The following is a 72089-nucleotide window of genomic DNA, read 5'->3' on the forward strand; positions in this document are numbered from 1 at the left end:
ATAACTACTCACCTATTGATTCCTGTAGCCAGAGCTCGACTTCTTATCAATCCAAATGCTCAATTTGTGTGTAATCTATAAATCAATATAAGTCTAGTGTTACCACTCATGAACTCTATAATCTATTTCGCTTTCAGTAGAATTTTCGGTTATAACCAGCATCTTGATTTCACTCTTCGTATCATTATTTTTTCTTAAAAAAAATATCTATCGCTAATTTATTCTTCCAAATCTCAAAATCTTTGTACTATAGTTAAGATTCCTTGGCTTCTACTGATATGATTCCACGCATTGTATTAGTTCCTCTCCAGAATCCTTTGCTTTAAGCTTTTACGGCTATGCAAAGTCCTTTTTTTTCTTTTAACCCTTAAACTAATTCCAACAGAACCTTTTCTTATGGGCTTCGGCCCTTTTAAATGCTTCTCTATTTTTATTTTTATTTTTGACTTAAATTATTTGCTAAATGACTAATATGTCCTCATTTAAGATATTGGGGTATTATATCCTCCCCATCTTATGAAATTCGGTCCCGAATTTAACTCAAGATGTACTTATAAACTGAAATAAATGAGGATACTTGACTCGCATAGCATCTTCCACTTCCTATGTAGCTTCTTCAACTCTATGATTTCTCCATATGATTTTCATGAACACAATTTTGTTTGACCATACTTTCTTACTTGTCTATCAATAATAGCCATCGGCTTCTTCTTGTAAGACAATTTCTCATCAAGCGGTACAGTCGGTGCTTCAAGCACCTGAGATGAGTCTAATATTCATTTTCTTAGCATTGAGACATGAAACACTGGATGAATAAAATATAAAGTGCCAAACGATATGCCACAGCTCCTACTCGATAAAGTATCTCGTACGGTCATATAATTCTCGAGCTCAATTTACCTTCTTTTTTTCTTTTGAACCGCATCATGCCTTTCATAAGGGAGACATGTAAGAATACCATGTCCCTAGTTTTAAATACTAAGTCTTTTCTCTTCTTATCCGCATAAGACTTTTGTTTTCTTTATGATGTAAGTAATATTTGTCTGATTAATTGAGTTTATCAATAGCTTCTTATACTACTAAATCTGAACCCAATACCTTAGCCTCATTATTTTTTTAATCATCTAGTAAGTGAGCGACTTCATCATAATGGTTCATACGATGTCATGCTCTAACTGAAAGCTATCATTGTAGGTAAGTTCAGCTAAAGGTTAGGAATCATCCCAACTACATCTAAGAGCAAATATTCAAGCTCTCAACATGTCCTCCAAAATTTGTATATTACGCGACTGCCCGTTTGTTTACAAATGAAATATAATACTAAGATCTTCTCGTGTACCCAATACGGGACACGGGACTCTGGTGAAGTCCGAAATTTCTTTCATGTATATTTACGCATATCTCGCCCCACTGTATATAGTTTTGATTGACAAGAACTATGCCGATTCTTTTTTTAAGCCGGTCTATAATTGCCCACATAGTGTCATGACATATAAACGTTTAAGGTAGCCTAGTCACGAAATATATGGTAACTCTTTTCCGTTTCTAACCTGGGATCTCTAGTTATTGTAGTAGGCCTGAGGGCTATTGACGTTCAATGTAACGACCCGACCGGTCGTTTTGAGTGTTACAATCCTATTTTCCTATTTACTGCTCAAATTGTACTTTACAGTTGTTGTGTGAATTACCGGGGCAATTGGTTCGGGTCTGGTGAAGTTTTGGAATGAATTGGAACACTTAGTTTCAAGGTTTAAAGTTTAAGTTAAAATAATGACCAGATGTCGACTTATGTATAAATAACCTCGGAATTTAATTATGATAATTTTAATAGCTCCGTATAGTGATTTTGGACTGAGGAGCATGTCCGAAAAATTATTTAGAGGTCCGTAGTGAAATTAGGCTTGAAATGCCGAAAGATGAAATTTTGGGAAGTTTGACCGGGGGGTTGACTTTTTGATATCGAGGTCGAAATCTGATTCTGGAAATTTGAATAGGTCCACAATGTGAAATGTGACTTGTGTGCAAAATTTGAGGTCAATCGCACGTGATTTGATAGGTTTCGGCGTCGTTTGTAGAATTTGAAAATTTGAAAATTTATTAGGCTTGAATCCATGTGTAGTTCATATTTTTGAGGTTGTTAGGTATGATTTGAGGCCTCGAGTATGTCTGTGTTATGTTATGGGACTTGTTGATACAATTGGTTGAGGTCCCGGGGGCCTCGGGTGAGTTTCAGACGGTTAACGGATCAAATTTGGACTTAAGGAAATGCTGGAACTGCTGCCTACTAGTGTGATCGCACCTGCGAAGATTTTGATCGCAGGTGCGAAGTCGCATGTGCGTGAAATAAGCTGCAGAAGCAGCCAAGAGTGGGACTGGGTAGTGCTCACAGGTGCGAGGAATTTGCCGCATCTGCGAGGCTGCAGGTGCGAAGATGTTGGCGTAGATGCAGACTGGGGCGAACACAGGTGCGAAGGGTTTGCGCATCTGCGAGCCCGCAGATGCGAGAAGGGCGCCGTAGATGCGAGGTTTTGAAAGGTTGGCATTTTCCGCAGGCGTGCAATTTGTTTCGCAAATGCGAATGCGCAGGTGCGAGCCCAGGCACCGCAGGTGCAGAAATGCCTGGGCAGTGTTTAAAATGAGGATTCAGAGATTTTTTTACATTTTGGATATTTTGAAGCTCGGTTTGGGCGATTCTGAAGAGGAAATTTTTCACACAACTTGGGGTAAGTGTTCTTAACTCCCTTGTGATTATATTCCATGAATTTATCTTCATTTTTTGTGTAAGATGATTGAATCTTCAAGAGAAATAGAAGGAAATTTCTGTAATGTCACAAAAAGAATTTGTCAAGTTTGAATACCGATTTGGAGTCGGATTTGAGTGAAATTAGTGTGGTTGAACTTGTAATTGGATGGGTTGTTGTATTTTATGAGTTTCGTCGGATTTCGAGACGTGGGCCCCACGGATATTTTTGGGGCGTAATTTCGGATTTTATGGAAAATATTAGCGTTTTGATATGAAATTAATTCCTATAATTTTGTGAGCTGAATCAAATTAATTGTGACTAGATTCGAGCCGTTTGGAAGTTGATACGTGCAGAATGGAATTTCTGGAGCATTGCTTAGCTTGCTCGACATTGGATATGGCTTGTTCGAGGTAAGTAACTCTTCTAATCTTGAAATTGAGGGTATAAACCCTGAATATATGTATTTCGTGAATTGTTGGGAGGTGACGCACATGCTAGGTGACGGGCGTGTGGGCGTGCACTATAAAAATTGTGACATAATTATTTCAGTGGAATTTTGTAGTTAAATGATCTTGGCATTTTCATGCGTTTTATGAGTTAGAGAAATTAAGCTGAAAAGCATATTAAAAATCATGATTGAGGCTATGCGCCAGTATTATTGGGACCCACCGAGGTCATATTGCTATGAATTATTTGTTTTAAATTGAAAATCCATACTCAGTCATATTCATTTCATTGCATATCATAACTCAGTTTTATCACTCTATTTTGATTCATATAAATATTTTGGGCCGAATGCCCTGTTTTACTGAAATGCCCGAGTGGCTTGAGAGGTTTATGACTGAGTGAGGCCGAGGGTCTGATTGTGAGGATGAGTGTGGGTTGGGGATGCCCTCCTGCAGCATACTTTATTATTATAGCACGTGAGTTGTCCGTGCAGCACGTGAGTTGTCCGTGCAGATTATAGCGCTTGGGTTGAAGGAGCCCCTCCAGAGTCTGTACACACCCCAGTGAGCGCAGGTACCTACTGAGTGCGAGTGCCGAGTGCTGAGTGACTGGGAGGCATGAGTGATTGTGAGGTATGCCCGAGTGGAAAGAGTGATTGTGAGGTATGCCCGAGTGCAAAGAGCAATTGTGAGGTATGCCCGAGTGGCAAAAGTGATTGTGAGGTATGCCTGAGTGGCACGAGTGACTGTGATGTTTGCCCGAGGGGCTGTATATGAGTGATGTTCTGCCCGAGGGGCTGTTTATGATTTTATCACTGAGTTGCATCGCATTGGCATGCACACATGACATACATGCATAGAGATGTATTTTTTCTCATGTTGTACAACATCACATCATTCATGATTTCTCACACATTTTGGCAGATAGGCATAGTGATGCATTTGTTTTATATGGGTTATACGGGAGGAAAAGAAATAAAACATATTATTTATTATTGAAAAGATTTTTGGAGAAATTTATTGTTTTCAAACTATTCGTATTATTAGCAACTTCGGCAAACGATTTGGGTTTTCACTGATATATTTGAAAGAAAGAACTACTATTTCTGAAATCATTATTTGGATGAGTATTTTATCCCTGAGTTACTTCTCGTATTGTTTGCTTTATATTTTTATGGATTGTTTTGGACTATTAGTTTTGGACCCGACCTTGGTGGAAGCTCGTCACTACTTTCAACCTACGGCTAGGTTTGTTACTTACTCAGTACATGGGGTCGGTTGTACTGATACTACACTTCTGCACATTTCGTGCAGAAGTTGGCTGTTGTTGTTGATGTGCTAGATGGTTGCGAGATTTGAAGATGTACCTGTGTTTTCTGATGTAGCTGCCTCTTGTTCAGGGTAACCTTAGATTTATAAAAGCTCTGTTTATATATTAAACAGACTATGTATTTATTTTATTTTCGCTTTGTATACTCTATTCTTAGAAGCTCATGATTTGTACTACCAGTTCTTGGGGAAAAGTATTGGTTTTAGATATTTTCCTATAATTAAATTGCCTCGTTAATTTCATTGAAATCAGATAGTTGGTAATTGGCTTACCTAACGGGTTGGGTTAGGTACCATCACGACTAGTTGGATTTTGGGTCGTGACATTCAACCTTGTCCTGCTAATAATTAAATAAGTAGAAATAAAGTTAGTAATTTTTTTCCCTTCCCACCTGTATTAGATCATGGTGCATATTCATGTATCTAAAGTCTTGGGTTTCATCAAGAATCTATAACCCATCTCAATCCATCCACATCTGCCACACATAATCTATTACCTAGTCGAAAAGAAAAAAAAACACCCTCATTGTCAGGAGTCATATCCTTAGTGTACCATCTAAGACGCCATCTTAGTATTTGCGCAATCGCTTATCCGCGTATTAACTAGCCTTTATTCCCTCTACATCAGGCTTGACCAATAGCCAATAATGTCTTTGATTTTTGTTTTTCACATTAAATCTAATATGCGTACCCTCTAGTCTATACATATCTTTGTCTAGAAGTATATTTACATGAGCTATATGCGCCAAATTACCCATATTTTTTTAATGCATAAGCCATAATATGTTTTTTTCACGAAAATTATCAAATAGTATAGTTATATTTTCAATAGTTCCCTCCATCAGCATTGCTAAATATTTATCTCTCTACTGGTTTTAAATGTACTTCAGGCTCTTGTGCTACGTATAAATCTCATAGATTTTAGTGTCTCTAAATCCTAAAAGAAAATACCATTGTGACTATCTACAGAGTATTAGTGGCATATAACACGACTTGAGCTTCTTTAATTTCCTTGAAGCATAAATTACCACATGACCATTATGCATGAAAAAATATCACTAATCCTACCCTCGAATCATCATAGAACATCGTGAATCCTCTAGAGCTTATTAGAATGAGGCTAGCATTGATGTGGTTGTCAAACATGCCTTGGGCTTCTGGAATCTCATTGTATATTCCTCCATCAACTGAAATTTAGTGATTTTCTATGTTAACTTAGTAAGTAGTGGTGCTATTCTAGAGAAATCCTATACAACTGCCTGTAGTAACCTGTCAAGCCAAAACTAATCAATCTCTATAGGAGAAATGGGTCTAGGCCATTTATGAATTACTTCTATCTTCTTAGAATCTACCATATTTTTATTCTTAGATACTATGTGCCATAAGAATACTACCGAGTCTAATTCACAACTGAAGAACTTATCATTAAGTGGATATTCATGCAGTGTTTTGCAACATATTCCTTAGGTGAACGTCATGCACGTCTCAGTTACAAGAAGTTACAAGAATATACCAGAACATCATCAGTAAAAAAAAAATAACAAATGCGGCGAGAAACGACTTTAACAACCTATTTATTAAATCCATGAATGCAGCTGAGTCTTTCGTCAGTCCAAAAGGAAACATAAGAAACTCATGGTGCTTGTGGTATATTTTGAAAGTCGTCTAAGGAATATCGCCGTCTCTAATTCTAATTGGTGATAACAAGATCGAGGATCAATCTTTGGGAAGTGGTGATTCCCCATAACTGATGAAATAGGCCTTCTATATGAGTTTTGTTTTTGGCGAATTGCCACCTTATGCAGTTGTATATAGTCAATGCACATCTTTAGAGATCTGCCATTATTTTTCACAAAACAATATCAGTGCACCCTTAGGTGATATGCTCGGTTTGATAAAATTCTTATCAATAGGTCATGTAACTTTTTATTCAGTTCTCTTTGTTTCACTAGTTCAATACAATATGGGGGTATTGATATAAGGTGTATCTAGTGCAGTGTCAATAAAACATTTATTCCTCATACTCAAGTTAATCCTAGTAAATCCTTAGAAATACATCAAAAGAAATTCTCTCACTATTAGTACTTTTTTTGTCAAACTAAGTTTCACATCTCTTAGTTCTCATTACGGAAGTTACGAGATCCTTACTACTCTTATTCAATAGAGCCTTCTTAAATGATATAACCTCGACTATCGCTGGTATATAATTTATTTTTTTTACAATTAGGTTCGCGAGATATGTTAATCTAACTAATTTTGCATGGTAATAAAAGGTAATGTGATAAGATGATAGATAATCACACTTATAAGCACGCCATTAACAAGGTCAAGTACAAATTTGGTTAGATAAAGTATCCTCTCTCTTAACGTGAATCTGATAAGCTTAATACAAGGTTTCAACTGTATGAGATTCTTCCATAAAAGTAGCAACCATTAAAGGATCTCATAATATCTCAAGATGTTATTTATCTAACTCTTCGTTCCATATAAGGAAAAAAAATCATATTGCGAGATTTTCTAGTCTGTACCTTCTTAAATGAATTCTTAGTTGCATGTCAATCACATCCGGTTCTTAAATATAATTTTTTTTTAGCAAGTTCTACTTCCACATAATAGGTCAAAGTCTTCGTATGTGAGATTATTGCCTTGTTTAAACAGTTAATCAACCATTCGACAAGCCTCTAAACCAAAGGCTCCACGTACCTAGCAAGCTGATAAATCCTGGTGTAACATGTCAGTACGTCCATCGTCTGAATTAATTTCTTAAGTACCTATTAGGTTTACGCTTTCGACTATTGATAAGGAAATGATTCATAAAAGGTTTAGTAAGCTTATTTCTAAGTAAGTTGTATCGCTCCTAGCCATGTCCCTAACAATATGGTTCCTTTCCATATATTCGTCGTGTACTCCAATCGATAAGTTGCTAGATCCACAGGCCTCCCACTGAAATATTATAGAGCTCATACTACTTTAAGTGTTTCGCCAAAAATCTCTAAGGATGATTAAAGTGTCAGAAACAGTAAACTTTGTGGTTTCAATTTTAAGAACTCCATTAAGAATACATCTATGCTCCGGACGATCTTAGTATCAGATGCCTAAAGTTTTTATATTCCAAATCCATTACCTGATTTTTTGTCATGTCTACCAATTATATCTATCAAGCTCTCAATTATTCTCTACTTGGAGGTAAGCACCTGAATGATAATAAGCTCCTAACTATGGTGGTGGTCTATTACTTAATTCAAGAATGAATTTTATTACATATCTTAGCGGTATGGAAGCCCCCCATTGTGGCACAACAATCTTTGCATTGACCTTGTTTACTACTTCAATTGCTTTCCTTTTCTGGGAGATAGTTGCTGCCCAGTGGAAGCACTTTAATATCCTTGAACCTCTAGCCAAACTCTATTATTAAATGTCTGGTCCACGCCATACAGGAATAAAATAAAAGGTGACGTTCAATTATTTGATCCTAATCTCACATACGTACGGAGGAATAAGAAAGATAGACAAGAAACATCCTATCACGCCCTCGCAGAATCACGATTATGGGAATGGCCGGCTACATAATCATAATTGAGATTCTACTATTTGCGTGTGCTCCATTAGTCACAAGAATAACCTAGGCTATGATACCAACTTTGTCATAACCCAATTTAGGATCATGACCGGTGCTTAGGAGCAAATGCCCCCAAGTAAGCCTCATCGGTATTTTTTAGAAAATTGGACAAAGTTTTCCCTATTTTAGGACTATCCAAAAGTTTTCTGTCTTATAAATAAATAACAACCAACCAATATTTACCTAAATCAGTCACAATCTTCACCAACTAACCAAAACGAGTTTTCACCAACTAACCAAAACGAGTTTTCACCAACAATACCGGCTTTATCAACATAATAATACTAAATCCATCTCAAAAATACGAAAAAAATACAATACTAGTAACTAGTCCAAAATAACGAATGAATACTCATGATACTAATAAAAATAACTATGGAGCGACTCTAAGAATTCATAAGAAAAGACGATAACAAATAAATAAACTCTTCGCCCACGCGAACAAGTGCGGGGCTCACAAGGAACTATCAAATCGTGTACTCTAATTAATGAAATTCTATCTCGCGTCAACTGCTCTCTGTAAAAAAAAATAGTGGGGAGTGAGTCGCTAGGTCAGTGAGTAATAACACTTAACCACAACCGTTTTTAATTGGGGACAAGTCAGAAAACATGCATGTTTAATAATAATCATAAACTATTATAAAAATAAAATGCCCTCTCAGAACGATAAATATAATCAATCTATTCATGTGTTTCTTGTAACAGAAATCAATTTAACAAATTGGTTATAAACTTGGTAAACATTGTATCGTAGCGAATCTTTATGTTTGGGAGGTTTCCAAGAAAGGATCGTATAATTTGTATCGCTGTGTGGACCCCTTCGTAAAAGGAGTCAAATATAACTGTAGTCCCTACTCGAGGGAAAACTGTAACTGTATGTTAGTTCTATCTTTCCACTAGTGAGGGTTATAACTGTAATCGGTCATCTGTAAATACAAGGTGCACCAAGTCTAATGAACCCGCCGTTAGCTACGGGATCCTTCAAAGTCTCCTCCCATTTATACTTCTTTTTGTAAATAGTAAATATTCACATGGAAACATTTTGAAAATAGTACAGGGCCTTTTAATTCTTATCAAATCATATAATCCAATTTCGGTAAAGGTAATCATATCGCAAGTAATAGTAAAACATGTCAAGTAACAATAAGAATCTTTTAAACAACTGTAAATATCTCAAGTAAACTATTCAGTACCATATCAAATAAAGGATTTGTCCCACATGCAATTTCAAACATTCGGTAACATATTTTATTTTTAAAATAACGTATAAACCATGCAGGTTATGAAAACATAAATTGCGGTAAAATTACTACTCACCTCTTGATGCCAACTAGCCAGAGCTCGACTTCTTATCAATCCAAATGCTCAATTTGTGTGTAATCCATAAATCAATATAAGTCTATTGTTACCACTCGTGAACTCTATAATCTATTTCGCTTTCAGTAGAATTTTCGTTATAACCAGCATCTTGATTTCACTCTTCGTATCATTATTTTTTCTTAAAAAAATATCTATCGCTAATTTACACTTCCAAATCTCAAAATCTTTGTACTACTCCTTTACTAAATCGTACAGAAAACTTGCAGGATTAGTAATAATAAGTTCTCATATTGTATCTATCTATCAATAACTTAGAATAAGAGTTCAAGTGAATACCCGAAAGAATCAGTAAGTAGTTATGATTCCTTGGCCTCTACTGATATGATTCCACGCATTGTATTAGTTCCTCTCCAGAATCCTTTGCTTTAAGCTTTTACGGCTATGCAAAGTCCCTTTTTTCTTTTAACCCTTAAACTAATTCCAACAGAACCTTTTCTTATGGGCTTCGGCCCTTTTAAGTACTTCTCTATTTTATTTTATTTTATTTCTTTTTGACTTAAATTATTTGCTAAATGACCAATATGTCCTCATTTAAGATATTAGGGTATTATAATGTTCCCCCCTTAATCAATTTTACCTCCTTTTGGCAATAAAAAAAGTAGTCACAAATAATAAGCAAAAAGAAGTCTAGCATGGTTAACTCATGCCACATGTGTGCACACAAACATGACTAAGAACAGAGCAAAAGAGTAAAACATACATAGTAAGAGGAAAGAGAACTCAGTAATTTGAAAATAAAAAGGGAGCAGGATTAGCAGTACCATTTATTACACAACCATTCACAAAATAAAACAGCATAAAAGTACCAGCCACAAAAAAAAACAGAGAGACCAAGATATAAGACAGACATCTTTGAACGGGACACTAGAAAGGGACACTGTTTTAAGGAGCACTAGAAGGGGGAGGCAGGGATGAAGAGGCAAGAGTTCGAAGGAGAATATCCATTCTGGCATTTGAAGACACTTGCTCGTTGAGCAGCCGCTCCTTCAGGTCTCGACCTGTATCCTGAGATCTGCATTTTCTTTAGATAACGGGAAACCTCTGTGCCATGTGAACTTCTGGAACCAGGTGCCGCCTGAGCCTAACTGAGCTGCCCTTCAAGAATGGCATTTCGTGCCTTCAGCCTCCTTATCTCCTCAGTTACAGCATTCTGAGCATCTATCAATTGCGAGATAGTAGAATTGTTGACAACCCCTCCTTTCTTATCAATGCACTCATACTCCTCTAAGGTGGTTTTGGAGAAAGTTTGCTTGCGATTTCCTAGTGTTGCTTTTCCCAAAGGGACATTGAAGAAGCTAAACACCTTGGTGAGAAAGAACCCATAAGTTAACCCATGATTACCATCCTTAAAATCTGCCATATTCTTCATTTGTTCTGTCATGAGTCCAGGCAGATTGATAGTATTGTAGGCATCCAGTACTTCCATGAGAAACATGTCTGCTCTTGATGTAGTGGAACGTCGTTCTGTACGTGGGAGCAAGATCTTGTTCACCATCTCGAAAAACAAGTGATACACTCATAGGAGGGCCTTCTCGTGCACCCATTCCCCTTGTTGTACAATATCATCCTTCAAGTTGGCACTTCTGAAATTGGAAGAACAAGTCCCATCAATGGATGAAATCTCTTCAGTAGGCACCCCCAGAATGTGCCCCAATACAGCCTCGTCCATAACAAAGTCTACTCCATTCAACTTTAAGCAGATATTATCATCTTCTACTGTAAACATATCTGCATAGAAGCTACGCACTTCTTCCTCATACACTTTGAGGCTCTCATTGGTGAATAAGTGTGTCCACTTTTGAAACTCACAAATATCCACCAGTTAACACATCCCTGTCATGTCCAGAATATCAGGGGAGAACGTTCTGCCCCACAGTACCCTCTGTTTTCTTAGGTTTGCTTTGCTTTCATCCTTGGCCACGCTTAATTTGGCCTTCTTGGAGGAACCAGGTTCCTCATTGTCACCAACCTTTCTTTTCACATATTTTCTCACACTTCTCTCTTTCTTTGCAGACTTCTCAGACACTTTCCCACCAGACTTTTCAAACACCTTCTCACCAGACTTGTCTACCTCAGCATTTTCAACCTCCACATCTTTCATAAATGGCCCGCTCCTTGGTTTAGGAATCAGAGGTTTCTTAGAGGACTTATGAATTAAGGAAGCAGGTTCTTCACTCGCCAACATCAACAACAAGTGCTGGAGGCACTTCATCCTCATTCACCAATTTTTCCCCTCTCACCAACCTCCTCCTTTTCTTCTTTTCTTTATTTTTCTTTAGAACAGTTTCAAGTGCTTCCTTCTTTTGCAACCTGGTTGTAGGTCTTTTACAAGTGGGCACATTGGGAACTGCCCTTCCACTTCTAGCAGCAATGAATCTTGCTACAGGCATATCATCATAGTCTTCCCCACTATTTTCCTCTTCAGATAGAGATCTCATCTCAGGAATGACAACGCTTAATGGCTTAGCATCGAAGTGAGAAGATGGAGCAGGATCAGTACTAACCTGGGGCTCTTTTGAAGATTAGGGAGTTTCATCCCAAGTAGGAGCAGAGGGTTCCTCTTGGGCTGAGGGAAAAGGTCCCTCATTTGTTTCCCCGGTAGTACTATCAGGTGCTAGACTTTGAAGAGGCACCAGTTTCCTATTCTCTTCCGGATGACCTTTACCTTCCTCCTGAGACCTAACAGTCTCGCCAACATCCTCATAACCACCAACCAAAACTCCCTCAACAGTGATTAACAATATATTCTCAATAGCTTCTTGTTCATTTACCCCCAAAATAGATTCAGAGGACACAGGAGGAATATTACATGTGGAGTTGGTAACGTTCAAATCGAAGCTTGGAATGGTCGCTGCTGAATCGTCACTACTATGGACCACATTCTGTGGGGCTTCAGCACTCTCTTTAACTATCATACTGAAGACTTCCTGACTGTCATCACCATCTACTGTCTTTCCCTCTTCCATTCTTTCCGGCAAAGTAGAGCGTGAGGTCTCAACAACAAACCGTTTGGGGTTCTGAGGCTTGTGACTCCGGTGAGAACCAGAACTCGAATGGGTTGGAGAGGAAGTAGTAGGCGGTTGGGGGTCTGGTGTAGGGTTTTGACTGGGCGACATAGGGGACTTAGACTATGTCGCATGTGCTTCGTGAGAGGAAGACATATGGGTACTACACTAGGAACGTTTAAGGACTCTAGATTCTCAGACTATGTGGGGATTTGCAGTGAGAGTTAAAAAAAAAGGAGTATTTTAGGTTTTGAGAGAAAAAGGGAATTTTTGACTTTTGATGTGAATAGTGATGAAAAAGACATCGTTTGGATTTATTTAAATTGGGTGAGGGACTGGTTACAAACGGGTGTAGATTTGCTGGGTAGGCGGGTTATTTTGTAACAGGTACGACATTTGGATTCTAAGGAAGGGAGAAAGAGAAACTGATATTTTAATGACGTGGCACTTTCTCAGTCGTTAAAAAGTTATGTATGATAGTACAAAGGAACTACTAACCTATGTCAAGGGAATCAAGTTCCCTCACAAGTTTTGTAAATGTGAGCCTCATCCTTTTACCAAACTGTAATACCATTAGCTTCTTGTTTGCTCTGTAATTGCCATGCGTGTCTACCTGTAACGGTATAAAGATGAGTTAGAACTTGACAAAAAACACTTTTTAGTTGTTTTACCTGTTCATTTCTTTCATAGCCAATCATTGAGGGACCAGGTGCTCAGCTTGATTTTGTCAACCCAAGTGCCAGTAGATTCTTTTCAAAGTGCTCTCTGCTCAATGCTTTGGTGAAGATATCTGCAATTTGGTCTTCTGTGCTGCAAAACATCATGCAAATAAGCCCTTTTTCAACATTATCTCTGAGAAAATAATGTTACACATCAATGTGCTTTGTTCTCTTATGCTTAATTGGGTTCTTTGCCATGTTGAGAGCACTTGTGTTATCACACAATAATAGCACACAATCAAAAAATACACAAAAGTCCTCCAACTGTTGCTTGATCCACAATAATTTAGCACAGCTTTTGCAGTTGAAAGAGCCACTGAGTTTTGTTTTCTCGTACCTCATGAAATTAAACACGATCCCAGAAAATGTGCCATACCGGAAGTGCTTTTTCTATCCACCAGCATAATCAGCATCAGCATACCTAATCAAGTCGAAATTGTCTCCTGAAGGGTAGTAGAGAACCAGGTCGTGTGTTCATTTGAGATACCTTAGAATTCTCTTGGCGGCCTTCAGATGAGATTCCTTTGGATTAGATTGAAACCTAGCACATAATCCTATGCTGAATACAATATCTGGTCTGCTTGCTGTGAGATACAAGAGTGACCCAATGATACCCATGTACATGGTCTCGTTCACAGGAGAACCAGGTTCATCCATGTCCACACGAGTGGCAGTGGCAATAGGAGTATCAATGATCTTTGAACTTTCCATCTCAAATCTCTTTAGAAGCTCTTTGATGTACTTCTGCTCACTTATCATTGTGCCCTTAGGAGTTTGTTTTAACTTGCAGACCCAAGAAGAAGTTCAATTCCCCCATCATGCTCATTTTAAACTTACTTCCCATGAGCTTTGCAAACTTTTCACATAGATAATCGTTTGTCGCACTAAAAATGATGTCGTCAACATAGACTTGCACAATGAGCAGGTTCCTCCCCCGTTTTTTCAGAATTAGGGTGTTGTCAATTTTTCCTCTTGTAAATCCATTTTCTAGGAGGAATTTGGACAACCTTTCACACCATGCACGAGGAGCCTGATTTAGCCCATATAAAGCCTTGTCGAGTTTGAATACATGCTCAGGATGCTCATGACATTCGAAGCCAGGTGGTTGTTTGATGAAGACTTCTTCTTTTAGATATCCATTCAGAAATATACTTTTGACATCCATTTGGAACAATTTAAATTCTATATGAGATGCAAAGGCAATGAGGATTATGATGGCTTCTATTCTAGCAACTGGAGTAATAGTTTCATCATAGTCAATCCATTCCTCTTGATTGTAGCCTTGAACTACTAACCTTGCCTTATTCCTTATTGTGTTTCCAAACTCATCAAGTTTGCTTCTGAATACCCACCTAGTTCCTATAATAGTTTTGTCAGCAGATCGAGGGACCATGTGTCATACGTTATTCCTCTCAAATTGATGGAGTTCATCTTGCATAGCAGTAATCCAGTCAGCATTTTTCAATGCTTCCTTGATATTTTTGGGCTCAATTTGAGAGAGAAAGGCTGAGAAGGCAAGTGAGTTTCTTGACTTTGATCTAGTTTGAATTCCTGAGTCAAGAGAAGTAAAAACATTTTGAAGAGGGTGTGAACTTTTGTGCTTCCAGTTAGACAGTTGAATCCCATTGTGAGAGGATCCAGGTTCTTCTGAAGGTGATCCATTATTGACATGAGTCCGGTTTCTCATATCAGCATCTGGGGTTCCTTGCATAGCATCTACAACTCTGTTCTCAGCTTCAAAAATTGTGATTAAGGGACCAGGTTCCTCTACATCACTTGGAGACACAGTTGCACCATCTTCATTTGATTCCTTGACGTGACTCATCATGTCAGCCTTTCTATTTGCCATATCAATGACTTCACGAGGAACCGTGACTGCTCTCTTTCTTGATCAATCTTATCATGTGAATCTTTCCCACATAGGTGGTGTGATTCATCAAAGATCACATGTATGCTTTCCTCACCACATTGAGTTCTTTTATTGTAGGCTTTGCTTTGTGATGAATAGCCAAGAAGGATTCCTTCATCATTTTTGGCATCAAATTTTCCAAGAGATTCTTTACCATTGTTGAGGACAAAACATTTTCAGCCAAATGTCCTTAAATGTGCTAGTTTGGGTTTCCTCCCGTTCAGCAATTCATACGGAGTTTTGTTCAGGAGGGACCTGATCATGCACATGTTCACCAACTAGCATGCAGTGTTAACTGTTTCTGCCCAGAAACTTTTTGCAATGCCACTGTCAATCAGCATTATCCTTGCCATGTATTCAAGAGTCCTATTTTTCCTCTCCACGACACTATTTTGTTGAGGTGTTCTTGGAGCTGAAAACTTATGATTTATGCTATTTTCAGCACAGAATTTATAGAATTTTGCATTATCGAACTCTGTGTCGTGATCAAATCTTATACACACAACATTATGGCTCATTTTCACTTGGATCCTTTTCACAAAAGCAGCAAATACTAGAAAAGTTTCATCCTTGGTTCTAAGGAATAGGGTCCATGTGAATCTAGAATAGTCGTCCACTATAACAAAAATGTACCTTTTCCCTCCTCTACTTGGCACCCTCATAGGTCCACAGAGATCCATATGGAGTAGATCAAGTGGCCTTGAGGTGTTAACTTCCTTTTTGGGCTTGAAGGATGGCCTGACTTGCTTTCCTTTTATACATGCATCACACACCTTGTGATTTTTGAAGCTTGACTTAGGCAGACCACGAACAAAGTCCTTCTTGACCAATCTGTTCAGCAATATAAACTTGTATGACCCAATCTTCTGTGCCATAGTTCAACATCATCATCAACAGCACTCAGACATGTGAGATCTCCATTTTGCAAGGACTTAAAATCAGCAACAGAGATATTTTTTTTAATATCATTTTGTCATCAGGACCACTTCACTAGTCACAATATTTGTGACTATGCAGATTTTTGACACAAATTCCACTTTGTTTCCTTTGTCACAGATTTGGGAAACACTCAGTAAACTATATTTCAAGCCATTCACATAATACACATTTTCAATTGAGCGGGTGAGTGTCTTCCCAATTCTTCCTACTCCCAGAATGTATCCCTTTTTGCCATTGCCAAAGGACACACTCCCTCCTTGTAGGGCTTTGAGTGAAAGAAAATCATCGATGCTTCCAGTCATGTGCTTGGAGCAGCTACCATTCATATACCATTTTTGGCTGCTTCCTTTCACTGTTTCCTACACAAGAGAATCAAGGATTAGACTTAGGAACCCAAACGAGTTTGGGTCCCTTGTAGTGAGGAAAAGGGTGAATCAAACTTTTTTTGTCCAAACAGGCAATACACGTTTTTTAATAGAGGGACCAGGTTCCTTAGAAGCAGTTACCTTTTCAACATAAACCTTGTTTTTCTGTTGGGACTGAATTCTAGCCTTACAGTTTTTTTTAAAGTGTCCAGTGTTGCCATAATGAGTGCAATGCCAGTTATCAAGGACAATATCATAATTGCTATGTGGATTGTAGGGAGTCTTTTCCTGTTGGAACCTGACTCCCTGCATGTTCCCACCATTGCTTGTATACATGGCAGCAATTGTATCAGAGGACCAGTTCCACTTTAGAGATTTTTCTATGTCATTTTTAGCTCTACCTAGATCTTCTTGAAGTTATCTGTTTCTTTCAAGTTCAGCACACAGACTAGATTTCACATATTTGAGTTCATTTTCAAGCTTAATGTGTGCCTCACTTGCAACTTCTTTTCCCTTTTGGAGATTCCCATAATTGTTTCCCCTTTTTAATTCCTCTATTGTTTCTTTTAAGTTCATGACAACTACTAACAAGTCATCTCTCTCATTTTCTACGTTCTCAATTTTTTTTGTGAGAACATCCTTTTCCCTTTTTTGAACCTCGATGGTTTCTTTTAAGTCAATCACTACGACTACCAGATCATCTCTCTCATTTTCTACCTCTTCCAGTACCACAGTTGATGTATTTTTATCATTTATAAGACTATGATACGCATCAATTAAAACATTTGCAAAAGATATAATCTTTTTCTGAGAGTAAGACTTTAAATTTCTTTGAACGTCTAGAAAGTTTACCTCATCATCATCATCATCTTCATCATTGTCAGATTTTGCCATCGGGGCGAAGATAGAGTCATATTCAGCTGCTTCACTTTCAACTGCCATCATGGAGGTATCACCTTTTGCACCATCTTCTCCAGATTCGCTGGAAGAATCCTCCCATGCAGCAAGAGCTCATTTCATAATATTGTCAGCGGATTCTTTTCTCTTGAATCTTTTGTCAAGAACCGGGTTCCTCTTGGCTGCTTTATTTGTGTTGTGCTTGTATTGGTCTTGCTTGAGGAGAGGACAATCCTTGATGAAGTGTCCTGGCTTTCCACATTTATGACATAAGTCATACCCTCTTGGCTTGCTGGAACTGCCCCTTTTTGGAATACCTTTATTCCTGCGAATCATTTTCTGAAATCATTTTGTCAGTTAAGCCGTATCAGCATCCTCACCACTTGAGTCATTATTGTCAGTCTTGAGGACCAGGTTCTTCTCCTTCTTGGGTTCTCTTCTTTCATAGTCTTTCTTTTTCTTCATCCCATATGTCTTCATATTTCCAATGAGTTCATCAATGGTTAGCTTTTGCAGATCCTTTGCCTCTGTGATAGCATTGACCTTGCTTTCCTAGGAACCAGGTAGTACACTAAGTATTTTCCTGACAAATTATATCCTTGGAATAATTTCTCCCATAGAGTGAAGCTCATTGATGATGGAGGTGAATCGAGTGTGCATGTATTGAATGGATTCATCATCCTTCATCTTGAAGAGTTCGTACTCAGTGGTGAGCATGTCGACCTTCGACTGCTTGACTTGAGTTGCTCCTTCATGTGTCGTTTAGAGAGCTTCCCAAATCTCCTTGGCTGACTGACAGGCAGAGATCATGTTGTATTCGTCTAGTCCAATACCACAGACGAGGATCTTTTTTGCTCGAAAGCTTTGCGATCAGCATCATTGTATTCCTTCCTTGTTTTAGGAACTATCTGCTGGTTCGACAGTGGTCTTCATAGGTAGGGACGAAGGGTCCATCGCAGATAACATCCCAGAGCTCTGAATCTTCAGCCATGATAAAGTCATGCATCTTTATCTTCCACCATCCATAGTATTGTCCACTAAATCTTGGTGATGTGTAGGTTGATTGACCTTCTTCAAAGCTTGGTGAAGCAGCCATTTGGATCCTTTCTAGGTATTAGCCTGATAGAAAGAACCTGCTCTGATACCAATTGATAGAAACTTAGGGTCCACCAAACTGTATAGAGAATCTGGTTCTCTATTAGTTCCCACAAAATACACACAACAAGAGATAAGTAAATGACACAACAGAATTTTACATGGCAAACTCCTAGCTTACAGGATTAAAAATCACGACCTACACTCGTAGGATTTTAACTTCACTAACCAAGCAACTTTTGGATTACAACTTATTGTAACCTAGGAATTAAACTCTTAATCCCTCACTTATTTGTAATAACTCTATTACAAGTCTCTTTGTAATAACTATATTACAAAGCTCAAAACTCGACTAACTCTAGCCAAGACACAAACACAAGGTTTATGGTTTTACAATTGGTTTCCTACACAATGCTTCTAGCTAAGCTAAGTAGGAATTATAAGTAAATCACTCTAATAAAGGTGCAACATAACTAGGGACATATAATAACACAATACTGAAAACTGGTCCTTCGTTATGTTGTTCTTTGTTCTTAAAGCCTGGAAGTCACTTGCGAGATGGCAACACACTTGAGAGAAGATTTTATTAATTCTCGGATGTGCAAGTGCTTGTTTTCTTCATTGCTTCATGTTAATAATATCCAAGTGATGTCACTTGGATGGTGCAAGCAATATCCGGTACAAGGCATGTCCTGGAAAGTGGCTGATGCACTGGTCACACTGTTGCGTGTATGCAGGGGAACAGTTGCAGCAACTTTATAACTATGAGCAGTTGACTGGTACAGTTAGCAAGGGAACTGATGTCCATCTGCTCCTTCTGTCGTTTCTTTGACTATGATTGTTGGAACTTGTGTCTAACTTGAGACTTGTTGTTCTTGAGCACTTTAAGGATGTGTAACATGTTCCCCATCTGGTTCTTATCATTAAGTTTGTTAGATCATCAAAACATAATAGGGCACATAACCTATCAATTTTGAACATGGTGAGGGTTGAGTGAAACATTCATTCGGGTTGTTCATTCGGGTTGCCTTATTTTCGCTAAAGCTAGGTGTCATACTCAATTTTCTTAATGAAGAGATATGTTAGGTGTCCTTGTATGGATTGTGAGTCTAATAAATTGTTAGTTCCAGACGATGTTACGCTTCATCGTTATAACAAGGGGTTAAAACCTAGGTATTGATGGTGGATTGATCCTTCAAAACATGAAACTAGTGATGGTGGGTGACGGTTTATATATTTATTCCATTTTATCTCGACTCATTTCATTTACGAAATGAAATGGGTTAATCAATCAGTCAGCTACGCCTCAATCTCATTCGGTCCATTTCATTTAAGACAAGGAAATCGGTATACAGGAAAAAATAAACAAGCACACACATGTAATATGAACAGAATAAAAGAAAACTTATACAGAGAACAAGAATCGGAGCATGCATTTAAATAGGACCGTAAAATGAAAAAGTTAAAACTTTTGCTCCTCGGAGATTATAGGGCTTGGAAAAGGGCAAAAGGTTAACTTAAGTAAATACTTATTTGTAATTAATGTTCACATCGAATTAAATAAATTAATAATTGGAGCTAAAATAAAATGAAAATACTATTCACTTAACAAAGGGGCCAGCCCTTGCTTGAAAAGAAAAGCAAAACATAAATTGCATTATAGAAAATTCATAAGAAGATGCATCAAATATTTGATATATGGTAATGTTTTAAATACTACACATATTTTTTTACTAACCTTCCATAGACCAAAAAATGGCTTTGATCCGCTTACCAAATTTCTAATTGAGAATAGAAATACAGTAATTTTCTCTTTAGAAAGAAATAAGCAGGTTATTAATGAACTAAGTATTATATAATGTTATAATGAGAAGCACTCTGAAGTCAAAACAAAACCATTCTTCTACACAAGAAAGATGGCCAAGACTTTGATGAATCTGTTTTTGGTAGTGGCCTTCTTGGTCATTTCACGCGGTCAGTCCATTATCGTCATATCTTGAATATAACCCAAATTTTATGTTTGTCTTACAAAAATTCTAACATAAATTATAACCTTAGTAAAGTTTAATTAAGTTATGATTTGATTTTACTATGTTGGTAATTTATTATAACTTGATCCTCAAACGTTTTTGTCTGCGTAAGATACTAGGGGTGTACAACAAAAACCGATAAACCGCACCAACCCGATAATCCGAGTCAAACCGAGAAAAAAATCCGATTGTGGATTGGTTTGATTTGGTTTGGTATTGGGAAAAAAAAATCCGACCATAATTGGTTTGGTTTGGTTTTAACTAAAAAAAGTCAAACCGAAACCAAACCAACCCGACATTACATTTATACAATTTTAAAAAATAATTTATGCATATGAATATTTATTGTAATATAATTTATAAATGTTTCTTAAACTTGTTCACAATTTTATCTTTAAAAGTATTATTTAAATTTTGGACTTAACATTCTTGAATGATCCAAAAAAATTTATATCTCATAAAGGTAGTAAGTCAAATAAAGTTCAAATCAATACTAATGCTAATAAAGGAAATTCAATTCAACACTAGGAATGACAATAGTGTTGGATATCTAATTTTTAGTTTTGCATTAATTTATAATGAAAATGTATTACCTAGTTTATCTTTTTTTATGCTTATTTGTGTAATGAATAGTACTTATTAGCTGTACTTATTTTAGCACGACCTAAATAGTATTTTTAGATTATACTAATTTTTATTATGGTGTATTAATTATTAATATTTTCTTTGTGCGATTTTATTATCTATATTATTGAATATTTTAGTACAATGTTATGACTCATCTCATATTATTATTTTATTTTCTTGGAAAATACATTATATGGTTGTATCCTACTAGGACTAAAATAAATATTTGGAGCGTAAGTTACATATTTTGTGCTATTAAGACTTTATCGGGAAAAAATCCGGAAATCCGAAAAAAATTGAAAAATTCGGAAAAAAAACAAGATTGAAAAATCCGACTTTATTGGTTTGGTTTGGTTTGATTTATAAATTTAAAAATCCGACACCATTAATTTGATTTGATAATTAAAAAATTCGAACCAACCCGATTTATTTAGGCCAATAAGATACTAACGAGTTTTGTGGATGTTCAGATATGGTGACAGGAGAAACATGTCACAATATATCAGATTGTCGTTTCATGACATGTGCACCTGAGTTTGTAGGTTGTGTTGATGGGACTTGTGTATGTAAAGGTATCTCACTCTCTTTATCTTTCTCATATTCAGTCATTGAGCGACACATAACTAAGTTTTAACATTAGCAAATTTTGATAATGCATGTGATTTAAAGAGGTTAAAAGATTTACTTCCATCAAACAGTATTTAGTCAAACAACATGGTAGATTCAGGATACAGTAAGTGGCGGAGTAAGTATTTTCATTAAAGGTTATCAAAATATAAAGTAATAAACTCATCAATAAGTCAAGGTGTATTATTATATAATATATATACATATTTTCTTAAAAACTATTAAACTATATAATTTTCCAGTGAAAGGAGTGTCGGTTGACACCCCATTGGTGTATGTGGCTCCGCCACCGGATACAGTAGCATATATCGTCACACATAATGCCTTTCAATATGCAGATCATATATGTATAGATATGAAATTAGAATGTGTATGTAAAAATAATTAAACTGCAATCGAATCCACCAGTTTTGGAGGCTTGTCTCAATCACTCGTAAAGTACTATGATTGTTTTAACATTATGCACTTTTTATTTGTCCCATGTCGGCAATTTATTATAACTAAATCTTATTTGAGTTTTATATATATATATATCTTCGCAAGGTGCTAATGAGTTTTGTAATTTTCAGATGCACCACCAAAAACGATCATATGTTCTTCAACATTAGATTGCCAACGCTCTATGAAATGTAAAGTTGGGTCTCCAATATGTGTTGAAAAGGCATGCATTTGTAGTGATTAACTCAAGACAATACTCGTTGTATCAAGTGTCTTTGTTGTTATTAAAATATAGAATACCTTATTGGTGGATGAATATTGTGTACAATTCGATGATGTTTACTTGAAGAAATAAATGGCAATAAAAATTTGCATTACCAAAAAATCTTATCTCTTTACTATTTTAGATCTTAAGTGTATTTTATGAATATATTTCTGCGCTGTGTTTTATGAATATTGTTATTATATTTCCTTGGCGGGGCACATTCGGGGTCGGGGGAAATGAAGAGTATGAATTTTGCATCTCTAGCTAGAATGCAAGGTTGCAGCTTTAACATTGAATTACCACTCAATTCACATCTTCAAAGAATCATGGTTAAGTGAGATGTATTTAAAAAAATTGTAATACCGTAAAATACAACTTGATTACTATTATTTAGTCGAATTGGTATTATATTTCAAAATATATCGGGAAAAAGATTCAAATTTATGACCTATTTTTATTGCCCCACACAAAAAAAAAAAAAAAAAAAAAAAAAATCTCATTCACTTCAGAATGGCGTTATTAGTAACAAGGACACATATGAGATACTCCCTCCTTTCTGTTTCCATCTTCTGGTAAACTCAGCCTATTAGTCATTTGAAGATTATATCTGGATAAAAACATATTAAAGTCTGGTTTTCTTAATTTTAAATATGTGAAAAAGATCTTTGGAAAACACGGTCTGATTCACTTTTACTTGACACATATTGACTTTTCACGCCCTTTAAAAATAATAAATGAAGTGCATAATTTACCATAATACCCATATTAATTGATGTATATTTTATTTTATTTGAGAAAATAATTTAAAATGAATAATAAATACTGTGACTAGAACAGAAATTTTTGTTTGTCTTCTCTTGATATGCATAAAATAACAAGTAAAAATAAAAATTTATTTTTAGTATACCCGCCAAATAAAAGTAAAATTTATTTTTAATATACCCGCCAAATAAAAGTGAAATTTATTTTTAGTATACCCACCAAATAAAAGTGAACGGAGAGAGTAAGTTTTTACAAATAAGGTTTACATAAATGAGCCAACAGTATAGCATAAATAGACATGATTCCATGACTTACAAATACTAATGCAGCATAATTTTTGAAGGTTAGGTTACTTTTTTCTTCTTGGTTAATAGTCAAGAATTGATTTCTTTTGTGCATAACATAACTAATTATGTTATGCAGTAGCAAATTCACATGTAATTCAACCTGTTCTTTATAAAAAAAATTACGTCGGGAGAGGGGAAGGGAAAAGGGAACGGGAATGCTAGCTACTGGGCTTTGAACCATCTAACTCAACTGTGGAAGACAATTATCTCATAGTTATCCAATTGAACCAGTATGTCTTTACCTTCCCCAAACCCCACTTGTGAAAAAAACTAATGGGTTTGTTGTTGCAACATTCCATAGCCCCAATAACTTGTTATTGACACAACATGCCCACACAAGTGTGTAGGTATAAGAAATTTGGAATGCTAATACTATGCCAACATTCGTAATATAATTTAATTCATTAATAAAACATTAAAAACAATTCATAAAATTCAACGTACGAAACACACATTTAAATGCAAGCTTAGCTCAAAGATAAAAGGTCTAATTTGCAACAGTACAAAAAAGGTTTAACCACCTTATAACAATCTTGTATCATAAGAGCTATTATCCAAACATTGTATAATTCTTTATTGCCTCCGCTGTATTCATAAGCATGACAGTGTTCCACTTACTGGTACTGCTCAATCTGTCACTATTTATAAGGTGTTCGAAGATAAAGGTCAAAACATCCAAATTATGGTGTAAATTCAAACATAATTCAAAAAAAATTTAAAAGCAATGTAAAGACTAAGTTTTGACATCTAATGTACCAATTAAGGATACCTGTTAGAGTATAAAGAGTCAAGTGACAACACAGAATAAGATAATCCCTAAGTTTATATAATAAGAAAAATTGATGTATACCACTGATATATAGTTTGATGTATCCCTAAGGGTCATGGAAATTAGGAAAATGAGGAACATTGAAGTTTAAAATGTAAGATTGCAACTTTACCATTGAACAATCATTCAACTGGTTTACAAATATTGGTTATATAAGACTCCACAAGGACTGAGGACCAAGCTTTTAGCTTAAAAATGCAAGATATGTCTTTCTTATTCTAAAAACATCCTTAGCCACTGATAGAAAATGAAGATTCAAGTGACAACAGATAATAAGAAATAGTTGATGTAGCACCATGCTCGTATAGTCTGAGGGTAAGTATAAATCCCCGGACTCTGTATTTTGGTGCTCAAAAACCTTTACATCAGTCAAGTCAACTAATCAAAATCTTCAAAGAATTAGATAACAAATGCAAAAGCAAACAGCAATCCTCTTACTGTTCTGTAAATTTTCTCAATTATAAGTAGCACCTTGTTCTGTTTAACCAAGTTCAGAAAAACAGAGAAGACAATTAAATGTATCCTACAAATTTAAACATGTCACTGCCATCTCTCCAAACACTATGGCCTGCTATTTTAGGGCAAATATCATACAGGTCTTATGCAAAAAAAGGCAAAAAAAATGTTCATGATTATACTTTTCCATATAACCTTTTCTAAGAAGCAATTAGTGCCACTTTAATGTTATTTTCAAATCAGCAGATGCCACACCCTAGCTCCATTCTATTATAGTACTAGGGTTCCACCATTAGAGTGGAAGTTCATGGAAATTAGGCAAATGCAACAGGGCAGACAGTAACAACACATAAAGCTAAGGAACATGATTGTAGTTTTATAAAATGTGATCGATGTATTTCTTATTCACAAAACATCCTTTGCCGCTGATTTAACATGAATAGTCAAGTCGCAACAGGTAATAAGAAAGCCCTTAATGTAGCACCATGCTCGTATAGTCTGACGATAGTAACGACAGACCATGTATTTTGGTGCTCAAATCCTTCCCATTAGTCAGATCAAAACTTCCAACTGAAAATACCCAAAAAAACCCTAAACAAAGTTTAACTTGTTTTTCCAACTAAGTAGATAATTACAGTAGGACAGCATTGTATTCATATTTATATAATTCGAGACACTCCAACCATATCATCATAACAAATACTGATGATCAATGAGCAATCACTTTGGCAATCCCAAGGAAGGTCCTAACTAAATGAGGTTGTAAGGAGCATTATGTTAAAGCTAAAATAGATACAATGTACTCATATTACAATTTATACACCCAAGACAGCTTAATAATATTCTCTCTATTCTTTTTATGAGGAAAAGTAAGGTATTCTCATTAATATCAGCACAACATATCGAGACCACTTAGTAAAATGTATAACAAGATTAACAAAAATATCACTCTAACTAGCATCAATCAGAGAACTTTGAAGGCATAAAATATGTTTCTTCAACATAGAATTTCAGCTAATAGTTCCTCATCATTTTGCTTTGCCAAGTTTAAATAAATCTGCTCTAAAATAAAGAAATATGCAAACAAGTATTTCGAATAACTAACCAGCTCCCTCCATTCAATTTAACTGTTTGACTTTAGTCAAAATCACTAAATTTGACAAACAAAACTACTCAATATTCCACTTAATACTTTACAATTTTTTTGGTAGAACTATAATAGTTACCTATTAGGGTGGGGGGGGGGGGGGGGAATTGAGCAATGCAATCAGAGAACTTTGAAGGCTTAATATGCAAATTCAACATACAATTCAGCTTATAGATTCTCATCATTTTGCTTGCATATTTTAAATTCAACAAAAACAAAAAATTTAAACTATAACAAACTTTTTTTTGGCAAAATAAAGCTGAATAAATGGCTAAATTATTCAGCCAAAAGTTTTGTCAAAAAAATTAGCTTTGCACCAGAAAGTACCTTAGCTCGTATTTTCTCTGCAATAACAAACTTTATATTGCAAAGGGCTATTTGGTGCACACTATATTCCACGCACTACTCTGTCTCTGTGTGTGTGTGTGTGTTTTGTGTGTGTGTGTGTGTGTGTGTGTGTGTGTGTGTGTGTGTGGAAATTACAAGCACTTTACTACAATACACATAATTCTTATGCTCTATTTTTTTCTAAGTTCTTTCGACATTTGTGATTGCTGGAAGCCATGGCTGCGAGCTCTTTGAACGTTGACGATTATAATGGTCATTTTATAGGGATGCATTAGGGTTTTGGTTTGATTTATCAAGTGTACCACCTAAACGACGTCGTTCCCTACCCCCTTTGATACGTTTGGTTGGAAGATAAAGTTATGATGCAATTAATTATATTAAATATAATTATGCTGGATTAGTTATTTTAGTATTAATTTTTATTAACGGTTTGGTATGTTATATTAATCTGGGGATTGTCAATTTCATTGCTTTATCATGGGATAACTTATCCTGAGATTACTAGTTCACTCTTTGGCAGGTATAAGTTATCCGGTATTATTTTTAATCCTCAGATTACTTATCCGAGATTTAGTAACCAAATAAGGCATAAGATGGTACTAAATTTTTTATCACACAATTACTTTTGCTTATCCATTGTACCAAACAGTCCTAAGGGTCCTATGGTTGTCGGGATTAGGAAACTTATTCGGGATAGAATTTTGGATTGATTTTATTGCATGTTTGGTTATGGGTATTTGCTAATATTGAAATAATTTCAAACTAAAATTCTGGTATTAACTATCCCATATTGGAGGTGTATAATGATCCAAGAATTATAATCCCCGAATCAGTGGCGAAGTCACATGGTCACAAAGGTGGTCAACTGATGACCATTCGTCGAAAAATTACACTGTATATATAGGTAAAATATTACGTTTTAAAAGTATATAATATATATTTAACACCCTTTGTCGAAAAAATTTCTAGCTTCGTCACTGCCCCAAATACCCTACGTTAGAATCAAGATCCCCTACCGGCCTAATTAGGGGTGCTCAAGAAAAACGGGGAAAAAAGAACCCAAAGAAATCGAATCAACCCGGCCTAATTTGTGATCCTTGCTTTGAACATAATATTTAAAATGATTAATATAGAGGATTCTTTTCTGTTTATTTGAATGCTCGATTCTAACATGTATAATCACTTACTTAATTACTAATAATATTTGGTTAGACTTGAAAGTATATATGAATGGAAGTTTTATTTTTCTTGAAAAATATATGAACGGAAGTTAGATAAAGAAAGGGAATGATTATCATCATTTAGGGAGAAAATTATCTTGAATTTGTGTTTTATTTGCAACAATCCACTTCAATAGTGCTTCAAATAAATACAAGAAAAGTCCACAACAGTACTCATTCCATTAAAATAATTGCTTTAAAAATAGCTCTATCTTGATCTTACAATACTCATTCCACTAACACAATCGCTTAAAAGAATTGCTCTCTCTTGAGATTTGAATTAGAATGAAAAAAATAAGAGATCGCAACAACATTTACAGCCAACAGAAGAAGACACTGAACACAAAACAATCAAAGAATCTGTACAAAGTATTCCAACAAGTTTTAGTATATCATTTAACCACCAACAAGTCAAGGATGTCATTTCTTTTGCCAAAGAAATATACTCCTAATGTCGAAAGTAATAAGACGAGGATTGACATGATAATGTACTTGTGATGGCGTTGCCTTGGCTGTAGCTGAACCTCGGTTTCCTCTGACGTGACAACTATATTAGGCTCTTCATTTATCGACATAGAAGACTTACTGCCTCGATTGGTAGGTCTATCAGGTGGTAATTCGTCCACCTAAATCAAAGAACCAACATTTCTATTAGAATTATGGAATGCTGTTAATATCTTGTATAGAATGAGGTCAATCTCTTCTTTTTTTAATCAACTAGAATGAGGTCAATCTCTTTATGTAGTAAACACAAACAATCAGGAAAATGGAAGGAACTGCCAATCTCCCATCTTGAGAAGCAATGACCTCAGAAAGAAAAATAAGACCAGAAGAAGTTGGCAGATAATTGGAGAAAGTTAGATTACATGTGAACCATCACCAAAGATAGCAAATAATCAAGATTCAGCTTTTACATATTAGACGACGTAGAACAAGATCAGTAATCCTCAGAACCTTAATCTGCCAGGTGTTGCTAGTTACATAATATGTCTTTAAGTATCCTTAGACTACTTCAATCAGAGGGTTATACTATATGCAGACAGAAAATTTTTGGTTTGAGCTTGGTAGTTGTTGTGTTGAGAAGGAAAGTTCAAATCAGAGTGGATGATAAATGTCATCTGGAAGAAACCCAAGGAAAAATATATATATTCGCAGGTGAATAAATCTAGATAAGCTAGAGTTCATTGAGCCTTTGCAGAAGTGTACTCATAAAACATCAATTCTGAGGCTAAGGCAAAAAAGCATATGAGGTGTCTGGTCAGGTTAAGGTCTTTAGACTTCACAAATAACGTGGCCAGGTTTGTTCATGAAAAGAACGAAACATGGAAACAGATAGCGTCTCAAATATGAGAGCATAAAGCATATTTCATTCTGGATAATTACTAATCCAATAGCACCGGAATGTTCCTTTTTTTGTTTAATAACCGAGAAATCCCCGAGTGCAAGTGGTGTACAGTTTGAAACTCGGGGGATAATTGGCCTGCTCTTCTACCTTCTCTACTTAAATACCAAGCTTTTTCTCTACAGCAGCGTAATGTGCACCTAACCCACACATCATGTGCTATGTTCTTACCACTAGACTAAAGCCCCGGGAGCAATAGCACAAGAATGTTGTCAAAGAGTATAGCTAAATAAGCACATAGATACTGTATGTTTAAGAAGAAACATTCATATAAGGGATACACAGCATGCAATAATTTATTCTAGATGATCTTCCTTCTGAACTCCAGAGACAATTCTATAATCACATTGAACTGCAAACAGAACCAACAGTGTCTTACTTTCACTACAGTAAGTAGGATAATGAGTGGCATATATCCGAACACAACATATTTAGGAAATGATGTATGCAATAAAACGAAATAAATACCTGGGAGCGTTTCAGTGTGGATTCTGTTTGAATTTCATGAGAACTATCTGTAGAGGTGGCAATTGTTGAGACAACTCTAGAAGATGAGAGCTCAGTATCACCACCTCCATTCTCAAGTACATGTATGGACGGTTGCTTCTCTTTTGTCTCCAACTTCCTGATCAATGATTTGTTTTCCTTGGTCAAACAAAAAATCTGCCCCAAAAAAGAATAAGAAGAAAAGAAAAACAGTCAGTACTCAACATCGTTTCGAACTTTAAACTTCTATACAAAAAGCAACAAAAAAAGGAAACCAAAACACCTGTTTTTGTACTCGTTCCCTTTCTATAGCTAGCTGCATGACCAGATCCATGATAAAGCTGGTTTTGATGTTAATGTCTTTTGCACTTGCAATTTTTTCAATAGTAGCTTGATTCAAAGAAGTCTCCAACCCTTCAACTCTTGATCTTAGAAACTCTACTTCTTTGTTAAGTTCTAAATTAGTTTCGGACAACATAATGCATTGTTCCTCCGCATGCTCAGTCTTGCTTTCAGCTTTTAAGACCTTTTGTTTTAGTTCATCGATTAAAGTTTCCATATCCCAAATGGCAGAATACAGCATATTCTGCTGTTCTTGACCTGCTTCAGATGATGTCTTAGCATTTTGTAGCTGAATTTCTAATTCCCTAACCTGCTTCTCAAGAATGCTGACCTTTTTAGCATTACTTTCATTACTACTCTTGAGAAAATCCAACTCTTCATGTAGTTCCAAGTTTGTCTCCGTCAAATGTGCTACCTTTTCCTCCGCATTTTCAGCCTTATGTTCTGCAATATCGATGTCTTCTTTCTGAGATTCTACGACACATTCCATTTCTTTAAGACGCTCTTCACTTACTTCATTCAGTTCATTTGCTTTCAACAACTTAGACTCGGACTCTTTCAACTTATCTTCTAAAATTTTCAGCCTGTCCCTTAAAGAGGATACTTCGGCATTTTCAGCAGTAAGTTGTTTAATGCTGCTATTAAGGTTTTGGATGGTAATATCTTTGGCATTTACCTGTCCTAAGCAATTGTCAATCTTCAATTTAAAGTCGCGCTCTCGTTGAAGTGAACCATTCAAATTGAAGTTAACAATCTGTAGTCGGCTCACCATCTCTCTGGAAATTCCCATAAGTACCTCCGCTGCATTTTCCGACTCTAAAAACCTACCCCATATAACCTCTGCACCCTCTTCCATACACAGAGCTACTTGCTCTGTCAACCGCAGCTTCAACTTTAGATCATCTTCGTTTTGTTTAAGCAGAGTCAACTTCTTCTCAAGATCCAGCTCTCTTTCAAGTGATTTCTCCAACATTCTTAATGTACGTCTTTGCTCAACTGTCTGCACGTGTGGCTTCAATCCTCTTGCTGAAACATTATTAGTTTCTGATAAATCCAAACTCATCCTTTGTCTCCCTGTTAATACATGAACCAGAAAAAGATGTAAAGTCTTTAACATGTTAGTAAAGAAAGAAAAAACGCGTTCTTGAACCTAATAAGTTTCGTAACTTACATTCGTTTTGGTCGAAAGCTAATGAGGTCATCTGCGACTTGGCAAGCTGCATCTTCATTTCTAAGACACGCTCCTTTGATTGTCTCAATAACTCTTCAGTGTCATGAAATTTATTCTCCATTATCACATGCAAATCATTCAATTCTCTGCACGTTATCTTTTGCCTCGCACCAGTGACTAGGTCTTGAAGAGTGCCTATGAAATTGTCCAGTTGTCTTATCTCGGAGCTCAAAATGGAAGATAAGTGATCCAATGCCAGGACTTTCTCAATTGAGTCAGGAGAAATATCATCATTCTCGAAAGAAATTGCTTCAACTTCATTTTCCCAGGTCAAGATACGCATCAAAAGATTGTCAAGATTCGCCAATTTCTCATCAGAATACGCAAGGTCCAAATCTACTCTACTCAAGATTTCCATGGAACTCCTCATCTCTTCCATCTCCTTAGCTTCACTTGAGAGACTTTCGTTCACTAAGGTTTCCATTGCTTGTGGAGTGATAATATCAGTACGTGCAGTCAATTCTTCAATTTCCATTGATCAGCACCTCCGATAGGGAAGCTGCAAATGGGAAGGGAAACATCATTACACGAAATGCAAGCACATATTAATTTCCAAAGCGAATAGACCAAGTGAATAAGTAGGAAGCTAGGAAACAAAAGAAAACTTGAAGGAATGTATAGTAAAGGCTATATAAGCTTATATTGGCTAAATCCCATTTATATGTCTTTTACATTAAGAAGTGCCAAGGCAATTGGTCATCTATAGATGATTTTGAATAATTTAACAGAAACCACTTCTCTTGAATAATACAGTGCTATAATGCACACAAGTCTAACTTTTGATAGGAAAACAATAAGCCAAAAGAAAAGATAGAAACAGTTTGACAGGATTAAAGGTAAGCGAGACTTTAAAACCCAAAGAGATCATCGACGTGCTTACAGTCTCACACAGATGTACAAATACTTGAATATTTTACACCATGAGCCCCTTTTACAGCCAAAACGATATGTCCAAATGTTGAGGCATTTTAGCTTTCTAAGAAAATAACAAACATATCATGTTCTGAGCCCTCAATATGTCTACCATAAAAAGCATGTTTTTGTATTATCTAACCCCGTAACATCTTTTATCCAAGCAAAGGAACTAATCAGTCAATTTGTTACTTGCTAACATTCTGATTTTTTCAGTCAAGCTTCTATCATACCTTCATGACTTGGTAAAATGTTTCATAATTGTTCAGTTCCTTTCTTTCCTTTAGACCATCTTCTCACTTTCTCCTCGCAAATAACCAAAGCACTCTTGCAATTGAATATTTAACAAGGATAATGTGCGACAATCTGTTAGCTGTATGCTCTTTGAGAAACATCAGAAAAGAGCTAAATAACCATCAAGAAGATTATGATTCAAAAGGTTTATCCTTAGTCTCTTATAGGTAGTTTATTTCTCCACACTCTTCTTGATTATGATTTCCTACAGTACATTAAAGGATTAAACAAGTAATATAGACATCAAATTGCTTATCTATGTTGAGAATTCGACTACAGAACTTGTCTTCATCTATCCATTAAACTAGAAATCATACAAACTGTCAACAAGCTCTTTTAATCTGCTGCACCTTGTAGCTTCAAGAGCGGAGCTAGTAGCCCGATTACGGGCGGGCGAACCCAGTAGCTTTTGTTCAGACACAGTGTATTTGTGTTAAAAAATTCATTAAATACGTACAAATATTAAATTTAGACCCTAGTTATTAACACTTGAAGTCATGCTTCTAAATTCCAGAACACGTAAGGTTGAAATTCTAGCTCTGGCTCTGAGTAGCTTTACATTTGTCACAGACTCACAGGAAAGCTAAAGAAACGTGGAGCTTAATTGCCTCAGATTAACAGTATGTTTTTAAGCATACAAACATGCAAATGTTAAGAGACAAAACAATTCAACTTCCTCCATGCTCAAAAAATAAAAATTGCAGTGAAATTTTTTATTTTCACTGCAATTAAAGGCTTTTCCTTAGGATATTATAAACAACACTAAACAAGAAAACCTTATATCCACCAAAAACACTATAACTATACCAAAGTAAGTAATTCTCAAACACTTATGCAAACTATGAAAAACTAAGTCAAATTATGAAAAGAAAGCTTCAATTTTCAAGAAGGGAAATAAAACAAGATTTCAACTACATACCTTTGTGAAGAAAATCTTATGGGGTTCTGAATGAATGGTCACAACATGAAGATAAAGCTACTTAAGAGTCACGTTTCTCATTTAATAGCTTTCCTTTTTCATAACTTGAATACAGTTAAATTTGGAAAGTGGCAAAGAATTTTGGGATCTATAAGGACTAAAGGGTCAACCTGAAGAAAGTTGGCTCATGGTAGGTTGGTGGCTAAATTGTACTAACATGGGGTCCACAACCTTCAGACCAACCAATGACATCTCTCCACGTCAGCTAAACATCAGATTGAGCTTCATAAAATCTTGGTCACGAAATTCACCATTTGTTTCAGAAGAAACATTAATATTCTTGTACTTTGTTCATCTTCTGGAATTTCTTGATATTGTGAAGAAGTTTTGGAATTTGAAAGGAAAAGAAAAGAAAAGAAAAAGGAAAGAATTTTTAGTGGAAAGGAAATGATATAGCAGGAGCGCACGTTGGCTAGTGGTGGGATATAGGAGTAGTACAAAAATCAATAATTGAGGGACTAAGATGTTGGGGTCCAAACAATAATAACGTCCAAAATAGTGCTCAAATCCAGCTTAGAAATTCACATTACTCTTATGTTTTATATTTGTCCAAAATTAACGTTCTTTAATCATATGATTAAGTATTATTGGTACGTGTTTGACAAGAGTAGCTTGATCTAGTATGAGTATCTTCCACTTCCAACTAAGAGGTTGTGAGTTCGAGTCACCCCAAGAGCAAGGTGAGGAGTTCTTGGAGGGAGGGAGCCGAGGGTCTATTGGAAATAACATCTCTACTCATGATAGACGTAAGGTATGCGTACACATTACCCTCCTCAAACCGCACTAGTGAATTATACTTTGTTGTTGTTGTTATAAATGTACGTGTCCTTGTCATAATTGGAGAGTCCACAAGATAAATTCATCAAAGTATCTTCCTTCTAGATCCTTATCTCAAATGAAATAAATTACCAAATTCGGAAAATGAATTAAAAAAATTGAAAGTAGATTGGGAAATAGTTGTGATTAAGGGTGTTCATGATTCGGTTTGGGTCAGTTTTTCCCTAAAAAGAAACCAAATCAAGTAAGTGAGTTTTTCAAATATTTGAACAAAATCAAACCAATTAAATCGATTTTTTATCGATTCCGTTTTTGTCGATTTTTATCGGTTTTTCCGATTTTCGGTTATTTATCGATTTTTCTTAAATATGAGACATACACTACCAAACGCATATTCCGGCGACTACATTTTCAACGTAACGTTATCAAACTAATTGTTCTTTGAGAAATCTATCATTTACCATTTACCAAGATATATTAATGATAATTGACTCAACTAGTGATGAATAATTTAAGTACTCAATTAAAATTTAATTAGTTTTAACATGAAATAAATTCTTGTACTTAGCAAAAGAAAACTACAAATCAAATTAAAAGGCAAAGAATTAGATTATTATAATAGCAAAGAACTAGACTAAAAATACAAATGACTAATATGTATCATAAAATTTCAGAAACTTTATATAAATATATACATATATATAAGTGTAATAATAAAGTTAAATAGCTACTTTTATAGTCAGTTTGATTCTGTTTTTTCAGTTATTTTTTTATTAAAATCAAATCAAATTCGATCAGTTTTTAAAATTTTAAACCAAAACCAAACCAAACCAAACCTAAAAAGTATCAGTTGTTTTAGTCGGTTTGGTTCGGTTTTCGATTTGGTTCGATTTTTCGAATTTTTATGAACACGACTAATTGTGATATTGCAAAAATGGATCTTACATTTGTAGCCCGCATAAGACAGTAAAATCATGGCTTTGCACTCTCGAATACTGCAGATAATCAGAGAATTGATTGTTCTTTTCAAGTTTCACGAGAACCTAAAGAAACAAACTCTGTGTCCACAATAAGATACATTTTATCTTTGGTACACCTATTAAGAAAATATGAACTCTTAGAGAAAAAAAATATTTATTAAATTAATCTTAATTAATTATTGCCTTAACACATTGGAATATGTAAATAAGGGCAAATTTTAGAAAATAAAATTAATTCCTTCTTGATTATGTATATGAACACTAATTTTGGACCAAAATTAAAATGTAAAATGGTCACTTATTGTGGACCGGGGGAGTAAACAATAAAAAAAAAACTTAATTATGTCACATTAAATACATAACATTTGGTTTTACATTAACTCGTGTCATAATTCAATTATAGTTAATTAATATATATACTCAACCTTAAGTTTTACATTAGTTATGATAAAACTTATATAGGGGTATTTGCAGTCATACTCTATATTTGTGCCACCTTTTAACATATACCCTATTTTTAAAAATCATTATTTTAGTAGCCAGCTGACAAAAAATCTGTAATAATATGACAATTATACCCCTCACAAAAGATATAAAAGTTGCATCATGCATTAATCGCGTGATCTGCAACCTCATTCGTGAAAAAAGATCTCCTCTATCACTCCTTCCCTCTTCAAAAGATCTCCTTCAACCCTGGTCGAAGATCTCCTCTCCTATTAGCAGCTTTATCAAAAAAACTAGAAACTTGAACCAGATTCATATTCTGAATTCAAAATTACAAAATACATTGTAAGTATTGTAATTCATCTTCAGGATTCAAATTAGTTTGTGAAACTGATTGATCTTCATGATATATATTTCTGCAATTATTTTCGTAATTCATCATACTTTTAAATTTTAAACTTAAAAAACAAAATCTGAATTCAATTAACGCCTATGGATATTTTCACTTATGCTCATTTAATCACACTTGCATGAAGTTGTTTGACGGATATAGCATGAAGTTTTCACTTATAGATCTTCAAAAACTTTTCAAAACTTCAAATTTAATGCATGAAAGATATAGAATAAAGTTGTTACACGTTGAAATCTGAAGTTTTAATCATGTACAAGCTAAAACTTCATGCTAATAATGTAGCATGAAGTTATTTCACGTTAAAGCTAAGACTTCATGCTAATGTAGCATGAAGTTGTTTCACGTTGAAGCTAAAATTTCATGCTAATAGATGCTGAAGTTATTTAGTTCATTTGATAAAATTTCATACCAACACTTGCTGAAGTTTTGTCAAGTAGTCTACATTATGCTGAAATTTTTTAGTTCATTTGCTAAAATTTCATACCAAACATGCTTAAGTTTTTGTCCTGCAGTATGTAATTTTTTAATGAATTTTTTCTAAACTTCGTATGTATACATGCTAACTTTTTTTGTTCATTTTTCTAACACTTCACACTAAACATGCTGAAGTTTCGATTCTGTAGGATGAGTTCGATTTGCCTTATTATTACTTTCAATGAGAGGTAGACTTTTGATTACAACTACTTAGATCATGATACAAAACTTGTTCTGGTTATTAAATAAGTATCATTCAATTCTTTCTTGAAGAAAATTAGTGAAATCAAAGATTTTGATTCAACCAAATATTCACTAAAAATATGATTTGATATCAAACTAAATACAAGAAAAGGGATGCTCGTAACTTCAGATGAAGAACTCAAAACATGTATACATTTGCTAACAACTGATTCAGCCTTAAAGAATTGCCATTTTGTCGTCGAAAAAATACAACTACTTTCTAACAGTATAGCTGCTTTAGAATTTGCAAAAATCAAACCATCTCTTGCACATACAATAGATTCATAATAACTTGTTGATTATCAACACGAAGTAGAACAGCCAATAATGGAAGTAGACAACGAGCGACAACCTTCTAACATTACAGCTGATTCAGAATATGGAATGCTGCAAGAATTACCAGCCGCTACAATAAATTCATACCAGTTTGGTGAGGCCCAACAAGAAGAAGGACAGTTAATAATGCAAATAGACAATCAACACACAATCGAACAAAGTTTTTGTTATCTCCTGCAATGATAAGCAACAACCAAGATAAAAAAAAATACAGAAATTATACTGATAACATCAGATACAATTGAAGAAATTGATGAAACTTCTACTGTTTCTAAGAAATCAAGAAAAAGAGTGAGGAGAAAGCTGAAAGAATCTCCACCATGTAAAATACTTAGGCACGATGCATTGCCTGAGAAAATAAAAGTAGGATCACTTATTTAGAACAAGAAGAGCATGACTAAATTTTTCTGAAGCTTGGAGATAAACCAAAAAGTTGAATTCACTGCTATTAGATCATTTCAAAGAGATACGAGTTGAAATGCATCATGGAGAAATGTGGTTGGAATGTACGTGCTACCAGAATAAAAATTCCACACTTTTCAGGGTGATAAAATTTCATAACAACCATAAATGCTCGGTTGATGCAAGAAAATCATATCAGAAGCATGCTACATCAAATTTTATAAGTGAGCAAATTTTAGAACATGTTCGGGATAAAAAAAGATTGAGGTTACACCAGCCTTTATAGAAAGCGAAATGAAAAAAAAAATGGAATTGACATTGGATATCACAAGGCATGGCACACTATTCAAAAAACTATTACTTGTATAAGAGGAACACCGAAAGAGAATTATCAGATTTTTCCTTCATACATTCTTCACATGATGGGGCATAGAAACTCAGGGGTGTACACTAGCATAAAAAGAGATGAGCAGAATCGGTTAGCAAAAAAATAGTAACCATCGGTCTGAAGTTTCAAATGTTCCTAATTGAAAACTTCACACCTTATGATTTATTTTTTTGTGTTTCACCTGTACAGGTTTGCTTACATGTTCTTTGCTCTTGCGGCATCAATAGCTGGTTGACGTTACTGTAGACCCGTGATTGTAGTTGATGCAATATTTTTAAAGTCAAAATATCATGGTGTTCTATTTGTTGCTGTATCAAATGATGCAAACAATCAAATTTTTCCTCTATCTTTTGGTGTAGTAGATTCAGAAAATAATGATGCATACATTTAGTTCTTCGAGGAAATGAGAAAAGCAATTGAAGTCCGCCGTGAACTGGTTTTCTTATTAGAGAGAAACCAATCTATCGCAAATGGGATTAGACAAATTTATCTTGAAGTTCACCATTATATCTACCTCTATCACTTTGAGAAGAATTTAAAGTAAAGACATGCAAAAAATATGGTAATAAATCTTTTTCAAAGCGCTGCAAGGTCATACAAACATGAAGATTTTAACCAGTTAATGTCCGAGATCAAAAGTGTTGAAAAGAAAACATACAATTACATAATGGAAGAGCCGCCAGAGAGATGGGCTCGATCGTGGTTCCCACGGCGATGTTATGATATGCTGATAACAAACATGGTAGAATCAATAAATTTCTTGTTACTAAAAGCGAGAGAGATCCTTGTTTTAAGAATGTTAGATTTCATCCAAAAAGGTTGGGACAATGATTTTGCGAACGAAGAAAAATAGCACATGAAACTTTTTACAAAGTATCAACATGGGTAAAAGAAGAGATGAATAAGAAGATAGACTTGGCTTGTAAAATATTTGTAAGTATATTTATTAACTTCATAATTTACTTCAGCATGTTTTATCTGAAGTAATTAACTAATGCATAATCACTTCAACTTTTTATGTCTGCAGTGATTTACTGTTTACCGATAAAAAACTTCATACTTTTTCTTTTTGAAGCAATAATACACTAATATAGTTTTTTTACTTTTTAATTCATTCTTAGGTGTTCAGTCTTGATTTAATTTTGTTTAAAATAAATAATTAAGGAATGGAATTCATTGTGGACTTAAAGAAGAGAACTTGTGATTGCTTGGAATTCCAACTTGACGAATTGCCCTGTCCACACGCAATTGCTACTATCAATAAGAGATGTATGCAGAAATCTGATTACTGCTCAAAATGGTATTCAAGGGAAACATGGTTCAAAACATATGAATGACATGTCAATACAGTGGGAGATAAAAATTTATGGGATATACCACAAAATGTAGAATCTCAAATCACAAAACCTCCCGATGTAGAGATTATACAAGGAAGAAGACAAAAGAAGAGGTATATCCTTGCGACTGAATCAGTACGTTTGAAGTCTACCAAATGTAGTCAATGTAAACAAATTGGGCATAACAAAACAACTTGTTTGTCTTCTCCAGCACCTCATCCATATTCCAAGAAACATGCTGAAAAATACTCCAACGTTCAATAATCCTTGGAAAAACATTCATTCTAAAGGAGGATAGATATTCTGAATTTAGACTTTCACTATTGATTGATATATGGGAAATGTGATTGTTTTCATAGAAATGAAAAAAAAATAAGCTCTTGAATTGAAAAATAATCGTTTATATATTGCTTGAAGTACAAACCACTCATTTTTGTTAGGGGCTTACAGATTTGGTTGCATTCTAAAAAAGTATGCAATCACTTAAGCGAGAAAAAATTGTAAGTGAAATACATATCTTTAACACACACACACACACACACACACACACACACACACACACACACACACACACACACACACACACACATATATATATATATATATATAGGTTTAGGGTACATGCGTTGCACGTGTAAGATGCGTATATTAGTAAAAATATTGTATATGAGGAGAACGAACTATGTATAATAGTAATTAATGTACAAATAAATTCAACATGCAATTGAAATAAAAATTGAGTATAATTACATTAATATAATATGTGAATTCAAATATGTTGGATATCTTCTAAACCTGTAAAAGTCAACACTTTGATTAGTTAAGGTAGTGATATAACATTTGTAATTATAAATAATATATTTTATGATTTAATAATAGTTATATTGTTATATCTTACATAATATCTCTTTATATACAATATTCAAATAATTTAAAAGATTTATTTAAAAGAAGATTTAAAAGAAATACTTAAAGCACTAATAAGGATTTAACATAATAAAAAAATTTATTTAACGTATGTTAATCCAACCAAAATGCACGTACTACTAAACTATTAATTTTTATACTTTTTACCTTGTCACCCCTTCTAACCTAGTTAGGATCCTCTAATGTTGTAATTTTTTTTTATGGAGAATTACAATCCATCATCACTAATATTGACGAACATAAATTATTTCTTGGTGAGATAGGACTTTAATTTTGACTTCCTATATTTATGAATTTATTTGGAGACCATACATTGAGGATTGAGGATTAATATATTTTTGTTCACATATACAAGAACACACCTTATTGCACAGTAAAATTAATTTTTAATAGTAGCGTAAATATCAAATAAAGTTACCTGAACCAGTAAAAACTGTCAAAATTTTGGATATATGCAAGGACACCAATTGCCAAGAGCTATTCTTTAAGAACACAATTATAATATTGTGATATGTATAATATAGTCAATTAAAAGAAGTAATTAAATTTAATTTTTTCTTACAAAATATGAGCAACTTGAGCTGGCATAACAATTAGTAATTAAAACTATCAAACACAAAGTGAAAATAATCTTAAATTAATAAAATATTTAATTTATATGAGTTAGAATGTCTAACCAATTTTATGTGATGAATGCAATGATCCAAAGAACCTGTACAATATTCGTATATGAGTCAATTTTAAACCAATGATCATATATGAGACATTGTAAATAAAATCACAATTGACAAACTTTCTATATGCAATTGTTTATGAGTAATGCATTAAAGATCATTATTACGTAAGTTCAAGAATATAGAACAAGGTAGAAGATTTACCTCAATTCACAAGCAAATTTACCTATGCAAACGTTGATACTAAAACGATTTTTAATAAAGAATGCATGTTAATGGCTTCTTTTATAAAGTGGTTAGCTCCTCCTTATTTTAACTGTTTTGGTTCTAAAATTCTAGAAACCTAAATTGAATCCTAAATATAAATAAAGTGAAGATACAACATTACCATAAAACTACGGTCGGTAAACTAATATTAAATTGAATCCTAAACCTACACAAAAAAAAAAAATAATGAAAATTGCATCTTAAACCATACAAAAGAAACAATGGAAAAAGACATACCATAATTAAAAAGAAAGAATCCTAAAAGTAAAGAAACAAAAACATAAGAATTCTAAAACTAAAGGAAACAAAACCAAAGGAAAAGAAATCGTAAGGCAAGAATCCCAAGTAGTGTAAGTTCTAAAGAATTGTAAACCTAAAAGGAAGTACACGGCAGTTTTTGATTTTGGGAAGAAAAAAAGAAATTAATGATTATAATTACAAATATATCCAACATAAAATGCATTTATGAAGGGTAAAAAAAGCAAACGACATTTCCATAGGGCCTTCGTGCTTTTAGTATAGTATAGATATATAACTACACCTTTCTGCATGAAGTGTTCATATATATAAAGTAATACTTCAAGCCTAAAAGGATAAGTCTGAAGTTTCACAAAAACTCATTAGAAAAATACATAATGCATGACAAAACTTCTGCATTTTTAGGCTAAAGAAAATATAGTTCAAAACTAATTCAAAAAACAAACTTAATAACTTACTTCATCCACAAGATCAGAGATAGGGTCTACAAGCTCGGTAAAAAATGACTTTAGAATATCGGTTCCAGCTAATCTGAATAGCTTGGAATCATATTCCCCGGCATCCGTCTTTAACATGTCTGTAAATCTCTACATCAATCCACTGTCTTGATTGACATAATGGAAGGGACACCTTCGTGTAGTCTTTCCTACTTTCCAATCTTGCCCCCTTACATTTTGTTTAGGAATGACGTAAGGAGATTTCAACCAAATACTCTCTATACGAATCATTTCCCCTACTTTAGTTGGTTTTCTTTTTTCTTGTTGTTCCTGCTGCTCAGTCGCAACTAATTATTGCGGTTCCGCAGTAGGGAAAAAATCCACAGCCATAGGGGAAGATACTTGACTAATTCCCTGTTGTTCATGATGTTCTTGTCTCTTTTCACCACCACCAACAACAACAGAATTAGCTTCTAAACCAGTCTTTTATGTACTACCTAGCGAAAATGAACATAAATTGAAGTTGGGGATATCACTAGTGTCACACAAAACATTATGAGAACTGGACACCTTCCTTCTCTTAGGATTTGGAAGAAGTTGTGATGCATCAGATGAGGTCTGCAAAAAATAAGGAAAATATATACATAAATATAAATGATACAAACACACATTAGGCAAAAAAATACCTTGTAATAGAATTGCAGCAAATAACTACCTGGTTTAAATATTGCGACACAGATGGTATTTGTATACCAACAGATCCGCTTGCATTACCCTCAGATATGCCTATATATTTATGCAAAAAAATATATTAAATAATACTAACTAAATTTTAAAAATACTACAAAGACACTTCACACCTGCCTGTGAGCCAACGGGTGTGAAGAGATGTATTTCTCCTTTTTCATATAGCCGAATTAGCTTACCAATTTTTTTTGGCTGCATCGAGTCTTTCTGGATAATCATCAAAAGGCACAAAAAATAAAAGAAAGTATGTAAAATTTCAAACTGAAAATAAATACTTGGATCAAATATAATAAGTTCGTGATGTGTAGAATACCTTAACGTTTACCTTTCACTACGCTATCGCCATACTGCATACCTTTGTCGATCTCAACAGCTCCAGCTTCATTCAATGGTGCAACATCGTCGGGGAGTATTGGAGTATTCTGCGGAAGAATTTTCTCGACTCTATCTTCATGCAATGCAAAGTCATCGGAGAGTTTTTGAGTTGTATCAATTGAAGCACCACTATTTTTAACTTCCACTGCATATTCATAGGGGGAATCAATGACCTCTATATATATATATATATATATATATATATATATATATATATATATATATATATACACACACACACACACACACACACTCACCTATAATGACAACTTCATGTGTCTCTTCACCTAAAAGTTCTTAGCAAATAGCTAATACTTTCGCAAACGCATTGCCTTTCCCAATAGAAGTACCCACATCACTCGGTGCGTGTTCTTTAGTACTAACAGTGTAACGATCCGGCCGATCGTTTTGAGAGTTGTAGCCTCGTTCCCTCATTCATTGTTCATTCCATGCTTAATTATTGTTATGTGACTTGCCCAGGTAGTTGATTCGGGTCCGGAGAGGTTTTGAAATGAATTGAGACACTTAGTCTCAAGGTTGGAAGCTTAAGTTGAAAAGGTTAAACGAATGTTGACTTATGTGTAGAAGACTCCGAAATGGAGTTTTGATGGTTCCGGTAGTTCCGTTGGGTAATTTTGGACTTAGGAGTGTGTCCGGATTGTGAATTAGATTCGTAGTTGAATTAGGCTTGAAATAGCAAAAGTTGGAAATTTAGAAGTTTGATCGAGAGTATACTTTGTGGATACCATGCTCGGAATGGGGTTCCGGGAGCTGGAGTAGGTCTGTGGTGTCATTTGTGACTTGTGTACAAAATTTGAGGTCAGTCGGACGTGATTTGATAAGTTCTGGCATCGTTTGTAGAAGTTGGAATTCCTTAGTTTCAATATGCTTGAATTTTGGTACGATTCGTATTTTTGATATTGTTTGATGCGATTCGAGGGCTCGACTAAGTTCGTACCGTATTTTAGGACTTGTTGGTGTATTTGGTTGAGGTCCCGGGGGCCTCGGGTTGGTTTCGAAGGATTAACGGATCGAAAATGAGACTTAAAAGATTGCTGAAGCTGGGAGTCTTCTGATGTAATCACACCTACAGAACTTTGGTTGCAGGTGCGAGCAGGGGAGCGCAGATGTGGCCAGGAGTGAGGAAGGTTGTGGTCGCAGGTGCGAAGGATTTTCCGCACCTGCGTGGTCACATATACGGAGAGGTTGAGCGCAGAAGCGAAGGCCAGTGCACGAGCGGGAAAGAGGGTCGCACCTGCGTTTGCACAGGAGCGGAGCATGGTCCGCAGGTGCAAAGACCCAGTTCCAGTGGTTCATCGCAGAAGCGGAAGGATTGTCGCATCTGCGACGCCGCAGATGCGGTTAAGTTTCCGCGTAAGCGAAAAGGTCTCGACAGAACCTTAAATTCAAGGGTTCGCAATTTTTCTTCATTTTGAACATTCCAAGCTCAGGATTAGGCGGTTTTTGAGAGGAGTTTTGAGGTGTTTCTTGAGGTAAGTCACTTGTGGTTAAATTTATTTAATAATTATATTTTCCCACTGAATTGTCCACCTAGATTGTGTGGATTTGAGGTGTAATTTGGATGTTTGAGGCTAGGGATTTTGAGAGTATTGGAGATTTGGGTGTCGATTTGGTGTTGAATTTTGGTAAATTTGGTATGGTTAAACTCATGGCGGAATAGGCTTCCAGATTTTATGACTTTTATTGAATTCTGAGACGTGGGCCCGGGGGGCGGCTTTTGAGTCGACTTTTTGACTTTTAATTAATAACTTAGTATATTCTTATGGAATTGATTCCTTTAGATCATGTTGATTATAATTGTGATGACCCAAAATATTATATTCAAATTTAATAAGTAATTCTGTGTTCTAAGACCTCAAAAAGCATCAGTTATCATTCCTCGACTTGCGTGCACAGTCTGTAAAATTTTTTGAAAAGTTTTTATGTGAAAAATAGATTAAAATATAAAATAGAGCTTTAAAAACTCAACTGAGTTGACTTTAGTCAATATTTTGAGCAAACGGACCTGGATCAGTATTTTGACAATTCCGGTAGGTCCGTATCGTGATTTGGGACTTGGGCGTATGCCCGGAATCGAATTCTGAGGTCCCTACCTCGAGATATGGAATTTTGATGAAAAATTAAAAGCTTGAAAGCTTAATGATCTTTAAGAAATTACTAATATTGGATTTATTGACCTTGGGTCCATATTTTAGTTCCGGAGCCCTGTATAGGTCTACTATAATAATTATGACTTGTCTACCGAATTTGGTGAGAATCGGAGTTGATTTGATGTGATTCGGACGTCCGGTTGTAAAAATATAAATTTTAAAGTTTCTTGAAAACTTCCTTTGATTTGGTGTCCGATTCATAGTTCTAGGTGTTATTTTGGCGATTTGATCACGCGAGCAAGTTCGTATGAGGTTTTTGGACTTGTGTGCATGTTTGGTTTGGAGCCCCGAGGGCTCGGGTGAGTTTCGGGTAGGCTACGGGATGATTTTGAACTTAGAAAATCTGGGTTTTCTGCAACTTCAGGCTTCTGGTATTTCCTTCATCGCGTTCACGAATGTACTCTCGCAAACGCAAAGAGCAAACTGGGCTGGCTGAATTTTCCTTCTTCGTGAACGCGAAGATATGGGGACTTTACCCTTCGCGAATGCGATCAGCTCAACGCGAACGCTAAGCTTTAGAGGCCTGGGGAAGGGGTCAGTTGTACTTCTACGCGAACGCTAGCATTGGCACGCGAACGCGAAGGCCAGGGGGGAAAAAGCCTTCGCAAACGCGAAGGAGGACTCGCGAACACGAAAGCCACGGGCTGCTATTCATTGCGAACGTGACAGGCTCTTCGCGAACCAGAATGGGATTTTTTCCATTTTTCACAAACCCTCAATTAGAACTCGATTTAGGGGCGATATCAAAGGAGTTTTTCATTATTTCGAACTGGGTAAGTGTTCTTTATTATATAGTGATTATATTTCATAAATCTAAGTCTATATTTGTCGTTTATTTCGGATTTAGATGAAAGAAATTGGAATTTTTGTAAAACTTTTCAAAAACAAAAAATTTAGATTTGAGGGTCCCTTTGACATCGGAATTGAATAATTTTTGTATGGGTGGACTCGTCTCGGAATGGGTGTTCGGATTTCATAAGTTTTTACGAGATTTAAGACGTGGGTCCCACTGCCGAATATTTTAATAATTTTTGAATTTTTATCCGAAAAATTTATAAATTCATATAGAATTAATTCCTATGATTCGTATTGAGTATATCGAATTGTTTGTGAATGGATTTGAAGCTTTTGAAGACAAATTTAAAAGGAAAAGTTGTGATCGAGTAATTGATTGGAATTTACAAAGCGAGGTAAGTGTCGTGGTTAACCTTGACTTGAGAGAATAGAACCCTTAAATTATTTGTTATGTGAATTGCATGTGAACGACGTATAGGCGAGGTGACGAGTGTCTATACGTCGTCAAATTAATTGTTTGCCTGCTTACTTGAAAAATCTTAAATTGTTTTAAATCATAAATTAATTATTATAATAATTATTTCTCTCCTATTCTTTATCAAATATTAATTCTTGAATTCCTGCATTAATTGTTACATGTTATTTGAATTATGTGCCTTAATTGTTATTTGATATTTAGCATATTTGTCACGACCTAATTTTCCCTCCGTTTGGGTATCGTGATGGCACCTAGTCTTAAGGACTAGGTAAGCCTAACAATAATTAAAACAACAACATTATTTAAATAGAATCTCTTATAGTTCCCAAAACCGGTAGTACAAGTCATAAGCTCTATAGAGTGTTTGCTAGAAAACTTCTAAATACAACTGTCCAGAAATAAGAATAAACAGTGCAAAACGAAAAGTTGAAGGTGACTCCGAAGCCTGCGAACGCAGCGGCAGGTTTACCTTGAGTCTCGGCAACAACAGTCCACACAGCTAGCTAACGAACAATTACCTGGATCTGCACAAAAGAATGTGCAGAAGAGTAGCATGAGTACACCACAGCAGTGCCCAGTAACTATCAAGACTAACCTCGGTGAAGTAGTGACGAGGACTAGTCAAGACACCCACTGGTCTAATAAACTGAACAAGCATAAGTATAGGGATGACAGAAAATGACACCTATCTAAGGACCCCGCGATATGGCTAACGACATAGCAACTGCAATAAGGAAGGAAAAACAGGAAGTAACAGCGGAACACCAGAATAAGACACAGAAGAATGAACGAAAACACAACCCAAATTCAGAAATCACAATACAGTAAAGGCAAGTAGTAACTCAGCAGCTGCAATAGTTTTCACATCAGGTCTCAGCCAACAACCCCAATAAATTAGTCAAATCCTTCAAGTGTAAACTTTCACCTGTAAGTTTTTAAATTGAGGTCTTTAGAATATAATCATTTCCAATAAGAAATTATTTTTGAAATATACTTTCTTCAAATAAATATCTTTCAAACATAGTTCTTTCAAGATAAAACCTTTCAAATATAAACTTTTCAAATAATTAGCCTTCAAACATAGTTCTTTCAAGTATAACCCTTTCAAATAAATATCTTCAAACATAGTTCCTTCAAGATAAATACTTTTCAAATATAAACTCTTCAAGTAATATCCTTCGAGTATAAGTCACCCTATGACACCTAAGCATGGAAGATTAGCAGCTCTGAATACAGATATAACCAAAGGGGAAATCTATCGGGATACCGTCCCGTAGTTCCGAATTAATTATGCAAGACAGGGAGATCTCCCGGAATACGTCCGTAGTCCCAATTTAAATATGCAGTGCTGGGGGATCTCCCGAAATACGTCAGTAGTCCCAATTTAAATATGCAGTGCTGGGGGATCTCCCGAAATACGTCTGTAGTCCCAAAATAAATATGCAGTGCTGGGGGATCTCCCGGAATACATCCGTAGTCCCAATTTAAGTGCTGGGGATCTCCCGAAATACGTCTGTAGTCCCAATTTAAATATGCAGCGCAAACAATAAAGATAACAACTATAACACGACATAAACCTCGTACATCACCACAACGAGTACAAAAGCAACATTGACAGAAATGCAAGGTACGGCGAGCAAATCAACTCAAGAATTTAAATCACAAGAACGGTAGAACTCATTCACAAGGAATAACCACAGTAAAGAATGCTAGGCACAAGGAGAACAACTTAACAAGGGAAAACAAAACAAAAATATAGCAACAATTCCACAATATTCAAGTCAACAATAAGAAACCAATACGAGTCAAATAGTTCCAAATAATGGCAAGTCAACTAAGATATAGGTTATCTAAACTCTTTTGAGGTTGAGCAATTACGAGGAAAATTCAACAATTCAAGTAAGGATAAGCAGCGGAAAATAATCATAACTCCAATTAAGACTAAACAATTATAGGATGAGAAAATAATGATTTCAATTAAAGATAAGCAGTTATGAAAAATATAGCACGACGATAGAAGAGGTAAAATCTTTGGTTAAGTCGAATAAGGGTCAAATAGACAGTAAGAGTGAATCCTAAAGCAATTATCTCTAATCAAAGCATGTAGAGGTAAAACTAGCAAATAGGAATTCAAACATATCAAAAACAACATCATACATAGTGAATATAAGGACATAAGAACCCTAAAAGGCCAACTTTCCACAAATAAGTCTGAGCGCGCATTCGTTACCTCGTGTACACAGACTACAATCAACATAGATGACTCAAATCCTAAGGGGTAGTTCCCCCACACAAGGTTAGGCAAGATACTTACCTCGAGTCAAGCTCAATCAACCCGTAAGAATGCCCTTTCCACGAATATCCGGCTCTGAATGGCCCAAATCTAGCCAAAAGCAATTACATATCATATTTACAATCATAATAGACTCATCTAATTAATTAAATCAATACTTTAACAAAAATTTCGAAATTCGCCCTAAAAGGTCGACACGGGCCCACGTCTCAGAATCGGGTAAAAGTCATAAAATACGAAAGCTCATTCACTCACGAGTCTAACCATATTGAATTTACTAAAATCCGATACCAAAATCTCGATCAAAACCCCAAAATTCGGCCTAAGAACTTTTCTCAAATTTTCACCCCAAATCCGAATTTAAACAATGAATTCTAGCATAGATTAGTGGAATATAACCATAAGGGAGTTAAGAATCATTACCCAAAAACTTCCTCCGAAAATCTCTCCAAATTCTGCCTTCTACCGAGCTCTCAATCAAATTTGTGAAGTGAACTTCAAACCCTCGAATCTGCCCCTTTTCTGTCCAGTTATTCCGCATCTGCAGACCTTGGGTCGCACCTGCGACGCCGCACCTGCAGAATTTCCTTCGCAGGTGCGGAAACAACTTAAGAGGGCTGGGTCCGCTTCTACGGAAAAAGGGCCGCACCTGCGAGTGCGCGCCTGCGGACTATTGTCCGCTTCTGCGATCTCCTCTGCATGTGCGATCATGCACCTGCGGTCTCTCCACCGCAGGTGCGAAAATGACAGATGCCTGAAGACTTTAGCAGCAACACAAATCCAACTTTTGATCCGTTAAGCACTCAAAACTCACTCGAGCCCCCCCGGGACCTCAACCAAACATACCAACCAATTCTAAAACACCATACGAACTTAGTCGAGCCCTCAAATCACATCAACTAATGCTAAAATCATGAATCACCTTCCAATTCAAACTTAAAGAACTTGAAACTTTAAATTCCTACAACCGATGCCGAAACCTATCAAACCACGTCCGAATGACCTCAAATTTTGTAAACAGGTCACAAATGACACTACGAACCCACAACCACTTTCGAAAATCCATTCTGAGCTCGATATCAAAATTTTCACTATCGGCCAAAATCGCCGAAAATCTAACTTTCGCCAATTCAAGCCTAAATCTACTACAAACCTCCAAAACACATTCCAGATGCGCTCCTAAGATCAAAATCACTCAACGGAGCTAACGGAATCGACATAATTCCATTCCGGATCCGTCTTGATATAGTTCCGACTATGGTCTAAATTCGAAGACTTAAGCTCTCATTTAGGGACTAAGTATCCCAAATTAGTTCGAATCACCCGATAATTGAATTCAACCACTCACGCAAGTCAAGGCACATAATACGAAGCTGCTCAGGGCCTTATGCCGTCGGACGGGACTTAAATTCTCAAAATGACTGGCCGGGTCGTTACATCCTTCCCCTCTTAAACAAACGTTCGTCCTCGAACGTGCTAAGAATTGCCTCGAAGTCTTCAATCACCGAAAGCACACATTCAACATACACCCGCGGGGGACCCCACATCACCCCAATCCACATAAGACTAACGACATCATCCCAACTGTAATTTATCCTTTCTATCAACATCGATAAGCCTTAGAGTCAAAAATTCTCACATTCCATTTGTCTTCAAAAGACCCGATTCTAAATCCATAATCGATATCAAGCTCAACCAGCTGTAACAACTCATGCCTACACCCACAAGGTACGACCGCACAACAAGACACACCACACATAGGCCCATAATAACATTTCTGATCACATTAGCTGCCCGAAATCAAAACCATTACCGGCAATTAGCCTCATATCCGTTAGAACCATGTTTCAACCTCCACAACATTGACAACGATACAAAAAAACACGAAGTCCTCTTAACTATACACCTGAATCAACAAGTCACAACTAACACCACCGGGCATACACCCCACAAGCAAAAACTCAAGAAGCACATAACGAGAATGACTAAATACGTAAAGAGACACACATAAGAGAAATATCAAACAAGCCCGACAAGCACAACTCTCTAACAGTATCATACTACGAATCAATTTTTAAATAGGAAAAATCAAAGTATATGAACAAATCACAAGAATCTCATCTTGATATAACTTCCACCGCGGCACGCAGCCCGATTCAAACATATCAAATCACCTGGAATCGTGAGGGTCTCACCCTCAACTCTGAATCACAAGTCGAATACACATCATACCAATTGAAATCTTTCACTACTTCAATTCTGCCAATAAAATCACAACACTTACTAAACCCTCACCCCCGATAGAGTATCAAATTACAAATCGTAACCAATTTACTCAGGAATCACATCAAACCTGCCATAATGGACAACATGAATTCACTTCTAGTCTCGAAACTTTTGATAATGAATAGAAACAAACTATAGACACGGGCTACCACTCATAGAGTCTCCCAACAGGGGTAAACACCTAAACATAATACTAAGTCATGAACTCACCCATAGGTGGGACAACAAATAGGGGAACTCGCCCCGATAAGCAAAACCGAATCAAAATACAAATGGTGCCCCTATGTAACAAATCAAAAGCATACTTGTATGACATCATCTGGCACAGTGGCCTCAAGCCTATTATATGAAACACCTCAACAGGCCGGGCCGGGCCTTCCCATCTTGGACGCCCTCTACTCGCCTGAATATTCTGCTGTGACACACCTGTCCGGAATCGAGGACAATCTCTCACCCTGTGGCTGGTATCTCCACACTCGAAGCAACCTCTCTACTAACGTGGCTGTGGGAACTGTGTGGTACGGGTACTCTGAGACCCATGAGTACCTGACACACTGTGTGAAGCCTGAAGTGCAAACCGAACTAGCTGACCCACAAAATCTATACCATGTCATACCCTGCCTCCAAAATAAGGACCAGTAGATCTCTCCGGTCTACGAGGCCTCCTCACCTCCCTGTCCTCTCTCTCCCGATCTCGCATGTACTCTCTCTCATGGCCCCGCATGTCCTCTATACGGCGAGCGATCCCTACCACCTGCTGAAATGAAATATCTGACTCTAACTCCTGAGCCATACTTAACCGAATATCATGCCTGAATCCCTCAATGAATCTACAGACACACTCTCTAACTGTGGCGACCAAAAAAGGTGCATGCCGCAACAAAATTGATTGAAATAGATATATTGGAGGATCGGGTTGCATGCCGCAACAGACTTATTAAAAAATCCATATTCGAGGATTGGGTTGCACGCTGCAACGGACTTATTAAAAGTCAATATTGGGGGATCGGATTGCACGCCACAACAGACTTATTAAAAAGTCCATATTGGAGGATCGGGTTGCACGCCACAACAGACTTATTAAAAGTCAATATTGGGGGGATCGGATTGCACGCCGCAACATACTTATTAAAAAGTCTATATATACTTGATTGAAATAAATATATAATAGACTTGATTAAAATGAATATATTGGTGGAGCGGGTTACACGCCGCAATAGAATTGAATGTGAACATATTGTAAGAGCGAGTTGCATGCTGCAACAGAATTGAATGTTAATATATTGTGAGAGCGGGTTGCATGCTGCAACAGAATTGAATGTTAATATATTGTGAGAGCGGGTTGCACGCTGCAACAGAATTGATGAAAATGACAATTGGTTATGACTGCTGAGTTGGCTTCAATTGTTATAAATGAATCACCTGATTTATTTCTATTATTGTTGTTGTTACTAATATTGTGTACACATAATGTAAGTGACTCGCCTTAGCCCCGTCATTACTTCGTCGAGGTTAGGCTCAGCACTTACCAGTACATGAGGTCAGTTGTACTGATACTACACTCTGCACTTCTTGTGCAGATTTTGGAGTTGGTCCCAGCGGCGTACCATAGACTTGCTCGGATTTCAGCTACTCAGAGGAGACTTGAGGTATAACTGCACGACGTTCGCAGTTCTGAAGTCCCCGTCTAATTTACTTTAGTTGTGTGTTTATTTCCTGACATCTTTATTTTATTTCAGACCTTTATTTGTATTATTCTAGAAGCTCGTGCACCTGTGACACCAAATTCTGGGATGGTATTTAGACACCGTTATTTTTATGGATTAATCACTATATTTTAGACCTTACTTCCGCGTTTATTTCTTTGTTATTAATAAATTTAAAGATTGTTTAAAAATTAGTTAATATAATTCTAATGTTAGCTTGCCTAGCAAGTGAAATGTTAGGCGTCATCACGATCCGAAGGTGGAAATTTCGGGTCGTGACAGTTGGTATCAGAGCACTAGGTTACTTAGGTCTCACGAGTCACGAGCAAGCTTAGTAGAGTCTGAAGGATCGGTTTAGAGATATCTGTACTTATCTCTCAGAGGCTATGAAGTTTAGGAATAATATCACTTCTTTCTTATTCTGTCGTGCGATTTTATTCTATCATCGATGATTGAACCATTCTACTCTTATTCTCTCGCAGATGGTGAGAACACGTAATACCTCTACCGATGGACAGGGACTAGAACCCCCGGTGGCAACTATGGCCAGGGGTAGAGGTCGAGGTCGAGGTCGTGCTAGAGGCCGAGGTAGAGCTCAGTCCAGAGCTAGAGCAGCTACACCTGTTGTAGAACCTCAGGTGGACCTTCAGGAGGAGGTTCCAGTTCAGAACCTCAGGTGGACCGAAAGGATTCATAGCTACTCCAGTGCTTCAGGACGCTCTAATCCGTTTGGTGAATCTTATGGAGGGTGTGGCCCAAAATGGTATATTTCCAATGGCACCGGTCATTTCACAGGCTGGGGGAGGATCACAAACTTCCACTACTCCCGCTCCGGAGCAGATGGCTCCCCAGAATCAGGCTCCAGCAGCCCCGCCAGTTGGGGTAGTTCAGCCAGTTATTGCGGCACAGATCGGTGATAGGCCCGCCATGTCTTTTGAGGGCTTATTGAGACTGGATAAGTTTACTAAGCTCTTTCCACTTCACTTCATTGGTACACCTTCTGAGGACCCACAGGATTATCTTGAACGCTGCCACGAGGTGCTGCGGAACATGGGTATAGTTGACACCAATGGGGTTAATTTTGCTGTATTTCAGATGACGGGTTCCGTCAAGAGATGGTGAAGAGATTATACCTTGACCAAACCAGTCGGATTACCTGCACTTACTTGGGAGCAGTTCTCTCAGCTATTTCTGGAGAAGTTCCTCCTTATCACACTGAGGGAGGAATTCCGCAAGCAATTTGAGTGTCTACAGCAGGGCAGTATGACTGTTACTCAGTATGAGTCCCGTTTTGTGGATTTAGCCCATCATGCTCTCCTTTTACTACCTACGGAGGGAGAGAGAGTGAGGAGGTTTATTGAGGGACTCACTCACCCTATCAGACTTCAGATGGCCAAGGAGACCGGAAGTGAGATTTCTTTTCAGGAGGCTGCTAATGTCGCAAAGAGGATCGAGATGGTTCTTGCACAGGAGAAAGAGCAGAGGTCCGATAAGAGGCCTCGTCAGTTCGGTGGTTTCAGTGGTGCCTCATCTGGAGGCAGAGGTAAATTCGGTATGGGTCATCCTCCCAGACCGTTTCATTCAGCACTTCATGTATCTCCTAGTGTTTCAGGGAGTCACGGTCCTATTATGCCTTACTCTGGGCAGCCAGTATTCAGTTCACATTCAACTCCTATTAGTGCACCACCATTCCAGAGTTACTACAGCGGTTATCCGCCCTATTTGGGTCAACTTCAACTTCAGCAGCCACGACATCTGGATGGGTGTTATGAATGTGGGAACATTGGTCACATCAGGAGGTATTTCCTTAGAATGGCGAGTAACAGGTCTCGACAAGATTCTCGTGTCATCATACCGGCACTGGTTGCTTCACCACCTACTTAGCCAGCTAGAGGTAGGGGTCAGGCCATTAGAGGTGGAGATCATGCCATCAGAGGTGGAGGTCAGACCATTAGAGGTGGAGGCCATCCAATTAGAGGCCATCCCAGAGACGCAGTTCAGAGTGGTGGGGCCCAGTCCCGATTTTATACTTTTCCAGCTTCATCTGATGTTGTGATCACAGGTATTATTCTAGTTTGCCATAGAGATGCTTTAGTTCTATTTGATCTAGGATCTACTTATTCCTATGTGTCCTCCTATTTTGCTTCATATTTGGTTGTGCCTTGTGATTCTCTGAGTGCTTTTGTATGTGTATCTACACTGGTGGGAGACTCTGTTGTGGTAGATCATGTCTATCGTTCGTGTGTGGTTACTATTGGTAATCTTGAGACTAGTGTGGATCTTCTACTTCTTGAGATAGTAGATTTTGCTGTCATCTTGGGTATAGATTGGATGTCTCCTTATCATGCTTTATTGGATTGTCATGCCAAGACAATGACCCTAGCTATGCCAGAGTTACCTCAGTTAGAGTGGAAAGGAACTCCTAATCATTCTGCAAGCAGGGTTATTTCTTCTATGAAAGCTTGGCGTATGGTAGAGAAAGGGTGCCTAGCCTATTTGGCTTATATTCGCGATCCCAATGCGGATGTTCCTGCTATGGACTCAGTACCAGTTGTTCGTGAATTTCTAGAAGTATTTCCTGCAGATTTGTCGGGGATGCCACCCGACAAAGATATTGACTTTTGTATAGATTTGGCTTCGGGCACTCAGCCTATTTCTATTTCACCATACCGTATGGCCCCGACAGAGTTGAAAGAATTGAAAGAGCAGTTACAAGACTTGCTTGATCAGGGATTCATTAGACCCAGTGTCTCGCCCTGGGGTGCACCAGTATTATTTGTAAAGAAGAAAGATGGCTATATACGGACGTGTATAGACTATCGGCAGTTGAACAAGGCCACTATCAAAAACCAATATCCGCTGCCAGGAATTGATGACTTATTTGATCAGCTTCAGGGTGCCAAGGTATTGTCGAAGATTGATTTGAGGTCTGGTTACCATCAGTTGAAGATTAGGGCATCTGATATCCCTAAATAGCTTTTCGAGCTCGGTATGGGCATTATGAATTCCTAGTGATGTCATTTGGGTTGACAAATGCCCTACCAACATTTATGGATTTGATGAATCGGGTGTTCAAGCCTTATTTGGATTCTTTTGTGGTTGTATTCATTGATGATATCTTGATTTACTCCAGCAGTCGAGAGGAACATGAGCAGCATCTTCGAAGTGTGCTTCACACCTTGAAGAATAATTAGTTATATGCCAAGTTTTCAAAATATGAGTTTTGGTTAGACTCAGTTGCCTTTTTGGGACATGTTGTATCGGCATAAGGCATAAAGGTGGATCCTAAGAAGATTGAGGCTGTTCAGAATTGGCCTAGACCTACTTCAGTTACAGAGATTCGGAGTTTCCTGGGTTTAGCAGGTTATTATCATCGGTTCGTGGAAGGGTTTTCATCTATAGCAAGCCCATTGACCAGGTTGACCCAGAAAGGTGTCCCATTCAGATGGTTAGACGAGTGTGACTTGAGCTTCCAGAAGCTCAAGACCGCTTTGACTACGGCGCCAGTGTTGGTATTACCCACAGGTTCAGGATCGTATACGGTATATTGTGACGCATTTCACATTGGGCTTAGTGCAGTATTAATGCAAGATGGCAAGGTAATTGCATATGCGCCGCGGCAGTTGAAAGTTAAACGAGAAGAATTATCCTGTTCATGACTTCGAATTGGCACCCATTGTTCATGCACTGATGATTTGGAGGCATTACCTCTACGGTGTCTCGTGTGAGGTATTTACTGATCATCGTAGCCTTCAGTATCTGTCCAAACAAAAGGATCTTAATTTGAGGCAGAGAAGATGGTTGGAGTTGTTGAAAGACTATGATATCACCATTTTGTATCACCTTGGAAAGGCCACTGTGGTAGCCGATGCTTTGAGTAGAAAGGCTGTGAGTATGGGCAGTCTTGCGTATATTCCGGTTGGTGAGAGGCCATTAGCTTCAGATGTTTAAACTTTGGCTAATCAGTTCATCAGGTTGGATGTTTCAGAACCCAGTCGGGTTCTAGCTTGCACAGTCGCTCGGTCTTCATTATATGAGCGCATCAGAGAGAGGCAGTATGATAATCCTCATTTACTTGTCCTTAAGGACACGGTGCGGTACGGTGATGCCAAACATGTTGCTGTGTGGGAAAGTGGGGTTCTGCGAATGCAGGGTCGTATTTGTGTGCCTAATGTGGATGGGCTTCGTGAATTAATTCTTGAAGAAGTACACAATTCCAGGTATTCTATTCATCCAGGTACTGCCAAAATGTATCAAGATTTACGGCAACATTATTGGTGGAGGAGAATGAAAAAGGATATGATTGCACATGTAGCTCGGTGTCTGAATTGTCAGCAAGTTAAGTGCGAGCATCAGAGACCTGGTGGTTTGCTTCAGAAGTTAGAAATTTCTTAGTGGAAGTGGGAGCGTATCATTATGGATTTTGTTGTTGGGCTCCCATGGACTCAGAGAAAATTTGACGCAGTTTGGGTCATTGTGGACAGGTTGACCAAGTTAGCACATTTTATTCCAGTGGTAGTTACCTATTCTTCAGAGAGGTTAGCTGAAATTTACATTCGTGAGATTGTCCGCCTTCACGGTGTGCCCGTGTCTATTATTTCAGATCGAGGTACGCAGTTTACCTCATATTTCTGGAGGGCTGTACAGCGTGAGTTAGGCACGCGGGTGGAGTTGAGTACAACATTTCATCCATAGACAGACGAACAGTCAAAGCGCACTATTCGGATATTGGAAGATATGCTCCGCGCTTGTGTTATAGACTTTGGAGGTTCTTGGGATCATTTCTTTCCACTTGCGGAGTTTGCTTATAATAATAGCTAGCAGTCGAGCATTCAAATGGCTCCATATAAGGCATTATACGGAAGGCGATGTCAATCGCCAGTTAGTTGGTTTGAACCGAGAGAGGCTCGGTTGTTGGGTACCGATTTAGTACAGGATGCATTGGATAAGGTCAAGATTATTCAGGATCGACTTCGCACAGCTCAGTCTAGGCAAAAGAGTTATGCCGACCGTAAAGTTCGTGATATTGCATTCATGGTTGGAGAAAGAATATTGCTCCGGGTTTCACCTATGAAAGGTGTAATGAGGTTCGGAAAGAAGGGCAAGTTGAGCCCTAGGTATATCGGCCCCTTTGAAATTCTTGAAAGGGTGGGTGAAGTAGCCTACAGGCTTGCATTACCACCTAGTTTATCAGCGGTTCATCCGGTGTTCCATGTGTCTATGCTCCGGAAATATCATGGTGATCCGTCACATGTGCTAGATTTCAGCTCAGTCCAATTGGACAAAGATTTACTTACGAGGAGGAGCCGGTGGCTATTCTAGCCCAGCAGGTACGACAGTTGAGGTCTAAGAGTTATCCTTCAGTTCGAGTGCAATGGAGAGGTCAGCCGGTAGAGGCATCTACCTGGGAGTCTGAGTCGGACATGCGGAGTAAATATCCACACTTATTCACTAGCTCAGGTACTTTTTCTAACTCCGTTCAAGGACGAACGATTGTTTTAGAGGTGAATAATGTGATGACCCAAAATGTCATCTTTAAATTTAATAAGTAATTCTGTGTTTTAAGACCTCGAAAAACACAATTTATCATTCCTCGACTTGCATGCACAGTCCGTACAATTTTTCAAAAAGTTTTTATGTGAAAAATGGATTAAAATGTGAAATAGAGCTTTAAAAACTCAACTGAGTTGACTTTAGTCAACATTTTGAGCAAACGAACCCGGATCAGTATTTTGACAATTCCGGTAGATCTGTATCGTGATTTGGGACTTGGGCGTATACCCGGAATCGAATTTCGAGATCCCTAGCTTGAGATATGGAATTTTGATGAAAAATTAAAAGCTTGAAAGCTTAATGATTTTTAAGAAATTACTGGTGTTGGATTTATTGACCTCGGGTTCATATTTTAGTTTCAGAGCCTGGTATAGGTCCACTATAATAATTATGACTTGTCTGCCAAATTTGGTGAGAATCGGAGTTGATTTGACGTGATTCGGGCGTCCGGTTGTAAAAATATATGTTTTAAAGTTTCTTGAAAACTTCCTTTGATTTGGTGTCCGATTCGTAGTTCTAGGTGTTATTTTGGCGATTTGATCATGCGATCAAGTTCGTATGAGGTTTTTGAACTTGTGTGCATGTTTGGTTTGGATCCCCGAGGGCTCGGGTGAGTTTCGGGTAGGCTATGGGATGATTTTCAACTTAGAAAATCTGGTTTTTGTGCAACTTTAGGCTTCTGGTATTTCCTTCATCGCGTTCGCGAATGTACTCTCGCGAACGCGAAGAGCAAACTGGTCTGGCTGAATTTTCCTTCTTCGCGAATGCGAAGATTGGGTCGCGAACGCGAAGATATGGGGACTTTACCCTTCGCGAACGCGGAGCTTTAGAGGCCTGGGGGAGGGGTCAGTTGTCCTTCTACGCGAACGCGAGCACTGGCACGCAAAGGCGAAGGCCAGGGGGAAAAGCCTTCGCGAACGGGAAGGAGGACTCACGAACGCGAAAGCCACGAGCTGCTATTCATCGCAAACGCGACAGGCTCTTCGCGAACGCGAAGAAGGCCTGACGCCTGTGACTTAAAACAGAACCAGAATGAGATTTTTCTCATTTTTCACAAACCCTCAATTAGAACTCGGTTTAGGGGGGCGATATCAAAGGAGTTTTTCATGATTTCGAACTGGGTAAGTGTTCTTTATCATATAGTGATTGTATTTCATAAATCTAAGTCTATATTCATCGTTTATTTCGGATTTAGATGAAAGAAATTGGAATTTTTGTAAAACTTTTTAGAAACAAAAAGTTTAGATTTGAATGTCCATTTGACATCGGAATTGGATAATTTTTGTATGGGTGGACTCGTCTCGGAATGGGTGTTCGAATTTTGTAAGTTTTTCCGAGATTTGAGACGTGGGTCCCACTGCTGAATATTTTAATGAATTTCAAATTTTTATCCGGAAAATTTGTAAATTCATATGAAATTAATTCCTATTATTCGTATTGAGTATATCGAATTGTTTGTGAATAGATTTGAAGCTTTTGGAGATAAATTTAAAAGGAAAAGTTGTGGTCGAGTAATTGATTGGAATTTGCAAAGCGAATTGCATGTAATTGATTGTTATGTGAATTGCATGTGAACGACGTATAGGCGAGGTGACGAGTGTCTATACGTCGTCAAATTAATTGTTTTTCTGCTTACTTGAAAAATCATAAATTATTTTAAATCATAAATTAATTATTATAATAATTGTTTCTCTCCTATTCTTTGTCAAATATTAATTCTTGAATTCCTGCATTAATTTTTACATGCTATTTGAATTATGTTCCTTAATTGTTATTTGACATTTAGCATATTAAATATTAAACTGCATATTTTCTCTCTGATTTTCATAACAATTTGCTATTTGCCTTTGTTTGTTTCATAATTAAATCATAATTATTTTATGCTTGTTGTCTTAAAATTTTATATCAATTATTGCATTTATTGGGAAAATTTCTTCTATAAGAATTGGTAAATGGATATATTGGAGGATCGGATTGCACGCTGCAACAAAATTGATTGAAATGGATATATTAGAGGATCGGGTTGCACGCCGCAACAGACTTATTAAAAAGTCCATATTGGAGGATCGGGTTGCACGCCGCAACAGACTTATTAAAAGTCAATATTGGGGGATCGGATTGCACGCCGCAACAGACTTATTAAAAAGTCCATATTGGAGGATCGAGTTGCACGCCGCAACAGACTTATTAAAAGTCAATATTGGGGGATCGGATTGCACGCCGCAACAAACTTATTAAAAAGTCTATATATACTTGATTCAAATAAATATATAACAGACTTGATTAAAATGAATATATTGGAGGAGCGGGTTGCACGCCGCAACAGAATTGAATGTGAACATATTGTGAGAGCGGGTTGCACGCTGCAACAGAATTGAATGTTAATATATTGTGAGAGCGGGTTGCACGCTGCAACAGAATTGAATGTGAACATATTGTGAGAGCGGGTTGCACGCTGCAACAGAATTAAATGTGAATATATTATGAGAGCGGGTTGCACGCTGCAATTGAATTGATGGAAATGACAATTGGTTATGACTGCTGAGTTGGCTTCAATTGTTATAAATGAATTACCTGATTTATTTTTATTATTGTTGTTGTTACTAATATTGCATACACGTAATGTAAGTGACCCGCCTTAGCCTCGTCATTACTTCGTCGAGGTTAGGCTCAGCACTTACCAGTACATAAGGTCGGTTGTACTGATACTATACTCTGCACTTCTTGTGCAAATTTTAGAGTTGGTTCCAGCGGCGTACCATAGACTTGCTCGGATTTCAGCTACTCAGAGGATACTTGAGGTATAACTGCACGACGTTCGCAGTTCTGAAGTCCCCGTCTACTTTACTTTAGCTGTGTGTTTATTTTCAAACAGCTTTATTTTATTTTAGACCTTTATTTGTATTATTCTAGAAGCTCGTGAACTTGTGACACCAAATTCCGGGATGGTATTTAGACACCGTTGTTTTTATGGATTAATCACTATATTTCAGACCTTACTTCCGCGTTTATTTCTTTGTTATTAATAAACTTAAAGATTGTTTAAAAATTGGTTAATATCATTCCAACATTGTCTTGCCTAGCAAGTGAAATGTTAGGCGCCATCACGGTCCAAAGGTGGGAATTTCGGGTTGTGACAGTATCGAACTGTTTGTGGCTAGATTCGAGGCATTTGGGGGCCGATTCGCGAGGCAAGGGCATGTTGGAGTAGGGATTTGCACGGTTTGAGGTAAGTAATAGTTCTAAACTTGGTTCTGAAGGTATGAAACCCCGAATTTTGTGTCATGTGATTGGTGTTGAGGTGACGCACATGCTAGGTGACGGGCGTGTGGGCGTGCACCATAGTAATTGTGCTTGGTCAATTCCATGAAACAGTATTGTTGAATAATCTATTGTTATCCATATATTTTCCACGTGTTATAGAAATGGAAGTGCAAATCATGGTAGAAATCATGATTAGGCTATGTGTTGATACTGTAGGGACCCACATAGGTTGTGGTACATGTTGAATTATCTGCTAAATTGCCATTTTGTACTGAGTCACAGTTTTTTACTTACATATTATATCTCAATCTCTATTGTTCTTTATTGATACACTATATCATCATTGATTGGGTTGATTATCATAATTATTGAGAGCTCGAGAGACTCGAGAAATTGATGACTGAGTGAGGCCGAGGGCCAGATTGTGTGGATATTCATTGGGATCGGGCTGCACGCCGCAACATGTTTTATTAATCTATGCCACGATTGGCTTACTATAGCACTTGGGCTGAAGAAGTCCCTCCAGAGTTTGCACACCCATAAGCAGGTACATACTGAGTATGAGTGCGAGTGCCGAGTGATTGTGCGGAATGAGTGACTATGAGGTTGGAGTGGATGGGAGGATTGAGTGACTGTTACTATGCAAAAATGCACCTGATTTCATTATTGTGTACTTCAACTGGCATATATCACTATTATGTAGTTCCTGAGAGATATTATATCTTGTTCCAATTGAACTTGACATGAATTAACTTCTTTGGCTTTAAATGTCGAACTTGAAAGCATGCCTATTTTCATGTATTGTGATTTTTATAATTGAACTGTCTCCGTGAAGCTCGTCACTACTTTCAGTCCAATAGTTAGTCTTGTTACTTACTGAGTTGGTTGTACACACGCTACACCCTAAACTTCATGTGTAGATCCAGGTGTTTCCAGATACGGTGGGTGCTGATTATCTGAGCAGCTTGATCATTCAGAGATTTCGAGGTAGTTGTACGGCGTTCGCAGACCTTGGCTCTCCCTCCCTATATTTCAGCTTTATGTATTTAGTTTCAGTTTTTCATAGACAGTATTTTCACACTTGTGTTATATAGACGCTCATGTACTCAGTGACACCCTGGTTTTGGGAACTTCCGTATTGGGTTTTGACTTTCTATCTAGTTTATGAAAGCTTTAACTATTTAAATCTGTGTTATCTCATTTTTCATTTAAAAGTATTAGAAATATTTTGAGGTGTCGGCCTGCCTAGTACCCCGTTAGGCGCCATCACGATAGGCTAAGTTTTGGATCGTGACAAACAGGTTCATCATCTGCATCCGCAAACACATTGCTTTTTGCAATAGGACTACCCAAAGCACAAGTCGGTACATGTTCTTTAGTACCGACAACTTCATCATCTGCACGTTCCATGCTTCCTACATTCTCGGTTGATAATTGTACATCATATCCCGCAACTTTGCTCAGTCTATAACCACTAGAACATTCCGCTTTAACTTGCCGTTCAACACATTGAACTTGCTAGAATACTTGAACGTGGCCTTCAAGAGCTGCTTCCTCACCTCTTACATTTTCATCTGCGACTTTATGCAGTACATCATGACCAGCATAAATATCATATTGAAGTCGTTCATCCTATCATATTGTCGATAGCTCATGAATTCAAAATCTGCATCGCTATCATCTCTTCCTTTTGACTTGTCAACAATCTTAATCAACCTTTCAAACTTCTCATCACAATATTCCTATAAAAAATTACTAACAATGATTATTCTAAATAAAAGAATAACATTAGCAGGAAAAAAGACTTCTCTGTAAATAAGATTATCTTGACTTTTTTCACAACCTCGTCCACAATAGCAGATTGCTCATCCCGTCGGAACTCTTGAACAACTTATTTTGCGATCATGAGTCTTTCTTCTGTTGCATAATTTTTAACCTCCCTCATTACCCTCTAGTATAGAAATAGAAACACTACAACACTTTTAGAAAATAGAAACACAAACCAAAACTTCAGCTCTAACAATGCTGAAGTTCAGCAAATACAAAATAAAACTCCAGCTCTAAGAATACTAAAGTTCAGCAAATACAGAATAAAAATTTCAGCCAAAACATGTTTTAGTTTTACAAATACAGAACACAACCTCAACTCCAAGAATGCTGAAGTTCATAAAAAATAAAACAAAAACTGCAAATAAAACATACTTTACCTTTACAAAACACAAAACAAAACTTCAGCTCCTAGAATGCTAAAGTTCATCATCACAAACAGAACAAAAATTGCAGACAAAATATGCTGTAGTTTTACAAAATACAGAACAAAAACTTTAGCTCAAAAAAATAATGCTGAAGTTGAGCAAAATACAGAACAAAAATATTACATAAAACATCCTATAATTAAGGAAAAAATATTATGAAAAACTTCAGATTAAACACAAAAAAAAAAAAAAAACTTACACGATATATTGTGTTAACTAATTCATCATCAAACGTCGTTGTAGAATGTTTAGAATGACTATGTGTATGAGGTGATTCTCCAATTACAGGAGTTCGATTGGTTTCTTTTAATCGACTCTGACTACGTGGTGATTTACCAGTTGAAGGAACCGAATTCAGTACCTTCGAACGAATGCGGCTGCATGGTAATTATCCAATTAAAGTCATTGAATTCATTTCCTCTTTTGTAGGAATTATCTCCATTACCCTAAATGTCTGATATTTTTATTTAATATAAAAAATTATATTAGGACAAATAAAATAAAACTGATACGTCAACATATTAACAAAAGTACAGAAAAAAGGAAAAATAAAGAACATTAACTTACACCATGATTACGGAAGTAGTCCACATGAAGTTCTTTAAATTTAGGCTCTCCCAAAGATTGATAACGTAACATCCTAGGAACGTGAGGGACATCAAGGTAGTCGTCATCTTTTAAATACTTGTCCCGAATATCTGGGAAACACTCATAGAACCAAACACATAATGGATATGGAAATCTGTCTACAATATACTCAGTTGGATTACTTTTGTCCTTGTTGTCCAAAACATGTTTCATTGAGGTAATAAGTTTCTCATAAGACGCATTACCCCAAGGATAATTAACACAAGCCTCATCGTCTTCAACAATAGCTGCATACTCTTCCAACACAGTTGATTCATTCTTCCTTCCAAACAAAATAGACTCCACAATAAGAATTTTCATAAGCTTCACAACATCTTCATCACTCTCGCATATATGTTTGAAATTCACATCATCCTTTTTAATTTGATTTCGTATCATATACTCTCGAATGTCCTTCAAGGTCATACCCTTAGACTTCCCAAAATAGCGCTTCAGAATCTTACTCTCTCGTTTAATTGGTTTTTTAACATTATGTGTTGTGATCCTCAAACCGCCCATAATGTGAAAGTCTTCAAGGCTGAACGACACATTACAGCCAAAAATCTTGAAACTAATAGAATCTCGATCATTGGTGAATACGCGAGAAAGAATCAAACAATGAACCAACTTCATGCTGCAATGAAAATTCTCCATAGCCATGATATACCGAAATGTACCATTATTCAGCTTCTCCCGTTGTACAGGAGTCGAGAAAGTTATAATTAAACCCTTCAAATCGTGGCTCTCCTTCCAGTAAGCACGACAGTTAAACCAATCTCGAAACTCATAATATCTCTCCCATGATTTCTGTAGGTACATCAACAGGGACTGAAAGAGCTTTATGTATTCTAGGTGCTTTCGGTGCTTTGGATTTGGTAGATGCCATCTGTTCAAAAAAAAAATTAAAGGTAGGAAAAATAACTTGAGAACATTATCAAAAAAATCAGTTAAAACTTCAACATAATTTGGCTTAAGTTATATTTGAAAGCCCTCTAACTTCAGAGAAATACAGAACAAAATTTCAACTCTAAGAATGCTGAAGTTCAGCAAATACAGAACAAAACTTTAGCTCTAAGAATACTGAAGGTCAACAATTACAAAACAAAAATTTCAGCCAAAACATGTTATAGTTTTATAAATACAGAACACAAATTCAACTCCAATAATGCTGAAGTTCATAAAAAACAAAACAAAAACTACAGACAAAACATACTTTACTTTTACAAAATACGAAACAAAACTTCAGCTCCTAGAATTAAGTTATCCTTGAAATATTATAAACTTCACACTTTAATAGCATCATCTATCTGAGTCTCAAAATTTTTAAAAATTTTAACGTCTCCAAAAATTACTGAAGAATATATAGAATTTTCATAAAAAATACAAACACAGTTTCAAAAAACCTTAAAACACTAATCGTAAAAGTAAAACCTACAAAACTAATGCACTAATCAAAGTAAAACCCTAGAAAACTACTTTAGCACAAATAAAAAAGGAAAACGATTCAACTAAGATTACTATCAACAAAAAATTAAGAAATTAAATCATAAAACTAATCCTAAATTAAAATCACATACAAAGTTAATGCAATGTACAAAATCAACCATTAAAATTTTACCTGTGATTATACTTAATGTTGTTGGGGAAGAAACAATTGCAAAATCAAGCAGAATGCAATGCCAAAAACCATTTGATTAAAGAAGAACAAATCTAACCATGAAGAAGGAGAGAGAGACAGAGACAAGAGACAATATGTCGTATACTTGGAGAGAAAGTAGTCTTTTGCTAAAGAAGGGCAAAATCGTCTTTTTAAAATACTTTTAATAAAAAACGGGTACGTATGCAAACAGAAAAATAAAGCAGATACAAGTTAAGAAGGGGCGACCAAATAAGGCGTCTCATGCAATTTTTACACTTATTGTTTGGTGTAGAGTGTGGATCAAGGAATTTACACAAGGAGATCTAAAATGTATTAGAATGTCATACCGATAACCTAAAGCAAATTTTGAGCCTCTTTAATCATTTTTAATAAAAAAAAATTCTAATGTCAAGAGTTTAACGATTTAATATATGACAAAAAAATTGGTTTTGCCTACTTTATAATGTAACCTTTCAACGAAGATGATTCAATTGAACCTCTTTCTTCAACTTAGCTCTGCCCTACCTGTTGGTATAAATACTCTGTGTGACTGAGTATTTTATGTCTAAAGTTATGTACACTTAACAACTTCTTGGTCAGATTCTCTTGAATTTGGGAAGCTAGAGTTCATCAAACAAACAATGTCTTTTTCAATATAATGGGCCTTAACATGAAAGTGATTAGTGGTCCATAAATTGGGTATAGGCCCAAGAAGCAGATGGGTTACTTGTTCTTAGTGTTTGATATAGATCACTCATGTTAATAATACAGCAGAATTAACTTAAATATACGCCTATCCAATCAATTAAATTAAAAATAGCTGAATATGTATAATATATGAATAATCTATGTACAATATGTGTATAATCGTATATAATTTATGTATATTGTCTAGAAAAAATAAATAGTTAATTCGACCACTATTTGTGTAAAGATCCTTATAGAATATATTTGAGAGAAAAATACACTACTGAGCTTCTTTTAAAAGTATTGAAGAAAATGGCATGATTTGTTGTTTATTCCATATATAGCATATTCTTTTACAATATTAGCATAGTGTATGGAATCAGTTTTATCCTTATTTATCTTTTTATGTTCTCTCTCCTCCTATTTTCTATTCTAAATTCTATAGTTGCTTAATTTAGCATTCAAATCTCTCTATTTTTTTTTAATTTAGCATTCAAATATTCTCCGAATATTTTCAGTACTGTGAATATTATATGAATAGTATAAATAAAATATGTCATATATATTATTTATACATATATTATACCATATATATGTATATTAAATACCACTATTATACCCCCCCACACATACATGTATATATATATATATACACACACCATGTTATACTTATTCCATGTATATATTTAATTATCTACTATTATTACATTAAAACACAATATATACATACAATGGCTGAAGTATTCACTATACTCTGTATTTTAATATACTAAAATTACCATTGTAATTTATAGACTATTTAATACCATTATTATACTTACTGCGTAAAAAGTTATGTTGACATACAATTAAAAATAAAACTCTATACCAATTATATATATATAATTATACTATTTATATACACATGCATAATGTACAATTCGGCATTGTTTGACAAAAACTTGCACGGGCGCGTTACTTTGCAACAAGTAAGACACATAAATTTTTTCGAAAATAACTGTAAGATATGTTTTCCCAAATGAAACAGAGTGCGTTAATATTATATATGCACGTAACAACAGAAAACGCATAGCTAATAAGCGGGAAGGAGCTATAATATTATGTACGTGTTCAGATGAATCTAATAATTTTTGCTTGTATTTGGTATAATTGCATGCATATATAATAGTTTAGTTTTACCTTTAATACTACATGTTACCTTAAGTTGTTGACCTCTAATTTGTACTAAGCCAGCCAAAACCCCATCATTAAGTTATTTAACAATGAAAAATTTCCCGAAATTACCGAACTCCATATAGTACTTCACAACATGCATAATATTTTGCATGAGTGGTCAGGCGGATCCATGATTTAAATTCTGTGGGTTCAATTTTAAGATTTTTAACATTGAACCCATTATATTTTTAAAGTTATGGATTCATATCTACTATTTTTGCAATTTTAATGAATTTTTATATACAAATTTTTACTCCGCGTCGAAAGTTATGGGTTCAATTGAACCCGTAGCTAATACGCTACATCCGCCTCTGGACAGACTGTGGTCTGTACAATCTTAGCTGTAACCTGTAATTTTCATTTGACAATTTGGTTTATTAACATTTTCAATAATAGGGGACAAAGTTGGGAGTATTGGCAATGTCAGTCAACATCAAACTGCTAATCTTTGGTCCCCATTTATATCCTAAATGACCAGGGACGGATGTAAGGAAGGAGCCGAGTATCTTTGGTTTGAACCCAGTATATACGTTAAAAATTCACTGACAAACAATAATAATAAATCTAGTTGAATATTACAAGTGGAGTCTGTAGAAGATAGTGCGTACGCATATCTTACTCGTATCTTGAAAGGTTAAAAAATTTACTAAATAGTACAGAAATAGATGGAATCCAATAAGTAAAATAGATTGAAATAAAATTCCGATCTCGAGCGAATAAATACTCAAATCCTGGATCCGCCAATGTAAATGGTAAACACTATTAATTCTCTGGATACATATTTCAGAAGCTTCTTACTCAAGTTGTAGAATGTTTTTCAAGAATATGATTTTTGGGTGGTTTCTTGTATCAACAAACTTCTATACCTAAATCTTTGACTAGTTGAAGTAATTGTGCTGAGATTCAAGACTTTTCGTATATTACGTATTTTATACTTTCGTTTTTCTTATCTTACATAGTTTGTTCTTAATTTTGAACTTAGGTTCAGAAAACGCTTTGTAATTTGCAGGTGAATTCTATTTTAAAGTGTTTAATGTGATATATTTTTTTTCTGTTAATAAGCAATAAGGATGATAATTATATTCTTGTAGTGATACGAAAAAAGATTGAGTAATTAAACAAATAACTATTGCTAAATTGCTAAATACTATTTCGAGTTAATTAGCCTGACATTTACTCTTGATTTGTTCTACCACATAGAAATAGCTTAGTAACCACATTAGCGATGCTTGGAATGATTTTAAACGCGGTCTATTCCCTTTGGCTATATAATCATGCGGTTAATTTCTGGAAATTTAAAACCCAATTTCCTCCATAAATTCTCCGATCCAAATGGCTGAGAAATTTTCATATTTATACCCCTTTTTGTTGGAGGAGCGACATTGTGTTAGTTTTTAATATATGCATACAAATACCAAATAAATACAAGTACCAATCCATCTCACATCTAAGAACGGAATTGGTGCCACCAATGAAGGATGATTCGTTGAACACCCTTCGTCTGAATTTTGGCGTCGCGATTACTCTCGTCCCCCACCAAGGTATTGGAGGCCCCCTCATTTTCAGAAAACGAAATATGAAGTTAAAAAGTTTTTAAAAAGGACAGCCTTTTAATCGAGTAAAAGGAGGGCCTCTTTTGAAATTTAGGGTTTGGCCAAAAGGAGCTGAAAGACTTAGGCTACAATCATATACACTATCAATCATGTTTGTCCCATAATTTTTGCATGAAATTCATCAACAACAACCAAAGAGAAAAGGTTGGATAGTACTACAGTCATTTCCTCTGCGTAACATCAGAAATTCTTCTCCTTTCTCGAGCAGCGGCGAACTCAGAATTTGAATGTTACAAGGGTATTATTACATTCAACCAAAATATATTTTGTATATAAGGTGACATTACTAATATATCACTATTTTTCACAAATATAGATATACATACATAAATTTATTGCCGAATTTTTCGGGTGCCGGTGACCCCTCTTTTACAACATAGGTCCTCTGCCTTCAGAATTAATCATTGTATCTCTAGGTTTTCTTTTCTCATTCGGTACATGTATTCACATTGAGTCCCATCTATTTTGGATCTATGCTGCGTAAGAATTGCTCCCTAAATAAAATAAAAAAAATTCTATTCTCAAAACTTAAACTCGATACTTGTGATTAAGGTAAAGGGATCTTATCTATTTCAGACCTTATTTGATTTTTGCATCTGTAGTCAGTATCATACTTTCGTGTGTTTTTTCTTTTTATGAGGGGCACCCAATTTTCTGTCAGTCCAGCTAATTTTCAAGACTTTATTTAACTTTCCCATATATATTTCATAATAATTACGTCTCTAATATAATACTCCTATATAATAAGTTAAAACATTATTTACATAGAACAAATTGTAAGGAAAAACATTGACCAATAGCTGTTATGTAGTCGGTTTGACTATTAAAAGTACAATATATAATCCCATGTTCATACTCAATTAAATATTACTAGTACGAAAGATTCACTTTTTATAATGAGCTCAGTGTTCTATACCTTTTTTTAAGTATGCCTATAGATTGACATAATTCAAACACTCCAGACGTGCAACCTTTAATTGATTAAAGTTTCACTTTGCTAATATTGCTAAGGCATGCACATACACACAGAATTTGGGGTGTTTTTTTTAGAGGTGAATCTAAAATTTAGAGTGGTTTGGTGACTTTAGATCATGGCTGTATAATATTATTATTATATAAATATATACATTTTAATTTTTTTCATTTATGTATACATAATTCGAATTAAAAAAATAATGAGTTCAGTTGAGCGATCAAAATTTGTCATAATTTCGTCTCTAAATTACTCTAAAGTGGGTGGATAAAGAGGTTTTTAAGAAGAGAAAACGGACAGTCCGGTTCACAAACCATCTCGCGTTCACACAGACACCCTAGGAAAACCACACTTCAAATTAGAAGTGTGATGCATGCAGTGTACCTTGATTTGCAAGTATCCGTAGTAGATTATACGACTCGAACACACAGAAGAGAGTAATCATCAATTTGGAACAGTTTTTCATTCATGTTAAAAAGAGTTCTAAAGCTCACATTAAGATATCTCAAATCCCCAACCCCAATCCCATGTTTGTTTTGAATGGATTTGTTCTTTAATATCTCCCTTATATTATTTTTGTTTGCTTCATTATGTTAGCTTTCCCAAAAGAAGAGCCATGCCAACCTTTACTCCTTTACATAGTTTAATTATTATTCCTCCGGTCCACAATAAGTAATTTTTTGACCTTTTTTTATGGTCCAAAATAAGTGATTTTTTTAGATTTTAAGAATGAATTAATTGGAGTAAATAGTGTTGTAGTATGTGCTAGGAGTATTTATGTAAAGAGATAATAAAGGTTAATATGGTCAATTTTATTGTTAATTAATGTTAAAAGGTGAATTTCTTAATCTGTGTGAAAATAACCAAAAATTACTTATTGTGGATCGGAGAGATTATTTGTAAAATTATTTAGTATTTTTCACTTGTACGACATCAATTAATAGATGTTGCACTTCATCACACGTGTCAGTATGTCATTGGTGGCATAACCAGCTTCGGGGTTTTCTAATTGGAGAAAGATTATTAAGGAATCTTAATCGCCTTTAGTTTATTAGTATAATATAGGGAATGGCAATGAATTTTCATCTGACTTCTTATTTGGACTATTCTTTGGTGGGATTTTACTCTTGGGTTGTTGCATATGTACGCGTATAGAAAATATTAATTATATGAGATCTATTTTTTGAATCAAAATAAGAAGAAATTGAGTTATTTATATTGGTGTATAATACTTAATTGGCTCTCCATTTGATAACACCTAGTAAAACCAACCCAATCAATACAAATCATTTCACCTCTTACAGTGTCTCTTTTATTAATTTTAATAATGTTACTCTTGTAGCTTAAACATAGAGTACTAGGAATTTTTATAAAGCAAAGTGTGGAGGAGATTTCATTATTCTAATTACTAATAAGGTTTAGGTCTCTGTGATTTCAAGTCCCAAGTCCAACTAATAATGCCATGAGAGAAAGAAAGAGGGGCAGTCCATAGTTTTTTTTTTTTTTAAAAGAATACTTAACAATGAATAGTAATAGACTTCAAATTGAATGTATTGATTATTTTAAAAAATATATATAATATATAATTATAAATTAAAATTAAAATTAAGATTATTAACTCATAATTTGATAAAAAATGTACTTCAACTAATTTCGTATCACTAATTAAACCATATTGACGGTATAAAACGCCTTATATTGGTAGCATAGCCATATATAACTTAAATTTTTAATATTACTAATATAGGTTATGATAGAGTGGTAAGTACTATTTCATTTTTTACCAAATAATTTTGATTTGAGCTCCAGATATATAGTTGTCTTCGTAAAGGAATGTTTAATTACCACTCAATACGGGGTTTCCAAA

General features: G+C 36.0%; 2 protein-coding genes and 2 non-coding genes across 6 annotated transcripts; all 4 read right to left on the reverse strand.

Moving 5' to 3' along the window:
• Positions 1-16116: 16116 nt before the first annotated feature.
• Positions 16117-16791, reverse strand: LOC138900332 (uncharacterized). Its single transcript, XM_070187060.1, has 2 exons — positions 16597-16791; positions 16117-16449 (listed from the first exon to the last, which is right to left on the reverse strand). The coding sequence occupies exons 1-2, from the start codon at positions 16789-16791 to the stop codon at positions 16117-16119; spliced, it is 528 nt and encodes a 175-aa protein (XP_070043161.1).
• An 8996-nt stretch (positions 16792-25787) lies between these two features.
• LOC117278864 (small nucleolar RNA R160) lies at positions 25788-25866 on the reverse strand. Its single transcript, XR_004509224.1, has one exon. It is a non-coding gene; the product is annotated as a small nucleolar RNA R160 (small nucleolar RNA).
• A 224-nt stretch (positions 25867-26090) lies between these two features.
• On the reverse strand, positions 26091-26166 carry LOC117278865 (small nucleolar RNA R160). Its single transcript, XR_004509225.1, has one exon. It is a non-coding gene; the product is annotated as a small nucleolar RNA R160 (small nucleolar RNA).
• Positions 26167-27704: 1538 nt separating this feature from the next.
• On the reverse strand, positions 27705-33596 carry LOC104104676 (WPP domain-interacting tail-anchored protein 2). 3 transcript variants are annotated; one of them, XM_033658300.2, is made up of 6 exons: positions 33130-33596; positions 32150-32243; positions 30945-31503; positions 29715-30847; positions 29414-29608; positions 27705-28169 (listed from the first exon to the last, which is right to left on the reverse strand). In XM_033658300.2, the coding sequence occupies exons 3-6, from the start codon at positions 31477-31479 to the stop codon at positions 27936-27938; spliced, it is 2097 nt and encodes a 698-aa protein (XP_033514191.1). In that variant the 5' UTR covers positions 31480-31503; positions 32150-32243; positions 33130-33596; the 3' UTR covers positions 27705-27935. The 3 variants fall into 3 exon arrangements, with proteins under 3 accessions (XP_033514191.1, XP_009611112.1, XP_009611110.1); XM_009612817.4 differs by lacking the exon at positions 32150-32243 and having other exon boundaries at positions 33300-33596; XM_009612815.4 differs by lacking the exon at positions 32150-32243.
• Positions 33597-72089: the final 38493 nt, after the last annotated feature.

Source organism: Nicotiana tomentosiformis, chromosome 10 (genome assembly GCF_000390325.3).
Source record: "Nicotiana tomentosiformis chromosome 10, ASM39032v3, whole genome shotgun sequence".
Taxonomy (NCBI): Eukaryota; Viridiplantae; Streptophyta; class Magnoliopsida; order Solanales; family Solanaceae; genus Nicotiana; species Nicotiana tomentosiformis.

Coding starts and splice junctions, on each gene's coding strand:
- LOC138900332 (XM_070187060.1), bottom strand. CDS start 16,791: ATGTATACAAGCAATGGTGGGAACATGCAGGGAGTCAGGTTCCAACAG. Junction 16,450..16,596: donor ACAAGGTTTATGTTGAAAAG/GTAACTGCTTCT, acceptor TCTCTTGTGTAG/GAAACAGTGAAAGGAAGCAG.
- LOC104104676 (XM_009612817.4), bottom strand. CDS start 31,479: ATGGAAATTGAAGAATTGACTGCACGTACTGATATTATCACTCCACAA. Junction 30,848..30,944: donor AGCTTTCGACCAAAACGAAT/GTAAGTTACGAA, acceptor ATGTATTAACAG/GGAGACAAAGGATGAGTTTG. Junction 28,170..29,413: donor CCACACTGAAACGCTCCCAG/GTATTTATTTCG, acceptor TCTTTGATTTAG/GTGGACGAATTACCACCTGA.